At 39.5% G+C, this 72,089-nt stretch overlaps 3 protein-coding genes, 2 long non-coding RNA genes and 1 pseudogene across 8 annotated transcripts in view; 2 read left to right on the forward strand and 4 right to left on the reverse strand.

The window, feature by feature from the left end:
* Positions 1-1,432: 1,432 nt before the first annotated feature.
* On the reverse strand, positions 1,433-5,341 carry LOC103721985. Of its 3 annotated transcripts, none has more exons than XM_008812386.4 (4): positions 5,190-5,341; positions 4,828-4,985; positions 2,589-4,027; positions 1,433-1,942 (listed from the first exon to the last, which is right to left on the reverse strand). In XM_008812386.4, the coding sequence occupies exons 3-4, from the start codon at positions 3,966-3,968 to the stop codon at positions 1,919-1,921; spliced, it is 1,404 nt and encodes a 467-aa protein (XP_008810608.2). In that variant the 5' UTR covers positions 3,969-4,027; positions 4,828-4,985; positions 5,190-5,341; the 3' UTR covers positions 1,433-1,918. The 3 variants fall into 3 exon arrangements, with proteins under 3 accessions (XP_008810608.2, XP_038987052.1, XP_008810641.2); XM_039131124.1 differs by lacking the exon at positions 5,190-5,341 and adding an exon at positions 5,092-5,167; XM_008812419.4 differs by having other exon boundaries at positions 1,843-1,973.
* A 5,546-nt stretch (positions 5,342-10,887) lies between these two features.
* Positions 10,888-20,006, forward strand: LOC120103676. Of its 2 annotated transcripts, XM_039131128.1 has the most exons (5): positions 10,890-11,121; positions 15,317-15,435; positions 16,275-16,460; positions 16,625-16,664; positions 19,667-20,006. In XM_039131128.1, exons 2-5 carry the CDS (start codon positions 15,433-15,435, stop codon positions 19,726-19,728), a joined length of 291 nt encoding a protein of 96 aa, XP_038987056.1. In that variant the 5' UTR covers positions 10,890-11,121; positions 15,317-15,432; the 3' UTR covers positions 19,729-20,006. The 2 variants fall into 2 exon arrangements, with proteins under 2 accessions (XP_038987060.1, XP_038987056.1); XM_039131132.1 differs by lacking the exon at positions 15,317-15,435 and having other exon boundaries at positions 10,888-11,121.
* Positions 20,007-22,061: 2,055 nt separating this feature from the next.
* On the forward strand, positions 22,062-40,999 carry LOC120112272 (annotated as a pseudogene).
* A 10,221-nt stretch (positions 41,000-51,220) lies between these two features.
* On the reverse strand, positions 51,221-52,169 carry LOC120112290. Its single transcript, XR_005513765.1, has 2 exons — positions 51,751-52,169; positions 51,221-51,581 (listed from the first exon to the last, which is right to left on the reverse strand). It is a non-coding gene; the product is annotated as an uncharacterized LOC120112290 (long non-coding RNA).
* An 8-nt stretch (positions 52,170-52,177) lies between these two features.
* LOC120112287 lies at positions 52,178-53,088 on the reverse strand. The gene is made up of 3 exons (XR_005513762.1): positions 52,824-53,088; positions 52,542-52,691; positions 52,178-52,444 (listed from the first exon to the last, which is right to left on the reverse strand). It is a non-coding gene; the product is annotated as an uncharacterized LOC120112287 (long non-coding RNA).
* Positions 53,089-71,425: 18,337 nt separating this feature from the next.
* The window catches only part of LOC103722045 (protein MULTIPOLAR SPINDLE 1), a 13,629-nt gene continuing 12,965 nt past the window's right edge, over positions 71,426-72,089 (reverse strand). The window contains exon 8 of the mRNA XM_039131135.1: positions 71,426-72,088. Coding sequence (XP_038987063.1) covers positions 71,892-72,088 — 197 coding nt within the window. The 3' untranslated portion in view covers positions 71,426-71,891. The remainder of the gene's footprint in view (position 72,089) is intronic.

Raw genomic sequence — 72,089 nt, forward strand, 5'->3', positions numbered from 1 at the left:
ATTTTTGCGCCTTTATTCAACAAAGTTCTTTTCTTCTTTTTATTTCTTTCTTTATTGGATCTTCAATTACTATCGGGTTCGTTTTGGCTTCTTCCAAGACGTACTGAAGAAGAAGTTTTAGAGTCATCGTATCTTTGAGAAGGATTGCTGAAAGACCCATACATGGGGGCAAATACTTCTTTGGAATAGCATCTACGCGCTTCGACCTACCTTCATTCAGGCTATTTTCTTTTACCTTTATTTCAAATTAAATATTAATAGATCAGTAGCATTTACGAGTTATGATTTAAATTTATTACATGTTCTATAGAATAGATTTATTTTGTGCTAACATAAAAATTTTTTGATTCTAATATATATATATATATATATATAATTTTTTTAAGATTATTTTATTAATTGTAATTATAGTTTTATTTGCTTATTTAGGTGATATATTACAGTTCTTGGGCTATGCAAACTTCTCAAATGGACTCTAGGAGACACCTCTTCTTCTCCTCATCTTATATATGCACTTTGTTTATAAATAAGTGCAATTTTTCTAATGGATCCCTCTACAGCATCCAATCAACCGAGTATAGGTGAATTTGAACTCAAGTTTATTGAGTACAACATTCCCATGACTTTGCCAACTAGACTAGTTGGCAAACAATATACAACTTTATATTTATTCTAGAAAAAAGAAGTATACTAAAGTATGCGAGGCGCATACTTATCAGATATACTCCAGAAAAAAATTAATGCGTGCAAGTATATCCATCTATTTCTCCTCCTTTGACAAACAGTCTTCATATCATGCCCTAAATTCTCACCACATTATTACCACATAATGGCAACTGACATTCTTTATAGCACCACTTAGAAATGGAAATATAGGAGAGATGCATATTGCTGCATCAACTTTTTTTGTGGGAGATTTGCGTTGTTGTAAGGCACATAAAAGCATCTTCTAAGAAAGCACATCAGGCTATCATCTTCCAATGAGAAGAAAGTCATTCACTGGATCCATCGTTTGCTTCAACCAGCTTCATCCATTAGCAAAATACTATTTTCTAATTTTTACTCCAGTGATCTTACCAACGAAAACACTTTACATTGTATCCTTTCAAAAAATAATCTCACCAAAAAATAATGATTCCAACTCTAACAAGCAAACAATCTTCATCAGAATGCATGATTTGAGATATTTCATTAATAGGGCATCCACGAAAGCCTATCTGTTCAAGCTAACTTCGTGATCTGAATCATATGATGGATATAGCATTTGTAGAAATGGATACACAAACATCATGCTACATCCTAGAAATACTTTTTTAATTACTTAAATAAATAAAATAAAGGTATCTATTCTACCAAGAAATATCTCAGTTCAAGAGCAAGCAAGATAAGTAATTTCCACTGAAGATATCTATTACAATGTAAATTTGATTAATTTCAGAAATATAAGGCAGTATAAATTTGTAGACTTGGATGTTTTTGGTCCTACATGATGCTATATAGCAAAAGATCTATAAAAGATACCATCAAATTTATAAAACTCCACTAAATATAATTCATTATAGCAAGACATAAAAAAAAGAGAGTCAAGAAATAGTTAATCTACAATATTGGACCAATTTACAAATTGGTATATGTTATATATACTGGTATGTTCAAATGAATCATTCTTGTCGTCCAGCCATGGTATATCTTACATTGTGAAAAGCAGGTATCAGCTGGTAGTTTCTCCTGTCGCAACTATTACTGGAAACAAACCTCAACTGACTGTTGCCGCGTCATTGAGCCCAGCGGCTCACTCTCCTTCGAGAAAGAAAACGAGAAGGAGGAACGGAGACTTGTAATTTACATGAAGATTAGTACCGACAAAGTGAACTTCAAGCAAAAGGATGAGTGTCAGCAGGTTACCAGCTTGACGGGGCTATAGCCAAAAATATAGCATTGCCTGTTAATCAAATAAACCATGTCAAAGGAACCTGTTGATGCCAATGACGAAAAAGCAATGAGCAATCTACGGTTGCAACAGTTACACTCATTATAAACAGATAAAAGGTCTACAACATAACTGATCATTGCTAAACTGCTTAAAGTAAGCAAATTTGTGTCGAGAAAGGGACATAAGCCTGTATTATTTGTTTAAGTTTTTAAATATGGTGATAATGAATTATAATCAGCTGGTAATAACAAGCAATTTCATAAAAGTAATGAGGGGCAAAGAGACTAATTTAAGAAATTTTAATAGAATAGTATAGTCATGATAACTATTGCTGAACCCAGGATCAAGAATGGACAAAATGGACAGAGGTTAAGGTGAATTAAACTAAAATCAAACTGACAATAACTCGAGATAAGGAAGGCCTTTTAAAGACCTCGAGAAGCCCTGTAGATTCAACCCAGGAAAGTTGTGGTTCATAAACTATCATTAATAAACTATGAATTTATTCGTATCCATTAACTTAGATTGGTACAAACTCTCAGCTCATATATGAACATGTTCTGCCAATCATGACATCCTAAAAAGCGAAACATGATACCATGAGTTAAACATGCAAACAGAATATAATTCTCAAAAACATGGAAACAGGACATACCTCCATAAGATGCACTAATGAAGGCTCATCCTGTTGAGGGAACTTCTTAGACTTTGAGTTTATTTCTGATTGTATTGTGTCAAGCTGCTCGCCCATCCCTCTCAACAACCTCCACAGTTCTTTGTTTCTCTGAAAGTCTTCCTGCTTAATACTCCTTACATCATCCTCAACCTGCTGCATCTGCTTCTTCAGCAGTTCAATATCCACTTGAGATGAAACAATCTCACTCCTAGAGTCTGCACAAATCAAATGATAATTCATAAAAGCCTCCTTCTGTTGTTCAGGAAATTTGTTTTCATGGAAAGTACATGCTTCCTTTAACAAGTCCTTGTCTTCTGACAAGAAGTTCACAGCTTCTTGTGGCATTGATTTAGGCATTCTGGTAGTTTGCTTGGGTTCCAAGGTAGATTCTTGTAGTTCTTTGTGATTGCAGCTGTTGCTACTTTCAGGAACTTCATGTATGTCTTGCAGATTGAAAGAATTTATTGTGAGACCATTTGCTTCCGATTCCAAATAAAAACTGCTAAGGTGGTCACAGTGGGATATTTTATCTGCATCTTTCATTTGAGATGATAAAGACAAGGCATCTTTACCCTTTAATTTAATCCCTGATATTGACTTGTACAATGTCTCACCGCTCCCCTCCAAGTACCATGAACATCTGGACTCCTCTCCCAGACTCATGGGATCTGTGGTCGAGGTTATTTGAAATTCATCATTTGCAGATACTGGTTCTTTCTCTTTTAGTTTTCTGCTCGTTTCTGCTGGCTCCCATGTAGACTCCTTAAAGAACTCTTGCAATTTGTGCTTCTTATCACTGAGCTGCTTCACGCAGTCATCACTTCCCCAACAAATTGATTGTCCAGTAGGAAATAAAGAATTATCTTTATCAGCAATATCAATTCCAGTGCACAACTCTTCCGATCGAATGGCAGGCAAAGAGATGTTCCTTTTAGCAGTACAGTGAAAGCACGCCTTGTCCAAAAGCGAAGTACTTCTTTTCAAACATGGATAGCCAAATGTTTCCATTTCTCCAGCATCAGGGTTCTTGACACCAATACCTGCTAACTTGCGCCTATAAGCATTAATTTGATATTTGAGGGATGCAATCTCTATTTCTTTCTGAAATATGACTTCTCTGAGAATTTCCAAAGACTCTTCAGCATGCTGTAGCTTCTCCTCAGCCATTCTTTTGTATTGGCATGCTTCCATTTTATCTGCAGCCTTCTCTGCCTGAAGACGCAAAATCATGGACAGAGCTTCATTGGCTCCAGATGTTGAAGCTTTCCTTTCCTCCTCCAGCTCAGTGTAAAGCTCTTTTAAAGCAAGAGACTGGTTGTAGAGAGATTCCCTTAGAGCAGCGACCTCACGTTTAGCCATAGCCAGAAATGATCCAGATTCAACCAACCACCTTATAGGAAATAATAATGTCTTCTAATCTGTATCCGAACCGTGTAATGATATTCTTAGACTCACAAAACAGACACTAACCATCTATAAATAATTCCAAGCAATCTAATTTCCAAACACCCAAACAGAAACCACATAGATTTACATCTATCTCCTATGGATAAATAATGCGAAAGATCATAGGCAAAAGCTAATGAGAGAACAAACTATCAATCCAAGCTAAATACCACTTTGGCTAGCAACTCTATGCATTTGTTATGATGCGAATGAGAAAAATCTTCCCTGAGAACAACACTTGTCATTTTGTGGCTTTTCATATCTTATTCCATCCAAAGGTCAGTAAAAAGAAAGGAAAAAAATCAACCAGAAACTCAATTTAACAGGTGGATTTCAAGGTAGCATATGGCAGGAGCATATGATGAGAATGATGGTGAAAATATCTTCGTATCAATAACTACAAAGATTTAGTAGTTAGCTACCTCTACAGAAAAAAAAAAATATATCTATATATGTACTATGATTAAATCAGACAGAAAGTATGTGAAGAAACTTTTAATTGAGCAAAAAATAAAAATTAGTTCACAAGCACTAGAAGCCAAATCCCAATTCCAAGCGTAAAAATTTTTACGTGCCGTATCATGAATAGAGCCATCTTGCCGACGTGCGACTTCGAACTTAGATAAGAGCGGAGAAGACAGAAGATTACAACTTAGAAAACGATTTTTTTCGAAAAAGAAAATTAATCCGATCTACATAGATAGATAGGCCAACAAACAGCATCGAGATAGAGACAAAATAAGGTCAAAAAGAAAGAGAAGCACCGATTCACCTGATCCCGGCACTATAAAATGGTCCCAGGGCCAAAAACCTGAAAGATTATGGTGCCAAAAATCATATTTGTTCTCCCAGAAACTCTACAGTCGCCAAAGTAACTGATTAGACCCAACGACTCAAGAAGAGGATGATGAATTGAACAACGATATAGGCCTGCATCCAAGAAAATCAATCAGATCCGAGATCCTAAAGTTCTCTGGATTGCTTAAAAATGAAATCTTTCCCAAAGAGTAAAATCGCAGAGATAAAATTAAACAACTTAGAGAATCCACCCATTCCCGCAGATCAGAATGCTTCTTCCCCGAGGATTTTTTTTCCTCAACAAGATATAGAAGGGGGGGAAGAGAAGATAAATACCTATTCCGTGGAGTCTCGAAGAAACCAAGCTCAGAACCTTGAGAGATCTCACGTGAAGCGAACCTTTCCCTCTTTCAGGATTACAAATCCGCTGCCAAAAAGTGCATTTAATGGTATTCGGGAGCGATGCAACCAAAAAAAAAAAGTATTAGAGGGTGCATTTATCAACGGCCATTTTTGGATAGAAATCGATGTGGCCACCGGAGGCGCGGGTTAGATCCAATGTCCAGTAGAAAATTTATTTCCATGGACTCCTTGACTACGATACACGAGAGACATCAAGAGTCCCACAAATTAAACCGAATCTCAAAGTCATGATGGCATATCTGAGGCCTACGATGGAACAAAGTATCCACCGGACACTAGGCACTGCTGGGAAGCGCGGCAGGCCGCCCAACACGGCCGTCCCACGCTGCAACCCGCCTCCGGGCCTGGAATGAAATCATGATGGACCCCACAAACGAACCCGACGCATGATGTGCAAATGGACCAATAAATTTGCCCTTGTGATTTTGGTTAAAAATCATATGCATTGAACCTATTGCTTAAAAAACAAAGAAAACAAAATAAGGAGAGTCATCCAATAAACAATTCCTTCTTAATTTTTTTTAAAAATAATTAATAGCTATATATATATATATATATATATATACTATATAGCTAAGCTATTTATTGAGATTCTGACATCATTAATTGAGAAAAAAAAAATTCTTGTATTCGAAAGGATGATTTATTTTTCTTTTTTCACAAAACCACCATTGGATCACCTACCATATAAATTTCAAAGCGTTCCGCACTTAATGATTTGTCTACTAGCATAGATCTCGAAGCAAGCGATCAATAAAAGTAAAAAGAATAAACTTTCTCCTTCATGCATGATTGCCTCGACCTTGAGTTATTTCTTCCACCCATCCACCCTCTAGTGCCGTGCCTTCAACAAGACCGAGGCCTCCAATGACGATGAGATCTATGCTGCGAGCAAGTCCATTAGTTAGACCAAGGGCATTACTTCTCTATTCCGGGGGTGCCTTAGTCCGGCAAAGTTGAGGGCCGAGGGTACCATGCCAGCAAAGCTAAGACAATCATATTCCACTACAAGAAAAATAAGCTTTGGCGACGCTTTTTAAGCCTTTTACCGACGTTTATAAGCATCGGTAATTTTCCTTCCGACGCTTTCAAAAGCGTCATCAAAGCATTGGCTATTCCAGAGTGAAAAAAAAATGCCGACACTTTTAAAAAATTTCGCTAAAGAGTGGTTTTTAGCGACGATTTTAAGCGTCGCTAAAAGTCTCTTTCAAAGCTTCAACTTCTAACTTTTTTTGTTTTTAGTTAGCAACACTTTGTCTTTAGAATTCTAAAGGCACATTGCCTCTGTTCTGAGGGTATCATGCCTTTGTTCCAAGGGTGCTTCAATCAAGTGAGCCCGCGGTCTAAGGCCAAGGGTTAAGGACACCACGTTGGCATGGCCGAGGAAACTACGCCTCTATTCCTCTATTCCGGTGAGGCCAAGGGCCAACGGGCGTGGGCACCACACCTCTACTCTTCTATTTCATTGTTCGGGCGAGGTTGGAGGGCACGATATGTAGCCGACGTTGACGCCTCAGTCCGTCGAGTCCAATCCACTTGCCGCCTCCCAAGTGAGCTTTATAACCTTGATTATACCAACATCTCAATCATGATTGTTTCCTCCTTCGTCCCTCTTCTCCTACACCTTTCTCTACAACGCCCTCGCTCCCTTCGTCTATATCTCCACCATCACTACCCTTGGCCCTTTTGCCGTTGTGTTTATAAGTGCCACGTTGACCAATTTGGGCAAAGACAAAATAAATGAAAGTCATGTGAAGTATGGTCATGATAAATCCCACCAAATATGAAAGCATATGCCGACAAAGAAGGATTTGGCTATGATGTTGGCAAGCCAAAAGACGAAGTTAGCCATGATTGACTACAGTACAAGGCAGGTTAATCCGTCTTAAAAGTATTCTAAAAACGACTGTACTATAAGATACCTAAAGTGAGGCGACCAATGTAAAGCTATGTCGAGATAGGCTGAAGGAAAGTTAATGATAGGCTGGGGCTGATAAAATATGAGTATCGGTGTGGCAATTAATATGAAAGGGATTCTAATAATCCTATGGTAGTAAAAAGGCAACAAGCATCAACCATCACTATGAGTGGAGGACATAGATTGCAATCACCAAATTAAATATTTATTTTATTTTAGTATATATAAGTGAAATTATACTCTATAAAGAATCTCTACGATAATCAATCCAATGCATATTTTATTTTTTTTAGTTTTACCATACTAGTAGTTTTACCTTATGAGTAGCTACACATTAGATTGCTACAATAGCTCAGTAATGCATCTTTATCGCAACTCAGCGCTACATCCCTTATTATATCTCAATGCTAAATTTGTATCCAATCTATCTCCTTCGAATAATGGTGTGGCAATGGTAAAAGTCCTTGAAGGTCAAGGCATCTGGATCCATATTACTTATTATCCTTCCTTCAATCCCCATCATCATTTTTTCGATTGATCAAATACCGGTGGCAAGCTTGCACATGCCAACTTCGTTGCCGTTAGGACTTGACGCCTTTCCCGACCAACCGAGTTCTCTAAGATCTCTAATTAAAAATATTTCTTTTACTGAAAAATTGATAAGGAGCAAGCAGAACTTCGGGCTTTCTTAGTGGGCAGCAGTCATTGGCTGGTTGAAGAATTGCAGTAACCAAGAAAGCACTTAGCATCCATCCCTCTTTCATGTGAGGTATCTCGTGCAATAAAACCATATATCTATTTTTTCTCATTTCTACCATGAGGCTAATTAGGCTGCCAACTAGATATCCAATTTTATAGCCTAAGACAGTGGGGCGAATAGTTGTAGGAAAAATGTACCTAAAGAGTTAGTAGATAAAGTCAGGACGGATGACAAGGGAGTCTTGTATTTTTGAAGAGTGTAAACTTTCACTTAAATATTCGAAAAAAGAAAGTTTTAGATTAGTTCCTCAAAAAATTTCATATATATACAATATTAGTCTTTATGTTTTCATGTTTATGTAAAAATTCTTATAAAGTTCTCGGTTTGTGAATCACTCATTCCTCTAGTTTTCATTAATAAAACCCTAGATAAGGTTAACAAGGATTATATAATGACAAATATTGCTTTGGATTTAACTGCAGATGAGGCTTGGGACTCGATCGTTTCTTGCTTATTTTGCTTGCTTTTCGCTTGGGGCTTGGCTACTAGAAGACCAAGATGGGCTCAAATTCAGGAATCGATCCAGTATGATAATTAGGGGCAATTTTTCTAGAAATACAAAATTAATACCCTTAGAACAATATGAGCAGAATATTCAATTATTATGCACTTAATCTATGCTGAGGGACATATATGTAAGCAAGAAGTTACAAGATTTCAAGCATTAAAACGTGAATATTAAAAAGACAAGAATTAATATGCAAATATAGAAGATCTTGGGTTAAAACTTTTAAAAGAAAAAAGATGGATGATTAATGTCTTATCTTAAAATTACACCATCTTTTTTCCTTTCATGAGAAAATCTAGGCAAAAAAGAATATGACAATATCAAGCCTTTGTGACATTCCAAGTCTTCAACCTGGACCATCTCAATTTGCTCAAAAGTTCTTAATTATAACGTGGAAGTATTTTACATGAGTTCCTTGATGGCATGGAGCAGTGAATTCTCTACAGTCTAAGTTATAAGAAATTTTGCATGCACATGGTTATTTTTAGTTGTCATTTGATGTCTTGATCTTGTGCAACTAGGTGAAAAACTAATATCTTATGAGATTAACCATTTTATCCTTTTTCGAATGTATCTACATCTGAGAAAAAAAATATGCAAAAATATATAGTTCATTTCGAGAAAAGATCACTGTACATTCAAATTTGCTTGCCATTTAAAATTATATATTTTTATTTTGTGAACAGCGTATTCAATAAGAACAACATTGCTTTCCCATTGACATCCACTACTTTTCATTATAACATCTAAAGATGACCAATTTAGTGGTCAAAAAATAATGATTATAATCAAGAACAACAATTTGGGATGGGTTTACATAGTGGTCCATTAGCTAACTAGCAAAGCATTCCCAGTCTTTTACAACTACATGGCTAAAGAAATTTCTATAGCAATCCCAGAGCACCACTTTTGTATGATAGAGTAGAACTGGAACTGATATTCCTCGAAATTGATATCTACTAACGAGGCAAATCGACCAATGAAAGCTCACCACCTTGTGCGGACTGAACCATTCAAAGCTTGCTATATGACTGATCCAAAAAACATGCAGAAAGTAGTCTGCATTTTACACTCTCCCCCAACTGGCAACAATTTGATCGTGATCAATAACTGTTTTCTAACAAACACAACACTCGAGCAAATCCCCACGACCGACAAGAGCGGGCGTGATTTACGGGCAAGCATATATTATTTGTTATCATATCAATCAATGTATAGCCTTGAGCTACTCGGCGGTAGGCTCCAACCCTGAGCTACTTGGCGGCGGGCTCCAGCCCTCGCCTATATATTGTATTCTCCAAAGCCCTTCAGGTAAGTATGCTTTTGACTCTCTTACGCTGCCTCTCTATTTCTCTCAGACCTTTTTCTATTCCTTGAGAGTCATGTCTAACTTAGGTATTGGAGGATCCCCATTGGCCATGCTCCGATGCATAGACTTTTTTGTTTTTACTATTTTAGGTCGGAGCTAGCATCTGTTAGCTAAAGTCGCTCCTCCACCATCCAACACCAGCTCATAAGTGCTTGACATTGGGATCATTGCCAATTCAGCACAGTGGCCACCGGACCAGCGATAAGGAGGCGTGCAACAATTCCATCCAATCTCTTTGATCCAGATGGTAGACGAGCCGAGATCCCCAGCAAGCCTATTAACTTAGCCCTTGGGTCAAATTTATTCCTAGCGACAATAAGAACTCAACATAACTGAAGTATAGAAATGAAGCTATCAATAAATCTTCTTTCATATGTATGCTCTATTTGAAGATTACTGATAATTTGCAGTCTTATTTGGAAATGCAGGGTAGATGCAAATGTAATTGGAGAATTGTAAATGGAACTATTAGTTATTCTTCATTTCACATGTTCTATATAGATACTGTAAACAAGCTGCAGTCTATATGGAAATATTAGTGGAACTATTAACTGAAGAAATAACATTTAGTAATTCTTCGTTCCATATGCTACATATAATTTAGTATGTGAAACAAAATCATACTTATCATTTTTAATCGGGTCTCTAAATGAACTTTGTAAATAGAAGTTTAGTCGAAATCCTCTAGCAAGTACAACCAGCAATTTTGACTTTCATACTTCCATCATTTGCAATCCATATGTAAAACAAAGAATATAGATCTAAATGTAATTAAAATACCAGTGAGAAAGTTGTTACTAATTGGATTACCATTATCTAACACCCCTCGTTTTCTTTCCTAGCTCACCAATCCCCTGTGACGGTCAAAAATTGATGTGACGCATGGGATTACTTCGTACACGTCATGGTTCCATATACACACACACACACACACACACGCGTATTTATATGTATATGTATGTATATATGTATGTATATATATGTACGTATACACCCACACACACATACATACATACATACATACATACATACATATACATCCTCAGAGCACAAATCCCTCGTTGGAGTACAAAATTATTCAGGTTTACCGATCTTGACGACGCCCGTCTCTCGTCTCTTCCAAGCTTCCTCCCCGATCTCCATCGCGGCCTCTCTCCTATCTATCCCATCTTATCGCGAACCCAAGACCTAGGTTTCCATCTCCTCTCTCCTATCTATCCCATCAGATCTGGAAGCCAAGACCTAGAGTTCCATCTCCTCCAAGCTTACGGGTTCTCCGATCGCTCTAAGGTCTCTTCTCTCTCTCCCAGCCTCGTTTCGATTTCTTTCATCTTTTCCCTTTAATTTTTGCCAATGGTTGTTGGGAAATTATGTTATTTTCGCGTGCAGAAAGTCTTCCATCTACTTGCATTTGTTGTGGATTACATTTTTTTTTTGTTATTTTCGGCATTCAAATTTTTGCGATAATTGGATATATTTTGTGGCGCTGATTGTTTTAATTCATCTATGTGTTCTGCTGCTGTCATTGTTCTAATGATCGCTAGAAATTTGTGGTTTACAATTAATCCTTGTTCCAAATTTTGACGGTGATTTTTTAGCAAAAAGAGATTGGATGGTGTTTGTTCTTTGTAAGTGGTTGATGGAATCATTATCCTCTCCACCAATTTGCGGAGTGGTTGGATTGTTTGCCTAGATTTTGGCAATGGCCTTTCTTGCTGCGCGGAAGAAGATTGATGTCAATAATTCTCCTTGAAGATTGAGTTCCTTTGAAGAACATAAATGACAAATTAATGTAGGTTGCCAATAAGCATTGTACTGAATGACTTAATAATAATAGTAATGGTGGTGTGTATCAAGATTTGAGAAAATGGAAGCAACTTCTATTAAGCAACAAACATCAGCGTTCCATGTGGAAAACTTTGTTGATATGCTTTAAATGTCTGTCTCCATCTCTTGAAAGGCTTATCATAGACAATGCCTATAAAAGCTGCGGTATCAATCATCACATTGGGTGACTGGAACCGAGAAAAACTGAGATCTTGGTTTATCTCAGCTTGAGATGGCAGGTTCATGTTTAAACAGGATGGAGACTTTCAGATGTATTGGCTGATATATTGAACTAGAAAAAGGAAAAAATGTTGGTCTATTATCTTTCTACTATTTGTGCATGATCCTCATCATAGGAGTCTACATCATACCTGGTATTATAGCTCTTCTTATAAAATCATGAACATTGTATTGAGAGATCTTGCCATGAGGAGAAGTGCAAAACTTGAAGCTGTCATTGCAAATGCCAAGAGTGTCCAATTCAAGAAATCATGTTATGATTAGGATCCAGCCCCTTCATCTTGGTTCCACAAAATTCCCAAAAAGTCAAGTTGGAATATAAGTGTTAGGTTACAAGCGGAATGGAGATAATTCATGTGTTGTGTTTTCCCACATACATAGTGGATAAGATGAACTAAATATGGATTGGGAGGCATTTAGTCACGAAGCACCAGTTCCTAATTTCTTTCTTTACTGGGTTGTCAAGGATCAGGTGTTCTGTGATATCATTTCCATGATAACCACACACCTGTTGTCAAGAAACTCATGGTTGTTTGGTTGAAGGTTGGAACATAGTGTTTAAGCTAACACATATACCATATGATATGAAGGCTGAAAGTATACTTTTTTGATGAACAAGCTAACTGATCATGAACGTGAACATGAAAATTTTGCTTTGGCTTAGCAATCATCTATGTATCACCAGAGAAAGAGATACATGGACCTTATCCAGGGTGGTTAGAGGGGCCACATGTAAATATGGTAATCTCAGGCTGAACTACATGCAACAGAAGTGATGACACAGTCATCTACAGGGAGAACTTTTGGCTTCATGTGCTTTCATAAATATCAGAGAAGGTCCATGGTCCATCAAATTAGGGATCCATTATAATCTTGGTAGATTATAGAAGAAATTTAGTTAATCAAATCAATTTTATTATCTAAAGGACATTAAGAAATACACTCTGATCTTCTCTTTCAAATTTCTTCATTTTTTCCTTTTTATTGAGATTTAGAAGCGATTTAGAGATGCCATGTATTATTTCTTTGCTTCATAGGAGTCCTTTCTAACAAGTGGTTTGCTTCTTTGTGTTATGACGAGGATAGAGTGGCTATTATGTAAATAGATTGGCAGTTGAAGAGGATAGAGTTTTTTGTAAGGTTTTCTATGAGGTTTAAGTGGCTACCATTCTTCTTCTTCTTCTTCTTTTCTAGCCTTTCCTGAGATTGCCAGCTGTTCTTCACAAACCTGTCAAAAAACCAGGTAATAGTCCATAAATAAACCCTTGCCAATGCTCATAAATTGACCTATAAATGCTAGTTCCGTCCCTTATCGATCATGGCCCCCTAAGGAAACAACAAAACCTTTCCATGATCCTCAAACAAAAGTTGTGCATCTGTCTATATCTGTTGGTAGATTTCTGGAAAACAGATGTATAAAACTTCCAATAAATCTGGTAATCCAGATTAGCCTTAACATCACCTGTAAAAAAATTTAATAGGGATGAAAAAGGGTCAGATATTACCCAACCGAATTCATTGCCGTATCTAGTTCAGATTAGATTTGGATAAAATCTTTGTATTCAATTAGATTTGGATACAGATCCTTATATATGCTCTTTTTTTTTTTTCAGATATTGGGTATGGATTCATACATTGGGTTTCTATGAATTTGGATATTACGTTTTTTTTTTTTTTTGATATTGGATACAGATTGGATATCCGGTTAAAAAAGTCTACAAGCATCTATAATAGGAAAAAATTCTGTGAAAACTTATACAATGGATCGGACCCAAGACCTTTTGAATTTTTGCCTACCACTCAACCACCATGGCAGCATTCACTTCTAGTACATAGTTATGGTTTATCGTACTTAATCAAAATTTGTTCACATTATAAAATATGGTCATCTCAAATATGTTTATGGTATTTCATATTTTATTAATTAATTATTTCATGAAAATTCAATTATCTTCTTCTTGAGAAAAAATTTAAAATGATAACTTCATTTTATTCTATATAATATTTTAAAAATATTTTTGTTTAAAATATTTAAAAATATTACTTAGTTCAACATAGTCCTATGTATATATATTTTAAAAGTTCTTTAAAATAGATAGTTCATGATTCTTTTTATTCATGCTACAATTTAAAAGTAAAAATGGTATTTAATATAGAAAACTTTTAATACTTATATCATACATTATTTAAATAGTTTTAATTTTTAATATATTTTTAACACAAATCAGGTTGGATTAGTGATCCAAACCTTTGGTCAAATTGGTTTCTATGCAAGTTTAAAATTATGTCTTAGACCATCACCTGGTTACAGTGCATTGCTTGTAATCTTGATAGTGGATTTCGTACTTGTCCTTTATAATTATGTCATTTATTTATTTTTTCATAGAATTTCATTTGACAAAATTCGATTTATATTCAAATAATATCCGGCTTATATCTCTATTCGGATAGAGAAAATATAGATACATCTAATATCTGACTTGTGTCTATTTTCATCTAAAACAAATATAGATAAGCTTAATATCTGATTCGTATCTATATCCATTTTGAACAAATATGGATACTAATCTTGGTATCCGTTTAATATCCGAATCCGTATCGATCTGAAAAATATGGTTACAAATGTGGATAAACTAATATCCTATCTATATCCTATTCGTTTTCACCCTAGATTCTAATCAGTAAGAGGTCACATCACACTGTTAGTGTAGTTGTTTTTGGTGGCTGAGCTGGGCTTTTGGTGCAGTGCTGATGCTGAAGGTTGGTTTCAGGCATAACTGTCTTATTTTTTTGTTATATACTTCGTCAATGGTGAGATAGATGGATTGATGCTTTTAAAAATGGTCAACTTTAAAGGGAAGGATCATCATTTTAGTGAGCAGTGGAAGGTGATGGGAGTGTACTAGTGTTACAGCTAAAAATGTCTTGAATGGCCTGCATTACTTGTTAAGTGTTTTCCAAAGGTAAATTTTGGCGAGAATATATATTTTGCAGCAGGCCACCAGCAGAGAATGCAAAAGGAATTGGGAATGGTCCAAAGAACAAACATCTGGTTATTAATTTCATTCCCCTTTTTCTCTACCTATATGTTTCTATTTAGGTTTTTGTGTGTACACATGAAAACTTGTAATCTTTTCTATGGAAGCAATTATTTGATTAGTTTGTCAAATTTTTGTCAAATTATATGATATTTTGTACAAAAAGAGATCATTTTTGTAAAGAAATGATATGTTGGTGATCTATTGGGTTTGCAAAGAATTGTTCTTTTGACTTCTCTTCCCATGTCTAAAATTAAAAGATTTAAAAATAATTAGTTGTGCATATTGCTATAGTTGATTCTCATGTCATCTTGCAACACTGGAAATAGTATATCATATTATGGATGTTTCTCATATGTTCTCTATAATCTATGATGCAGATTTTACGTTACAGCTTGTCTAGCAGTAGCCTGACCAGGACAATCAGCTTATCTGCTTAGCTGTTTGTATCAGAAGTTAAAATATATTTAATTTTCCTTGCAGCTGTCTTTTGAAAATGGTATCTACTGATCTTCACATACTCCTACTTTACTTTTATTTGCTGGCATGTGTAAATCGTGATGAATAACTGATGCGGCATATCCTCAACCATGTTCCATATCAGTGTGTTCCATGTCTACATTTAACAATAGATTTTCTTTCTCAGCACTTCTTTTTTATATATTAAGCCACATGTTACTTTCTATTAAATGTTCCAAAACTCAACTTTTTAGTGCTTATTTCATTCTAAAATGCATATGGCTCATCTCTCTTCGTCTTCTTTTTTTTCCGCAAGGCATAATTTGGTAGAAAGGAGGAACCTACTTGAACTAGGTAGGACGTTTTTCTCTTAAGCTTAAAGAATATGCTGGCTGTTAGTAAACCAGTTCTTAAGTGCTAGAACCAACATGTGGAGCTAGTTGTCCAAGTACAAAGGATATACATATACATACATACATACATACATACATACATACATACATATATATATATATGTATGTATCATGTATGTATGTATGTATGTATGTATGTATTAATTATATTATATTGTAAATGTATGAAGCTAAAATAATGGATGTGATATTGGAGGAAGGTTTGGTAATTCTGTGAAGGATTGAGTTATACTGCTCTAGGAGGGGTTAAAATAAGTTCTTTACTATGTTTTTGAGGAAAAAGAAAAATGTTATGTTGAGCTTGCTCCCATGAGCAGAACTAGTTATCTGACTTTTAACAGGTTTGTTTGGTTGGGCTACTTATTTTATAACTCTGTTAATGTAGTTTACTGGCAACATTGGTCTTCTCTATCCAGTGTCTTCTCTTTAGCAGTTTCATTATAATGCTGCCCTTTATATGATTCAGGCTATGTATATTCGTGTAAAGCGCAACAAGACAACCTACTTTGTGCAGTGTGATCCAACTGAGACAACTTTAGACATTAAGCAGAAATTGCAAACTTTGATTGATCAACCAAGCAATAATCAGCGTTTAACCTTGGCATCAACTAATGATGTCTTAGATGATTCAAAGACATTAGCTGAACAGAAGGTAATTGTATTCAAAAAAGACAGTCTGACCTCACTCCAAATTTGATTGTTTTACAAGCATCCTTCTTTCCCTGATTGATGCTTTTCATAAATTGATTATTGTTTCGTAGAAAAACAACAGGACAAGCAAAGTTCGTTAATTTCTTTTTATTAATCTATTTGTAGGTCGAGAATGATGCTGTTGTGGCATTGACTCTCAGAAAAGGTTTTGTTCTTCTTCTGCTCTGTTTATATTTATTAAAATCTTGATTCTATTGATGACCAACATTTACATGCAAAATATTGCAATGACTAACTTGTATGACCTAACTGATCTGTTTATCAGGTGAATTTATTTGGATTTGCTATGCGTAATTGCATGTCATTTTAAAATGTTAGATAAAGCTTATTAGCTATCTTGCGGCTATTCTCTAGCTTTTTACCCTTTATATTAACTGCATTTCCAAGGCCTTTCTGCTCCCATATTTAGTTTCTTCTAGGTCTGGGATCCTCATCGGAATTTTCTACAACTCCTTTTGCTTCAATCTATCATATATTCTTTATTATTTGCTGTGTTTTCTATCACTTGACTTTCCCCTGCTGGGTTCAGATCTGTTAGGTAATCATCTCTGAAAGAAAAATGTTTGGCATCTTTCTTTGCTGCACATGCATATCAACAGTGCTCCCACCTGTCTTACACTCAAGCACCTGCTATTTGCCAAATTTGATGACAACATCCCTGCTTTCATCAGTCCATGCTGAGTTTTATGTCAAGGCAGTATACAAAAGTGATATTCCCCTCTTTTGATGCAATAAAATTGTTAAAGCGGGATCTCAACTGTTTATCTGGACTTTTTAGGCTTTTTGCTTGTAATAAATTTGCTTGGCTAAGGGTATGAACAAGGGCCTAGTATGGCTATTGTTTAGTCACAAAGATACAAGTGCGCACTAGCAATTTTGATCGGTTGATCTCTGCTATATTTTCACATGAGACTGCTCAACATTAGGTGATTTAATCGTAATCAAATCTATCTTGCATTTCTTGACTTATGGTTTTATTAGGTTCTCTAGGATGTTTTCTGAATTGCTTCAGATTGCTGGACAAGTCAACTTAGTGCAGATTTATCAGAGTTCTGAAAGATAGGGCTCTATTAGTAGTCTCAGCCAAAAAAGGGGAAAGGAAAGAAACAAAAAGAAAAAGGAGGAGGTGATGTTGCTGAAGGAATTAGTACTTTAGGAAGGTTTTGCAACTTTAGTTGAGTGTACAGAAAATCAAAGTTAGATGGAAGCTTTACACCTATATCAGCAAAGCAAGAATTTGAGATGGTCGTAAGTCGTAACAATCTTCTGGATGGTTTCAGATTGCTGGACAGGTCAGATTTTTTTAAGAGTTCTAAGCAGGGAACTTGACTGCAGATGAAAGATGGGGCTATATTAGTAGCTTCTTACAAGATAGAGAGGCTATATTTTTGAAGAATGAATTCATTTTTTAGGAGGCTATGATAGAAACTATTTGGGCTAGGGTTTGCAACTAACTTGTATGGTTACCTTCATGCATTTGCCTGCATATGTTAAGTGCTTTGTTGTGAGACTCGACCATCAAGGTATTAACTTCATTCTTTTATATAAGTAGAATTGCATACTTAAGAGTTTGCTTAAGATATTTTGTGTTAAAACCTAATATCTTGTTAGACGTTTTATCTTTTTTTATTTTTTAATCCCTCCTGCAAGCTGTTCTTTGACTCAACAAGTCATTGCAAAGTGCTAGTCCCTATCATTAAGTCTTGATTGGGTCCACACATGTAGCATATTGGATGAAAGGCAAACACTTCAGCAAGAATGCTCAACATAGTATGCATTCTCAATTTAGCAAAACCAATTTAGATATCCATATTTTAAGACTTTATTTGCTTTACTCGACTGTTTTCATTGATAATGAATTTGTTCTTCAGAAAAAGGGGATTATCAAATGTTTCCTCTTTAAGCAAAGTTCCTGAATATGAAAGATGCCAAGGAAATGGATTTAGTGCTACATGGGCTGGAATACAATCTGGAATACTATCCAGAGAAGCTAATTGTATGCAATAACAAGTTATATGGAAGGAGCTGCTTGCTATACTTCCCTTCGTAAGATAGTTACAAATTGAATGTCCCACACTGCATGTAGTTAATGTTCCTTTTGTGATACTGTAGAATTGGGAGCCCATGTAAGGCCCATGACAGATGCTAATATAATAATTTTCTTAATCCTTAGGAGAGACAAGTTACATCTATCAATAATTTAGTCAAAGCTACATTATAAAGCATAGTGCGGTTTCAACCAGTGTAGTGTGTTGTTAGGCATGAGTTATAACTGGATTAAGAAGATCAACATTGTGCATTCATACACAAGTTACAACTGATGCCCTTTATGGATGCATTTTGCCGAGTCTGTTACCTTTATTTTTATTTTGGTGCCTAAGAAGCGGAGAGGACAATTCTCTTACAAGTGTCTTTTTGTCTTTTTCCTTTACACATGTTAGGAATAAGGACAAAAATAACTCTTAAGATGTTCTTATTTGATTCTGTTATTTTTGTGAGAGCTTGAGATACTCTAGTTTGCATTGAGGGAAAAGATGACATTAGATTGACAAATGGCTACCATGTACTCCTATATTCTTTAGAGTTCTAAGAGTAACTGAAGATGATACGAGGACAGCAGGCTGCATCTCAAAAATTTGGTCAAAGCACAACGGTATGAGAGTTACCCTTCAGTCATCAATTCACAGATTTTTTTTTTTAAATATTAACTCTGGTTTCATTCTTTTATTATTTATCTCAAATGGCAGTTCCAAAAAACATATTTCTATGTCAAAAAACCATATTCGTAGGGAAATGGAGGGAAAAAGGTGCAGCATTGTATTTAGAGAACTTTGTTATGCATTCTAGTTTATGGTTGCTGTAGGCAGAAAAAGAGAATGACAGGTATAAGAAGACGTGGATGTCAGTACTAGTTAAATGAAACTGTTTATTGAAATGTTTAATAAATGAAGCTTTAGCATATTTGAGATCATCTCTTTTAGAACAAAAGAGTGGCCTTTTGTGATTCTTTGATAGCTAGGATACATTATAATGCTTTCCCACCTCGTTTCTAATGTCATTTAAATTTGCAAGTTCTTGTTTTGTACTATACTTTTTCCACGATTTTTTTGTCAACTAGATATGTAATGATCTGTTTTCTTTTCTCAGATGACAATGAGTTTGAGGAAGTGTACATTGCACAACCAGAAGTCTTGAAGTCATTCTCTTGATGCAGAGAATGGCAGGGAACCATTTGCTTGAAACTTCTCATATCTGTAATCTCTTAATGTGACAAATCCTGTGCACTAGAAACGGAGATCCGTTTTCACCTACATGTAGTTTTCAATTGTGCTCTTCTGTGGATCTACTATTATATACTTGAGTCCTGATAGTGTTTGCTACAAAGTGAAGCATAGCAAAGTTCACCTCAGGAGCTGTGTTCTTCCATGTTTTGCTGCCATAGTATATCAATCTATTATTAAGAAATCATATTGCCCTTTTGTGATAATCTTCATATTTGACTAGTGGTATGGACTGTAAGGATACCTAGTTTTCCATTATTCAGTTGGTCACGGATTTTGGTGGGGTGCACGGTTAGGAGATGATGGAAGGCGCTGCGAGGGTTCTGCTTTGTCGTTCTTGTGATTTGTCGATGATCTGAGACTCAATGATCTCTGCAAATTTCCTGACATGTTTAATTATCATACATTACATGATGATCATGTCATATTGGTGCACCAAAGGAGTTCGCATCCCCTGCTATTTGTGGTACTGTGGTATTTGTGGTTTTTTGAGGCATTTAATATCAGTGGAAATTAGAATATCTTATATTGAGATGCTTTTATTGTTACAATCTTCAGAAATATCCAAGTCAATAGACCAAAACCCAGATAGGGAGATGGACAAATAAAAATCCTCAAGCCTCAGTTCCAAGCCTAAATCACCTTACCCAGGATTACATGCATATATATTCAAATTAGTTGCACAAGTCGTGCATCTTGGCTGTCAAACTTTTTTTTCCTGCCAAATTTCCCGCAACTTGGATTTTAAAATTTGTTTATGAATAAATTTTTTTAGAGGATTTGTTGCTCTATGATTCATGAATGATCTAAAAGTGAAAGAGACCTGCCAAATATTGGTAATATTGCTTAAGAATGTATGAAAGACTTGGAATCAACAAAGTTGAGATTCTCACATGGCATCCACCATGTCGTGTGGCCTGATATTATTCTTCCCCGATGGCTTCGATCACGACTGTCACTACAAAAAGTACATGGCAGCTAGCTCATATAAGTTAACTTTCTTTCCTTTTCTTTTTATTTTTTTCTATCACTGCCTAACTTATATTCCACAGATAGAACCATGTTCTTGTGACAAGAGGTTAGCTAACTTGAATGAGCAGAGTTATGTACATGTTCAACTCCTATCTTAGTCACCTTAGTGTTCAATGACAATTTGGGAGTGATTGATAATGGATTTGTGGTACATCACTTTTCTGATATATCTTAGTGTTGCTTTTGCCAACAAAAAGACACTTACTTTTTCTTAAAACAAAACTGGTGTTTGATAAAATGTATGAAAAGTTTGTCAGAGAGTTCACAAACAATGCGAATAATTAAAACTCAAAAGTGAATAGAGAGATGTAATAATATGTGAAATATTGGTATCTTTATGTATTTATCTATATTGCTCTTAATATTAAATTTTCTCCCCTCTTTTTCATCATAAATTATTTAGATTATCAAATTACCTCCTAAATGCAAAATAATATTTTTTATAAATAAAGCATGATAAAGAAAAAAATATTTACAACGACAAATTAATCCGTAACCTATACTAGTCTGTCCATGCAAAACCTAGTAAAGGACCACCTTATAACAGTTAGGTAATCAATGGGTAGTCAATGAGAAAATTTAATTCACGATCAAATTAATTTATTATGCCAAGAATAATTCAAAATGTCATTAGATTAACCCAAAAAAAGGAAAATTAGATAACTTGAGATATTTTTTTTTGGGTAGTAGTTTTTTTTTTCGGTAGAATTTTTTGCATGAATACCTTCTTCTCAAAATTAATATTTGCATGTATACCCTGTAAAACACTTATTTTGCTATTCTACTTTTTTTCATTCTTATTTTTGTGTATATACCTACGGCAACAAACGCCATTAAAAAATTAAGAGTTTTAAATTAAGATGACTAAAATATTCGTAATGGATAGATGTGCAAAAAAAAATATTTTAAGACGATCGTAATAGAAAACAAAAAAATAATTTCAAAAATTTATTTTATTTTTAATTAAAATAAATATGATTTTTATTGACGGTATTAGTAAATTCGTTATCTTAAGAGCATTTATATAAAAACAGTATTTTATAAGCATATAGTAATAAATATAAATTTCAAAAAAATATTTATGCAAATTTACATTTTTACAAGGTACTCATATAAAAAAAATAAAACCCTCTGGTGTGCGTTGATAGTTTCTTTGGTCAGAGTGCCCCTAACAGGGCTCTAACTGATCCCTATTTGAGTATTGACCAAGTATTGGTGGAAACTTTGACAATCGTGTTCTATCTATGGACGAACGAATCTCCGTCCACGTATAAATATCTTTTAAATGGCCGGCCTCGGCCATGGTCTTCTCCGACGTTCTCCCGCCGCTCCGCTTCCTCCTCTCTCCAAGGGTTAGGGTCAGGGTCAGGGTTTCCTCCACCGCTTCCACTCCCCATCCGCCGGTAGCGGAGACGAAGGAGGCAACACCACCACCGGGGGCGGCGATGGAGTGGTCCGGGAACAAGGTGAGGGAGACCTTCATCTCGTTCTTCGAGAGAAAGGAGCACGTGAACTGGCGTTCGAGTCCGGTGGTGCCTTTGGACGATCCCACCCTCCTCTTCGCCAACGCCGGGATGAACCAGTTCAAGCCCATCTTCCTCGGGACCGTGAATCCGGCGAACCCCCTCGGCAAGCTCACCCGGGCCTGCAACACCCAGAAGTGCATCCGCGCCGGCGGGAAGCACAACGACCTCGATGACGTCGGCAAGGACACCTACCACCACACCTTCTTCGAGATGCTCGGCAACTGGTCCTTCGGCGACTACTTCAAGCGGGAGGCCATCTCCTGGGCCTGGGAGCTTCTCACCCAGGTCGATCTCCATCCCCATCTCATGATGATTTTCTTACCAAGATCTCTCCTTTTGCTTTTACTCCTTTCTTTTCTTTTTTTTTTCCCGATACTGTTTGTTCAAGATTTTGTGCGTAAGTAAATTGGGCTTCTGTTTAGGCTAATTCGATATACCTTTTAAGAAGTTTCCACATCCAGATCTCAGTCAATATGAATTCTTTGTTTCCATATTTTTTACTGTGAAATTTCTTATATTGTTGGAAAAGAAAAATTCTGTATTTCTGCTTATCAATCTTTTTAAAACCTTGAGTGGAACTAGTTCTGCGAAATTGCGAGCTTCATTTTTGCATAATTCGAATTTACAGTTCGTTTGCGTCAAAGGAAATGAACAAAGGATTCCTTTTACATCATGCAGATACCGTGATATTGGAAAGAGTCTTTTTTTTTTTTGTGTGTGTGTGTAGATGTTTAGAATGTTCTAGCTTTCACCTTCACTAAATTTGAGAAAAATTTGCAAGCGGAGTCTGGTCTGTCTGAGTTTGTTCATAAAATCAGCTGATAGTTACTGTTATTGTTTGATTTGTCCTCAGGTCTATAAGTTGCCTGCAGACAGGATCTATGCCACCTATTTTGGCGGCGATGAGAAGGCTGGTCTTGCAGCTGATACTGAAGCAAAGGACATATGGCTAAAATTTTTACCTCCTGGACGAGTATTGCCCTTTGGTAGTAAGGTAAGGTAGACATTTTGTGTATGGGACCCAAGTTGTATGCTTATAGTATTAGTGTCAGTATCACATTAACAACTGACCAAATATTGATGTTAACGTATGTTCCTAGGCTTTGATTAGTACTGAGTGCAAAAATTGCTGTAGGTTTCAAGATATTTATTTAGGAAACAACTCCTGTTGAAAATGCATGTCTCTGAAACTGGTGGATAATAGATGTAAAGAAAGTCTTGAGAAGGACGTGAAAGTTTCAGGTATGGTAGAATTTTTGGAGGATTATTAGATGAAGACATGAAGTATGACAAATGGCCGCAGGCGTGATGCAGCTTCAAATTCAAAATTGAGCTGCTGAAGTCTTTCCATGCAGAAACTTGTCCATGTCTGCAACTTTTACCATTTTCTGCTATGGAATGTGGAAAGTTAGAGCTAAAAGGATTCATTCAAGAGGATTAGAGTGGAAGAAAACAGAAGAGAGAGAAATTAAAGAAGAGACAAAGCTGAGATAGTAGATGAGAAGAAATAATTGTGAGGAAAAACCTCCATAAATGAATTGTTTAAAATAATCTGTAATACATACAAAACTCCTACTCTTCATGGATCTCTGTCTATGTACAACATTTTAAAACAACCCATAATCGGGTCTGGCTGAATGTTGGAAGCTGATTTGAGTCTCATGTCAGTTATGGTGGAAAATTTTCACTTCTTGTGTTCTAGATGAAACTTCGAACCATGATAATTTCTATCTTGACAGCTACTCAATTTTTGGTTGCATTTCTCTTTTTCATGTTTCTCATTTATTTCTTCTCATTATGATCGGAAAATTTTTGTGGCATTCTTTGGTAATCATTGGTGCTCATCATCTTCTCTGGTTACTTTCTTCTTTAATGATGATATTACTCTTTACTTTGTTCTCTTAGTGACTTCCAATTAAATTACATCATGATGCTCTTTAAATTTGTTTTAGTAATCTATTTTTCTTATTGTTGAATTTGCATGATGAGATGATAGAATGTTAAATCTTGAATGCACACCTTATTTGTATTCATCTTTATTTTCTTGTACTGTTTTGAACCTCAAACAGGACAATTTCTGGGAGATGGGCGATACTGGCCCTTGTGGGCCTTGTACTGAGATTCATTTTGATCGCGTTGGTAACAGAGATGCTGCTTCGTTGGTCAATAATGATGATCCTACTTGCATTGAAATCTGGAACCTCGTGTTTATTCAGGTTTACTATCTGACTCTGTCTTTCAGTTCATGATTGTGTATTGCATGATACTGTTCTTTTTTGTCCTTCTTATGGAAGAATTGTTTTCCATTAATGTATTTAAAACCTCCAGTGATATTTCTGCAGTTCAATAGGGAAGCTGATGGCAGCCTAAGGTCTTTACCTGCGAGACATGTCGATACTGGAATGGGTTTTGAACGTTTGACTTCAATTCTTCAGAACAAAATGAGCAATTATGACACTGATGTATTCTTTCCCATATTTGACGCTATCCAGCAAGTATGTTTATAATCCAATCAGCCTTTTTGATTCAAAACTTGTACTTATTTGTTGTGATGAGAACTCAGTTCAAAAATAAGCACGAGGTCTCATTCCTAACTATTTCTTTTATTTATTGTTTTTTTCTTATGATTACAGTTGACAGGGGCTCGGCCATACTCTGGAAGAGTCGGGCTAGATGATGTTGACAAAGTTGATATGGCTTACAGAGTGGTTGCTGATCACATAAGGACTCTTTCTTTTGCTATTGCGGATGGTTCTCGTCCTGGTAAATGTTAAGCATGTTATGTATTTTTATATTTCTCATCATAATATCCTTCATTCTAGTTTCAACTTTTACTATACAGGCATACTAGTTAAATTGAAAAAAACTATGCTTAGTTTAGACAGTACACAAGACTACAACTTCAGAAAATGATAATAGAATTATTTCAAGTTTGCAAAAAATCTCTAGTTAAACCATCCAAAGTGTTTCTTTGTTTTTGTTGTTTACCCTGAATCCTTTCGAAGCTCGTAGGCTGTTCTTAATTTTCTCTCATGTTTGTATAATTTTTCACTGTGCCAGCAAATTCAAGATGATAAAGACTAACATTCTTATGTTAGAAACATTTGTGGAAAGGCCTGTTCTGTAGTTTCCATCAATCTTGTTCAGCCATCCAGAGTGGCCTAGTCTCAAAGGCATCGGCTATGATGTTTTTGACATTTACTTGATGCTTGTTGTGTCTAACACCCTTCTTGGGTATGCAATGAAAAAGGATAGGAAGCACAATGAGAGCAAGAAAAAGATAAAAAAGAAGAGAAAAGAAGGTGAATCTCACTCCCATTATTTGGATCTACAGGGATAAAAAAAGAAGAAACTTAACTTTTAGGGCAAAATAGGAAATTAAAAATTACATATAAGGTGTCGCTTTTATTCTTCTCCATTTTATCATTTTTTTATCCTCCTATTTTACTGTCTAAAGACTCTAAACCAAGGTTTACAATCTCAATATTGGATGGTGTAACCAGTAGCAAACCGAATCATACACACCAAATATATATCTTGCAAGTTTGTTTTAAATGTTTAAATGTAATATGATTTAACTTTTTTTTTTTTGTTACATGCCTAAAGAATGGTGTGACTATATGATTCATTGTTAAATTAACTAAGTATAATATTGAAAACATAAAAAAATTAGGAATACAATATTCATGCATTTGTTCAAATTCCAAGTTGAGTGTCTATGTCCCTTATACACATTTTGTTCACATTCGTAGTTGGGTCCTAGGACTTGATTCTAGCATTGGTATTGTTCCCACCCATCTATGGGATGTAAAAGAAAATGAAAAGGAAGAGAAAAATACCTGGATCCCACCCTTCCACTCTCTCCCTCTCTCTCCCTCTCTTTCTCCGCTCTCCCTCTCTCCCTCTCTTTCTCCTCTTTTTCTTGAAGTAGAGGGAGAAAAGGGAGTCAGACCCTTTCTCCCCCAATTCCCTTTCTCCCCCAATTATTGAGGCCTTGAACTAGTGTGGGGTCCTTACTTGGTTACAGGAAATTTAGTCTGGTAAGGATTGGTTCACACTAGTTGGGACCAAATACCATATCGAGACTATGAAATGTCCTAGTTCGTGATTGATATGTTACAATATCGACCAAACGAGGCAATTCAGTACAAAGTTGTATACCATTGGTCTAAACAAAAGATTCTGACTTCCTATATTTCTGTTCTTATCATGGTACGCCGTACTGAACTCGACAGTGCAGGGCGTACCGTACTATACCGGTTTGGTACCGGTACCTTAGAACGGATCGCGCAGCAACACTCGATACGCCAAAAAAAATTCTGTACCGTACCGATGCTGTGCTAGTGTGTTACCGGTACGGGATCCGGTATCGAGACGGCGAACCTTGGTTCTTATTCTCTTCAATTTTCTCAATTTGAACAGATTGCAAGTACTTTGGTTTAGGTGTTTCAAGAGCCACATTTCGAGGACTTATGTTGTAAGAGCAGTGAGCAGAGTTGTATGAAATATGTAGGTAAATGGTAGGATATGAAACTACTTCAATTGTAACTGTAGAATTAAATCACAAATTTCATGGCAAAATTTTCAGTACCTCCATTTCCCAATAGTCACATTCTTATGTGAATTCATGGTAAAAATTGAAAAAATAAAGAAATGGAAGAATAATATAATGCTTCATCATTTGTGATTATCATCATCTCTGCATTTGCTTGAAACAATGCCAGAGGTCCATTTTAAAAAATGCTTCATAAATGACTTATGAAGCTAATCAGAAACAATCGGGAGAAGGTTCATTTTTTATGGTTATCGTCATGCTTAATTGCTGTTATATTCTAATAAGTAGTGTCCTGATTTATCAAATGTGATTACCTTGAGATCAGGAAGCTGATATCAAATGCTGCTTAGAAGAGATGCTGATGCTACATGTTGACCAATCTGTCAAAAATTCATTTCCGAGCTTTTACATACATAGAAATAACTATCCTTTAGGTAACTGAAAATATTAACAGTGGCACTTGAAAATCATTGTTCCCGATTAATGCTTGTATAATTAATTTGTACGTTAATGTTTTTTTTTGGATCAACAGTATTCCATTATCTCTGTCATTCCATTATAAGTGAATTCGAATTATTCTTGTTTGTTTTGTGAATACAAATCTGTCTCAAGGCTGATAGACAAGTACTATTTTGTGTTCAGGCAATGAGGGACGGGAGTATGTTCTTAGACGTATTCTTCGACGTGCTGTTCGTTACGGCAGGGAAGTTCTAAAAGCACAAGAAGGATTTTTTAGCGGGTAGGAATGATAATTTTCTGTCATATCCTTCGGTGCTCAAGCAGTATTATTTATCATACATGCCGTGCATATTTGACAACGTACAACGTTCTAAATACTGCTAAGCTTAATGAGTATTGGAATTGTTGTAGGTTGCTGGGATGTTCTCCCGGTAAGGACATGTTTATGTACTCAATAACTGGGGAGCAACTGTTTGTTCCCCTCTAACTTAGTGAAAATTTCGGAACTTAAGTCCCCAGACATGCCCTAAGTGCATTCTAAGGATGTTTAGAAGCCTTGTTATAACCTTGTGGAAATTCCATATATAGAACAGAACACTTAAATTTATGTTTGGACAAGCATTTTTCTATCTGGGACATTTTTTCTCTGTCTGTGATAGATTTCATGAACCATTGCTGGATGTTAATTGGGTGTCTTTCAGGAGTAATTGAGGAACTTTTGTTGATTTAATTGTATATATTCATCATAAGATCAGGGGCAACAATGTCAGGTCAATATGATGGTCTGGCTTGGCATGTGGTATGCAATTCTATGAAATGCCTAAATGAAATTGAAGAGTCTGATAATGGTGTTAACTGTCTAATATGGTAACTGGAGAAGGTTCACAAGGTTGCCAGGGGAAGTGGGTGCTGCCACATGTTAACATGTAACAGTGATTGATTTGTTGAAACATGAAATGTTGGAGTTGGACTGAAGAACTGGGACAAAGGTGTAATTAACAGAGCATGCTATCTTGGAGATCTGGTGCATGAAGTCTGTCCTATAGATCTTGCTACAGAATGCTTTATTGCATTTTTGTGGTATGTGGGCTTAAAGAATAGCAGAAATGGTTGCTATCAGCAACATCATATCTTATTTTAATTTGATTGCGGTTCCTCCAGTAAATTGAGGTTTCGTGATTTCTGCAGTAATTCATGATCATTGCAATGAAAATATTATGAGTGCCATGAATTTCCAAGTGATGCTTAAGCATGTTATTTGCTTTGAAGACTTTTCGAGAGCAACCTTTCAAATAAGTCCACTGGAAGGTGGTGGTCTCTGGGTGTCTGACTAGCAGAATATCCTTGGCATTTTGTATGATGGATAAATGCTTAAATATGATAAACGATATTATAAAGGATGTGTTAATGGTTGGGGGTTGACTAGCTTGCAAATTGCTAGGAGAATGCTTATTAACACGAAGTCCTGAAATATGTGATATAGGTTCTTGATTTTCCATTGTCCTTGTTTCTAGCTTGTCTCTACTCCTAAATTAAGGCTTTTTTTCTTAGGTAAGGGAAATTCAACTTTATGTGTGTATGCTTGTATTGTTGATGGAGATTTTTCTTGTCACTGATCTCATGATATGATTGTTGATATCCAGTCTTGTAGGCATTGTTGTGAAAGTGATGGGTGCTGTATTTCCGGAGCTTAAGCAATATGAGGCCAATATTAAAGAAATTATTGCAGAGGAAGAAATAAGTTTTGGGAAGACACTAGTAAAGGTAATGTTCCTTAGCAGGTCTAAATAATCTTGACACAGGTTTAATATTCCAGGTTGTTTGCTCTGTTTGTAAAATATTTGTCTTTGCTACTTTGTTCCTTAAAAGATTCGTCTGTATGAACTTTGTAAGGCTGCAAAAAGCAAACTGCATATCATTTTTTAAATTCTGTGTGCTGCATGATCAGTCTGATAAAATGTGAGACTTATTTGTAGCTACATAGATGTTCGCATGTATCACTGGTTCTTTTTGCAGCATAGGTCATGCGTCCTTAGTCTTCTTAGTTTTAATGAATTAATGCCTGCAGTTTAATATGAGAGAGTATGCAGTTTGCTCCCCCAAAAGGGAAAATTAAACATGGTTTGAAGTGCCAGCTGTGGCAAACCATGCCAATACTGATACCAGACACTGTTGGCAAAGCACTTACCAAGTTCATTTTTAATATTTTTAAGTAAAAGAGGGATTTAAGTACTTTTTTCTTCAGCATGAAATGACACGTGTCATGCCAGCAGGTGAGCATCATGGATACTGGCACTGCTACCTAAATGATTCTCCAGATTTTTTGTCTCAAATCCTTCTAAATCACTTGCATATTTTTATCGCATTCTTTTAGGTTTGGTTTATAAGTGCTGTAATGTCATGCATGTTATTAATTAACAAAATGGAATGCATGCACAAGATGGGAGGAGACTGCTGCCTGTTAAATGCCTTTATCGTTTTTCATTTGAATCACTTTTTATCCTTGTCAGACCACTTCATCGTCAGCAAGGCGAAAATCTTTGGTTAAGGAAATAAATTATCCAGAAAATGAAGGAGAAAGGCAGCAGCCATAACATTATTGAGCACATTCATATTCAAATGCATGCAAACTAGCAAACATGGAGTCAATTTGTTTTAATTGTCTATACTGATGCTGTTATTCTTATATTTGCTTTGCTCTATTTGTAATCAAGCTTGATTGATCATCCTACATTCAGGGAATTGAGAAGTTTAAAAGGGCTGCTCAGGATGTCCAGGGGAACATATTGAGTGGTCAGGCAAGTCCTCTCTGGTCTAATTGTCACAACCTTGTATTCTTTTCCAAATCATTTATGTGATATACTTTGCTGAAGCATTTGCTACCGGCTTCTACTTAAACATTCAGTGATTTGTTATCATCTGGTGTGGGTTGGATGATTTCCGCCTTTCTTATTTCTTTAGTTTGTGTCCCACATTTTTTTTGCTTTTTTCCTTTCCTTTTTTTTTTTTTGCGGGGTAGTGGGGGATGGTGTATTGGGCGGACATGGGATGCTACTTGGGTTTTGTTTATCCATAGTTCCCCATATCTTTCAAAAGGCCTGTCTTCTTGTCTTAAAATAGCCCAAGGAGGTTTTTGGGAAGCCTTTATCATGGAAAGCAACTCAAGGAATGCTGCCATGGAAGCTTGCTCAAGTGCTTAGGAGTGCCAATGAGTGTGTTTATCTCCTTCTTGGAGAAAATATAGCTTTATTTAGAAAAGACACTTCATTAGCCTTTGTATCTTAGTTGTCAACTTCTCATGGATGTCCAATGATTATAAGTTAATTTCTCACTTCAATTTTTGGTCAATGCGATAGATTTTGGCTGACTTGATTTTCTTATATATGTTGCTTTAGTTGATACAATGAATGTGTTGCCATTCGCTCCATATTTTATGTCCATTGGTTGCTTCTTTTATTTTTAATTCTTTCTTATGGAAGATTTTGTTTCAAAAGAATGCCTTTTTCTTGGTATTTGGGTGTTGTGCATTGATATGCATTGTGAGTTGCTGTCCTCGGAGAATGATAAGCCAGAGGGTGTTTATTTTGTTATTTCTTGTGTACCTGTTGACGACGCCCCATTCTTCTTTACCTTTTGATTTTTGTGATTAGCATGATTTTCAACATGAGACCATACTGACTTGTACAGGTAGGGAATCAATACTCAGTATGCTCTGTGCTGAGTGTTGGTACCAAGTATTGTTTGGTACTGACACCATTCAAGTTAGATATTGGTAAGGGTATTGGTATACCAGTGCTGAAAACCTTGGTGATCAGACTAACAACAAAAGTTGCATTTTCCTCTTTTTATGTTTTTAACATTTTTACGGTATTAATCTTTAATGTGCAATTGCATTTGGCTATGAGGTTTTATCAGCTTCTCTTTTCAGCATTTTCCGAGTTTTTCTAAAGCATTTTTTAGAATATATTTAGCTTTAGGTCATGTCTTGTTTCTGAGTTTTTCTAAAGCATTTTTTAAAATATATTTAGCTTTTGTTCATGTCTTGTTATGTGGTGTGATTGCTGTGGTTGCAGGATGCCTTTATTTTGTGGGACACCTATGGTTTTCCGATGGATTTAACTCAGGTAATTATTCATTCATTATATGGCTTTTATTCCTGTAGACTTTCTTTTTAACTTGCAATGATTAGTCTTTTTCTTCTCCCTTCTCCAACTGCCTTCTTTCTCAGCTAATGGCAGAAGAAAGAGGACTAACAGTCGATGTCGAAGGTTTTAATGTTGCGATGGAAGAAGCCAGACAAAAGGCTAGGTGTGCTCGGAACAAGGCATGTTCTTTTCTTACATTTCTCTTCAAAACTTGATGTTTATGATTCTTAATTTTATATTAAAGTCATTATTCTTTCTGGGCCTTTTTTGTTCCTTCTGAATCTGTATCTAAGTAACCATATACTCTGAAACTGTGGCATTTTATGTGATGCATCCGTGGCCATAGGCAGTCTTACTCTTTTCCCTTAACAACACTTACCTGTCTGCTATATTATAACGTGCCAATTCAGAAAAGGTATTTGGACTGCTCTATTACCAAATTATTATGGGATGGGAATAGGAAAAGATGATCTAGGTTTAAGGATTGACATATGGATATACTGTTGGCTGCTAGGCAAATTGGAATGTTTCTAAGGTGAACTAGGGGCTGTTTGGTTGGCCGGTTAAATAATCCTCAGATAACTTCCCATTCAACTGGGAGTCATGGAGGAGATAAGAACAGACAGAAAATTAAGGGATCACAGAGGGTATCAATAATCCCAAAAATTTGATAAGGCACTGCACAAAAAAGATAATTTCCGGTATCCTTGAAAATTAGAATAATGGGATTCACTCCACCTCTAATTCTTTAAAATTCTTAGACCACTTGCTTCTGCTTTCAAATCTTACTCATGAATGCACAGGTTATCTTAGACACCTTAATCAAACATCCAAAGAGGCCCTTGGTTTCTGGTTTGCTGGAATTCCTTGTCAGGGATAGGAATTCCAAATGGCTGAAATTGAGCTTATCTTGAACCATGAACCCTCAAATTTCTGTGGATTGTATGGGATAGGAGCTATTGTTAGGGATAGAATATCTTTATCTTTTGCTTAATGTGAGACTTGTTAGGGCTTGTTTGGTTGCCACATCAGGTTACTGTTCATAACCTCCTTGCATGGGAGGTAGTTAATGGGCAATAAATATGTGGGACAAGAATTTGAAGGGACCTAGGAGGCTTTAGACACTAGCAATTGTAGAAAAAGAAAAATAGGACAATGAGTTTATATAAAAAGGGTGATAGGGATAATGGGAACTCCGACAGCCTCCATTAATACCTCGACCTGTTTGTTTTTTTGCTTTCTTTTCTTTGCCTCTTCCATGCGAGCATAAGATACTACCATTTCCACATCCAAAGAGGCTTTGAATATAAGAATGTAAAACCCCAAGACTTGCTAGAGATTGTCTGCAGAACTTCATTTTGACAAAGGTTTGAAGTAGAACACTAATAAAATTGAAGAAAACCTATTTGATTTGGAAGATGAAATGTTTGTGATTTAGATTTGTTTATAGTTATCAAAGGGTTTTAGTATATGGAGTTTCAGGGGAAAAAAATACTATGTAGAAGAAAAAAGAACGTTGGAAGATGATTACTGTGGAGTTAGCGCCAATTGATTGAGGGAGTTGCTGCCTTTGACCAAACTGCAGATAATTTAATATCTCCCTTTCTAAATGTTGTGCTCTCTCATGGTTGGTGACCACTATGATCCAAAATATTTGATCCTGCCCCAGTTTTGGTGGGGTGTCCATTTCTTTGGAACAATTGGATCTATGATCTAGTGTTATGAGCCTTTTAATCCACAAATGTGTCCATTTTCTAGCACACGTTCTTCATGCTGTAATTTTTTTTTTCTGTCACTGTTTTATGAATGGTTCACTTCAATTGATGCGGCGATGGATATAACAGAAGCAGTTCATGCTATTATGAGCACTATCAAGTATCAACCATACTCTGCTGCATCCTGTACAACAGGCTTTCCACTATATTTTAATGCCCTTGGTGGTCAGATGTATTTCAATGGCTGGAAATTTTTTCCTAACTTTATCCTTTCATAAAATGAGGGGAATTTACTGGTTTTCAGTAACCATTTATGATATTAATTATTGCTTTATTGCCACATGCTTGTGTGAATACTTGACAGGCAGTTGGTGACACTATTGTAATGGATGCCGATGCTACATCAGAGTTGCATAGGAAGGGTGTCGCTACAACAGATGACAATTACAAGTTTATCTGGCACCAGGTTAGGACCACTTAATTTCATTGCGAGCACTTTGGCTTTAATTGGTATGGACCTCTCAATGATTTCATGCTATAAAACATCCCACTAAATTATTTCTAATACAAATATCTTATCTAGCATAAATTGGTTGTTCTCTGGTCTTATTTCTCAGTCAAAGTTTGAATGCTCTATCTGGTTGCTAATAAAGTGAAAGAAATAAAGCAAGTTAGAGAGGTTCTGTTGTTTGATATTGAAGAGGAAAGCCACAGAGAGAGAGAGAGAGGCAAAGAAATAAGGGGCCAAAATTTTATATAATCCTAGAATTATTATTCTTCAATAAAAGGCAGTGATTTTGAAGGAAAATAACGGATAGGCAAATGGTTCAAGATAAACATATTCTAAACTACTTCCACAACTTTTTCTTTGATTTCCAGTGCTCGACTAAACATGAGAAATTTTTTGCGCTTTTCTTTTTTTTACTTTCATTTTCTCAACAACCAAACAAAGCCCTACCTTTCTTACGGAATAATATGAGAGATCATTGTTTTATTGTTTAGATAACTTTTTTGAGGATGCTGCCATGGTTTTGAAAATATGTTTATTTACACTGCCTGCTCATCATGTCCTATTGCCTGATACCAAATGCCTTCTTTTTATGTTTACATGGTTTTACCTGTCAACAAAATATTTGTCTTCTACTAGGACCATGAAAGTGTGATCAAAGCTATATACACTGGTGCTGAGTTCCTTGAAACTGCCTTTGCTGGAGCTGATGTTGGTCTTGTTTTGGAAAGTACAAGTTTCTATGCTGAACAAGGCGGTCAGGTACTGCTCCTGCTTTCTGGCCAACTCCAATTTGATTAGCTTATTCATGTTACTTTTACATGAGGTCTGAATATTTTTCAAATATGAGTTACTTGTAACTACATCGGGGATTTATAACCAGACTCCCAACATGTAACATTGATGGTTCTCTGAATATGTGTTGTTTTGATGGAAGTTTCCAGAATTTCTTATTGTACTATTATGGCATTTGTTCTTACCCCTCCCCCTCCACCCTAGAAACCATGTTAATGAAACAACTTGTTCCAGACATTTACAATCGGCATACATGATGTGAGAACATTAATTCGATTGATATTATTTGAACATGCAACCATGTGATTCTCCATTTCAAATGTGTCAAAATAACGATTGGAAAAGAAGGCAGTATATGTGATTCATGAAATCTAGAAGTGTGGAAGTAACCTGAGTTACTTCCCTTCACATTTTAGTGCTGCTTCTGATTAAAAGCGATTAGCCTGCATCCATTCCTGACCTTTCGACAAGCTACCTTCTCCCCGTGGCCCTGCTGTTTAATTTCCGTTCGTCAGAGTCCTGCCTCTTTGGTGATGACAACTTTGCTTCATGTAACCCAACTAGTATGTGAATATGTACAAATGAAGGGCCAGGTTGGGGTTATCTTTTATTGAGCTAAACGTAGAAACTAGTGTGCTAAAAAACTATGTAATTCAAATTTAAAATTTTAGTTGGATGCAAATTCTTATTCTGAATTTTGTTCATAATATTGATGCCATATGTTATGGCTTTGAAGGGATTTTTTTGTAGTGGAGTCAACCAAGTGGATTCCTTAGATTTATTTTATACATTCTATTCTAAATTGTTACAGATGGCACACAAAATAATCTATTATTATTTCGTATTTGGCCTTTTGCAATATGTCTGTCTATCTAAATAGAGAGAGAGAGAGAGAGAGAGAGAGAGAGAGAGAGAGAGAGAGAGAGAGAGAGAGCATATAGGCTAAACATGGCTGATTGAGAAAACATTTCCATACACTAGAAAGTATGGTCTCTTTGATCTAGAATTTCATTTGCATCATTTAACTACATCCTATTCATGTATCTTTCATACTGTTGGTCTCATTGATGCCACAACGAACAAGATTGTTCTATTTCATGTTTCACTTGACCTTTTGGCTTCAGATATACGACACCGGGTCAATTGAAGGATTGTTTGGATCATTTCAAGTTAGTAATGTTCAAGTTTATGGAGGTTTTGTACTTCACATAGGATCAATTGCTGGAGGGGCCAAGGCTTTTTCAGTTGGCGATCAAGTGATATGTAAGGTGAAGTAAATAAAAAAGAAACATCAGTTTGTTATGTGCTTTTTTCTTTAGAGTTTTCTGTGAATACTGATAATTGTGTCCCTAACTTCCTACTTGGCTGCATTAATAGGTTGACTATGAGAGGCGTACCTTAATTGCTCCTAACCACACATGTACTCACATGCTCAATTTTGCTCTCAGGGTATGAAATGTTTATGCTTTATAAAGTTGGTGTTACTTTTTTTAACCCTTGTCTTGATCTTATTGCCATGAGAATGCAGGAAGTTCTTGGTGATCATGTTGATCAGAAGGGCTCCATTGTTCTCCCTGAAAAGTTGCGTTTTGATTTCTCCCATGGTAATATTTACAGTAAGATTCCTTTCATTTAAGTGTATTTAGTTCTTTTCATAAAATTTACACCTAATTTTAACAGGAAAACCTGTTCATCCCGAAGATTTGAGAAACATTGAGTTAATTGTGAATCAGCAGATTAAAGATGGATTAGATGTATATGCAAGTGAAGCAAGCCTTGCTGCTGCAAAGCAGATAACTGGACTAAGAGCAGTCTTTGGAGAAGTAAGTTCTTAGTGAATTTTTCATAAGATGTTTTAGTTCAAGCTTAATTCTTGAAACATCATTTTGGTTCATTATCATAATAACTGTGTGCAATCATTGCTATGCCTGCCTTCATCTGTGTAGATCTATCCTGACCCAGTTAGGGTTGTGTCAATTGGTCGTAAGGTGGAAGATCTCCTTGCAAATCCTGATAATAAACAGTGGTTATCCTATTCTACGGAACTATGTGGAGGTCTCTTTTTAAACTCCAGTTTTGTTTTCCTTGGGGATTTTTTGCTATTTGATTTAATTGATGATTTTTTCTGCCAGGGACCCATATATCAAATACTCGAGAAGCTAAGGCATTTGCCCTTCTGTCTGAGGAGGGAATTGCTAAGGGAATTCGGAGAATAACAGCTGTCACAACTGAATGTGCGTTCAAGGCAATCGAGTTGGCATCATCTCTTGCTTCTGAAATTAGTGATGCATCCAAATATGAAGGAAGCCTGCTTGAGAAGGTAACACAGCTGTCTATATAGCTTGTCACACAATTTACATGTTATGAGCTTAGTCGGCATTCACATTACTTGGGCATAATATAAGTGCTCATAGTTGATGCCTATCATAGAGTTCTGGTATACAAAAATGTTAGCAAATTCTGGAATATCGCTGTCACATTTGCCAGAAAATGTGAAACTTATAACCCCTAATCTTCAAGACCTGTTCTTCTTGATTAATTTGAGATTAGTCACCAGTTTTGAAATTTTGCTTAGCAAAAGAAGTCTCTACCACCACTTACGGTATAAATGGAATTTATTTAAGAAGGATGGACAATGACAGCAATATTCATTTCTCTGGTAAGCCTTCTCTTCCCTAGCCATCTGCAGTGATGCAGAAAGCAATCTGCATTCGAAAATAATCAAGATTTCATGAAAATGCAAACCTACAATCAAGTGAGCATTCAAGGAGCAAATTGTTGCCATCTGTGCTCGGAGCTGTCTCGGTCTGATGATTTAAGAACGTTTTCTTGCTTATTAAAATGTATGAGCAGCATCTAGAAAGTTTTTCAGGCAAAGAACTGGTTGATTAGAGATCTTTAGTATTTTCTATGCTGTCAGTATGTTACCAATATTTTGTTAATTGATATCATATCACAAGAGGGAGTTGACATGTTGGATCACGATTCACGAATGATAAGATTTTCAGGAGAGAAACAACATAAAATAAGAAGCACCCGATTAAATTGTAATTTGATGAATAATGAGTAAGAAATCATCATATGATGGCACAAAATAATTATCACGTCCAATAACCAGGATGGTTCTATGGCATCAGGTAGGTCTCTATAGAACATCTTAATTTAAGTTATTTGACCTGAACAAACATAGACAGGTTTATTGAACAAAATTCTCTTGTGAGTTAAGAGATTAGAGAAGGAATCGGATCTTGAAGATGGTAGGAGAGACATGGGGAAAAATCAATTCTAGGTCTTATCTCTAGAGATACTAAATCTCTTTTATCTTTACGATTAAAAGTTGGAAATTTCAAGACATTGCTAATTTGATGTTTTGGAAGTTCATCAATGATATTTTTGTCAGTGTAAAATTCAAAGGAATAATTTTATCATAAATATGGATTTCTAATAGCTTTTAGGGCTTGTTTGGATGCCGGAAGAACTTATCAGCTTGGCGAAACTTCCCAGCAGGGTTTCAGGTGAGAATACATGGAGGAAATCAGGGTAATTTAAAGAGATTAGGAAGACAAGGCTCAGTGATAGCTAATCCCCTTGTCAAGGTGATTTATCTTATCCCTAACTATTAGGGATTACCTGTCAACCTGCTCCCTCAATCTTTAAACTCTTTAATTCTGCCATAATTTTTCAACTGGAGTCCTGCTGTAGAAGATCTTATCACACTGATGAGATCTTGTGGCAGTCCAATAGGCCCTTAGGATGTAAAATTGCGACCTAGACCTGGTTTGTACAATCCAAAGGATCATAATATCTCTACATCTGGATTCTATGATCCGTATCTATACTAGTTAAGTGATCTAATGTGGATCACTTAAACCATTTCGATTCAGATCGTATGATCTGGATCATGGATCATAAGATTGTGCAAATAATGATATTTACTTCTCATGTTATTATTGTGCTACAGCACTGCTACAACACCTTGGTCTAACAAGGGATTTTAGATGCCCTATCTAGGAACTCATTTATTGACTCAAATTGGGAAGTGTTAGCAAGTTAGTTGAGTCTATACTCTATAAGAAGCCTAGTTGGGCTGGTTGAAGATCTTTGTGCAGGGTTTATTTTGAGGAAAAAGAACAGACTTACTGTTCTTCCCACCCCTCACCTCCTTTCAGTATCTCTTATTCCCTATTTTCACTCTTCTAAACTTTACATTTCTTTTCTTTTTTTTATAAAAAATCTGTGCAAGTGACTAAGTGTAATTGCTGCAAGCTAATCTTTCTTTAAGACTCTAAAGAGACCAGCACCAACTAATAAATTGCCTTTTGATTTTTTTGGGACATCCAAAGATCTAACACAGAATTTCTTTAACCTTTATGAATTTTATTAATTGCCCAAAAAAGCCTTATTGCCTTGTTTGGTTACAAGCGGACTTTTTCACCCAAACTCTCATTTTGCCAACAATGGAAGGGACACCACCAATACAGACTTGTAGAGCAATAATGAATAAGCTCCATACATCAACTTGAGTGGGGGCACGAATTTCATGATAAAACTTTTGTCTGAGTTGCAGCAGAACACCCATTCCTATGTTCAACAGTTTCAAGCCCTTTTGAGTTGTGACTGCTCGAGTAACTTTCTGATATTATTCTATGATATCTTAATGAATCAAAATACTGGATTTATTTTCTTGTAAGTATGTAGAAATACAGAAAATCCAATAAAAAGACAGGCTTTGTGCTGTTGAGAATCATTAGTACTGGTAGATTATTTGTATCTTCTCTTCTATTCTTTAAGATGATTTTCTTTTCCCCTAGTAAAGTTTCAAATTCCCTTGCCAATCAGGAAGCCATGACCCTAATCTGAACTGCCATGTTTCTAGTTGCTTTATATTTGATTTATATTGAAAGATCTACTGTTTGTGTTAGTTGTTGACACCATTTTTGTGTTGAAATCCACATTACAGAACTTAAACAGCATAAATTTCTTATTTGGAACATAATGACAGGTTCTTAATATTATCTTTCTTTTTGTCAGAAAGTTGCTTCTCTGAAAAGTAAGATAGATGCAGCGGCTATTCCAGCAGCCATAAAAGCAGATCTCAGAGCCAAGACCTCCCAGCTGGAGGTATGTTACACATACTGAAATAAGTTATTTGCCATGAAAAAATTCGGGGGAGAGAGAGAGGGCTGTATTCCTTCGTATTTTTCTTTCTTTAGACAACTATTTTCAATAGATTTGAGACTTCATGTGTTGGCCTGTGACAGGATCAAGTTAGAAAGGCAAAAAAGAAGATTGGTGAGGAAAATATCCAGAAAGCAATTAAAGCTGCAACCAAGATTGCAGAAGCTGCTGCTTCTGAAGGAAAAGCTTTCTGTATAAGCCGAGTGGATGTAGGTCTTGACACCACTGCTGTTAGGGAAGCTGTTCTGAAAGTCATGGATCAAAAGGTCATTATCTTCCACCTTTCCCCGAGTTATATTCTCTAACTAATGCTGCGGATAGAAAATTATGGCAATATTTTAAACTCAGTTAGTTGTAGACCTTGCAAGTCTAGGGCAATTCTCTTAAGAAATGCATTTATAGAGCCAAAGAAGCTTAGATGTGACCTAGACTGTTGATTCGTAATTTGTGTATACATTTTTTCTTATTCCTGAGAGCAGAAACACTTCACTTTATCCTTATTCTTTCAACTGCCAGTTATAATCAATGGTCATGCCTTCCCTGAAGCTTGCAATAGCAACAGTTAGATCATACATGGGTATACATGCATATGTACATACCTACATAAGGTGCATTAAGGGTTATGGTAAATTACAGAAATACCCTCATGCAAGTAAAGCTAACTAGTGCAATATGTGAGGAGGTAAAATTGTCATTTCTTGGTAGGACCAAATTATAAACTTTACCTTGTATGTATCTATGTACCTTCTTTCTATTACCTCTTAAGTAACTGCAGGCATTAGCTATAATGGTGTTCAGGCACGGATGAAACATTGAACAAGGCAGTGGTGTATGCTGGAGTGCCTAAATCAAAGGATGGCCTGGTAGTGTTGGAGTGGCTGACTGCTGCTATGGGGCCTCTGAAGGGAAAAGGTGGTGGTGGGAAGAATGGTATTGCTCAGGGCCAGGTGAGCTATTTTTTCTGACTGTCATGCAAATAAATACACACAAAGAAAAAGCTCTGATTACAATGAATGTATACTAAATATATATCATGATCTAACTACGCAGGGAAGTGATGCTTCTCGTGTGGATGAGGCCTATGGACGTGGCCTCAAAGTTTGCTTCAATGAAGTTGGGGTCGTAAATAACATTGGAGTGTATGCCAGCCGATAAAGGCTACTAATTAATCTTTGCTTGCTATAATGAATTACCAGATAGCAAAAATTTACAGTTCATTACAGAAGCAAATGGAAAACTGATTTATAGGTTGGATTTATGCACAATGCCTCAACAAGTTGGGCTCAGCGACATATCTACATATTGATGGTATGGGACATGAGCAAATTCACCGTCATCTAATTCATTTTTTTAAATTCTTTAGACGTTTGCCTGGTAATACGCCTGGTAATCAAATGATTCGAAACATTTTTTGAACTCATGTTTTCTTTTCTTGTTATTATGTTCCATAGTCATGCAAAAATGGTGTCTTTTTACTTCGGAAATATGTTTCTTTTACCAAGTTCCGCCAGTGTTAGGTGGTATTTCCGTGTTATAGCTTCGGTCTCTTGGACTGGGCATGATAACACACTTGCTTCTCCGTATACGTGCCCACTCCAAATCAGCTAAATTTTGCAATGAAATAAACTATGTTGCCTAAGCTGGCCAAGGGCATGGTCACAACGTTGGGCTTCGGCAACAGGTCGGCGAGCTTTTTTCGTCTGGATACCTGAGAAATGAGGGAATTCATGAAAGTTCAGAGAGTTTCAACTATAAAAATGAGGATGATAATAATACAAGTAAATTCGCTGATGCATTCAAGTTCTTTTCATGTTAAAACTTTATGGGAAGGGAAAATCGCTAGACCACATGGGACTGGCAGCGTTGTTAATTTGTTATTCTGGAGTAACAGGACATTCATAACCATTAAATATAATTATCAGGTCTTTGATCCAATTACTCATGTAAATCGTCGTGTGCCAAGCCTTTCCTGTATAGGCTGTTCTATTGCAAGTTTTGTCGGATTCTTTTTTCATAACTTTTGTTCATGGTGCATCGTGGGAGTCTGCCCTCAAAATTTTTCTTTTTCCCCCTCTTCTCAAATGTGTCAAAGTAATGCTTCTATAAGAGCAAACAAAGGTTTTTATTACTTATATTCTATCTTAATTGATTATTTACTAGTTTGCTTTTATCTGTTGTACTCTATAACGCCAACTTCTAATATATCCGTGTATGAGGCAAATCATTTTCATTTTCCTACCCATTTTTTCCATCTGCACTTTTTCTCATCCCGCCTTTTCTATCCCATTTTTTATCTGTGCATTCTTCTTGTGGTTGCTAACCACAACATAAAAAAAATCGAGTCCTTCTAACTTTTGTTATTTACTTAACATAATTTTTATTAAAAGGTTCAGACGCCAGATTCTAGTATTCAACTATTGCAACTCCAATATACTGATTTTTCATTCTAATCTTCTTAATTTTGCCACATCCATAACAAAATTCTTATTTTTGGGCTGCAGTTCATGCCTAAAATCAAGGTCCAAATGGACCTATTTTTATGGCTTTTGGGCAGCCCTGAGCTTGTCTTGGCAAGTAAAATACATAAGTGCTTATACAAGCATGGAATTATATATTTGGCTAAGCTTAAAAAAAAATCCTGAACTTTATGATCCATTTTAACTTAAGTCCTGAATTTCAATTTCTCACAATTCGACTCCCAGACTTATAATCCATCAACAATAGGATCTCTTCGTTGCTCAGGTGTTACATACTTAATGGAAAAGGGCATGCGCCTCGCACGTGCCCTTTCAGGTTCCTTATGTGTCACTTCCAAAAGCAAGCCTATATTGTTCTGATGACACTTGGCCTTCATTTGCCACCAAAATCAATTCATTTCCCATCAAAATGGTGTCTTTTGGTCTTGCTAGAGAATATGTTTCACAAAGCCAAAAACAGAGGAGGAGGAGAAGGAGAAAGAAAGAGACTGGGTGGAGATTTTGGCAATGAGTGCATATTCATCTACTTCACACTACCAGCATTCTTCCGAGCATTAATGAACGCCACTACAGGCTGCCATGGTCGAGCACACCTCATGACTCCCTAGAACCCTAGAGGAGATTATATGGATGTGGTTTGGATGATCCAGCTGATCTTCTAAGTGGATATAAACAGATTTACGTGGAAGGACCCTGTAATGTGCGCAAAGATCAAAGCAGATTATACTTGGTTTGCTATGAGCAAAAGACTCACAGGAGACTCAAGTGAGGAGGCTAAGGGAGACTGGAATATGGTAGAGAAGTCAAGCTGAGAAGCAGGGTGAAGAGGTGCAAAGGGTTAACTGCTTTGCTGCCGAGAAGAAAGAGGCACTAAATAGGAAAGGTGGTGAAATTCAAGAATGTGTGAGGCCATCCAGAGCTTGAAGGGCACTGCAATGAGTTCATAGGGCACAAGAAAGATGTTGTTCTTGGTGTTGGCAATAATACTTTGGGTTTGATAGGTACAAGGGACGTGCCCAAACACTCTAAAAGGGCAACTATCTCACCTCCCTTAAATTGTTGTGAAAGTGCCATATTTTATAATATGTTAGGAGTTGTGTAGTTTCGGTAACTTTAGTGGTTGGGTGAATGCTTGTAAGAGCAGATGTTGCCTTTTGTATCTATGTTATGGAGTGAATGGAATTTACTGCCTTTTGTACTTATTTATGTTATCATGTTGATGCTTCGCTAATTTTCTGTATTGTTCAATCCTGATATGTTTAATTTCTGTTTTGATTAAATCCAATACATGTAATAAAGTGACAAAATGGATGCATTGCAACATGTAATGAACTAAACTTAGTGAACCATCTTGCTGCTGACATAAAGCAGAATATGTCATAAGTTAAAATGAAATTTACATTGTTCTAATGAGTACATATCATCAGCAGGGCCAGACTTAGTCCGACGAATCCCATTGAGTTTTCCTTTGGTTTCCATTGAGTGTTATGCACGAGCTGCCATCGATTACCTTGCCAGAGCAAGATAATCAACCTCAACCCCCTTTCTATACTTATCTCCTAGCCCTTGGCCATCGCCAATGGCTAGATTGCCCTATTCTATACTTCCTCTCCCTAGTTTCTTGTTTTGCCGACCACACCGACCGTGGCTCGTTGTACAGATCATCGCCGTTGCCTTGCCGCCGGGACGCCACCATAGGTTGCTGCCCAACGGCCCATTGTAGCAACTTGGACAGCTCTCACCTTCCTCTACTCTCTCTTCCTCTCTCTCTACAATGATTAATGGACCTTTGAAGGTCCATATGTCTAGGTAAGCTCAGGATAACTGTTGACCCTAAGAGGGATCCCGGGTCGCCGATATGGAGCCCAGGAGGGGTTTTCGGACTGATTTTGTTACGACCATCTACCATAATTTATGGATGGTTATAATTTTTGATGATGAGATCTGGCCCTATAGGTGAGCAATCGTCGAGACTAGAGGGTGTTGAGCAGAATACTTTGCCCTCGAGTTCATAGATCAAGAAGTGGATTTGTGTTCGCTGTACTTAAGTCTATCACCAGTAAGGTAAGAATCCATGACATAATCACTTGCATGTATACATATATTTATTGTGTGGTTTTGGTTTTACATAGCTGATTGTTGCTAATATATGATTGCTGGCACGAATATTTATGTTTTCTATATTATATGCATATAGCAAATATTGATGACTTATCAGATATTTGGAATATGATATTAGTTACTTGAATTTAATGTTATATATATTATTTGGTATGAATGAGATTAATAAATTGATGATTATAAAATAGATGTTTAGACTACCTATGTTAAACTATGGATAGCCCCATCATAGGTAGAAATGTGGCAATATAGATAGCCTTGTTAAGGGCATGAATGTGGCATTATGGATAGCCCGTCATGGGCAAGAACATTGCATTGTGGATAGCCCTGCTATAGGAAGGAACATGGTACTTGAGCTTGTTGGTCACGAGCTGGAGCTTGGCCGTGGTTAATCCATAACCTAATATAGTTGTTGATTGATTTGAATTTAGTTAATGAGAAATAGATAATAAGTCATGAAACCACTGAGAGTATTTTGTGATAGATTCATGATGATACATAATGTATATTATATGTATATATAATGGTTTGAGTTATACTGGATACTTAATATGAGATTTCATGATTTATATTTTCACTTTGATACTGTTTATTTGCTATTTTTGAATTATAATATTGTATTGGTGTGGTGTGTGGGGATTCTTACTAGGTTATAAAGCTCACACCATCTTTCTTCTTTTTATTTCAGAGTTGCAGGACGCATAGTCTCTATTGGGTTGGACATGGAGCTCAAGTGATGGAGTCATTAGTTAGTTTATTTTCTAATACCACATGGATATTTGAATATTTTGTAATTGAATATGTTTGATTATTGATTACAATGGATTATTTGGCTATTAGCTATTGATTTAAATTTTTGAGTTACTGATAATTTGTTCATTCTTAGGTCTTGTATGATCTTTAGAGCACTGCTCTAGGATTCATGCAGCCGTATCCGGTGACCAACCTAAGGATAGGTCGGGGTATGATAATAATACAGTGCACGCAAAATATAGTAATCCTATACCTAAGACACGTCACACAGTTTACACAGACTGCATAGGGTTCTATAAAAAAATTGAAATATCACAATAGTGCACATACTTAAACTATAGTAAAGTATACCAATTACAGGCTGCATAGAGTTAAATAATTAGAGCAATGACCCGCCACATAGAGTTAAATAATCAGATCTATAAACTTTGATCCAAGCGGTTTAATGTACCTACAGACGATTGGACCGACCCTGCTGCCTGCCACGACATTTGCACATTTAGATGCTACTACCGTATTATGCCCATTCCTTAGCTAATTTAGCTCTTAATACAAGATCATTCAAGTCAGGTTTCTTTTGTTATTGGATAGGGGAATTCTTATAGACCCATCCCTGAAGGAACCGGACATGATAATTTTTCATTATCCAGCTCGAGCAAGAACGCTGAGGTATATGAAAAATTGCTTTTGGTCCCTTTCGTCCAGTGGTTAGGACATCATTTTTTCATGTCGAAGCACGGGTTTGATTATTGTAAGGGATAGGTACTTATTCCCGGCAAAGAAGGATTTGGTTTGATAGTCACACAGCGTAAAGCTTGAGCAAGCGATAAACAGCATTTGCTTTAGATAAAGCGCTGTGAATAACAATCCAGACTTTCTAGTCAACCTGTAGACCTGCTTTGTAAATGGTATGCAGCGATGCACTTCTCCTTAGTGAAAATCGTCGAACCACGACCAGGTAGCTCTGTTAAGCATACCAATGATCGTGTCAGGGACCTTCAAAGATCCTGCACCGGCTCACGCCATTGAGTGGCCCAGCCCAGCATTCATTCGCCAAATCTAGTAGTAAAATTGAGACTGCTCGACCCCCTAGTCCAGTTGAAGTCTTCGAGATTCCGGAGACACCCCATTCCGGTGCTTCGGAGGCCGCACTGGGGGCCAACGGAACCGGGCAACCCTCAAATTTGAACCCCCGTCGAGCCCGGTTTTTTCTTAGGAGAGTTTACTAGCCCTAAACCAACGGCTTTCAACACCCTTACTAAGTTCTTGTCTTATAAGGTTTTCTTGGCTTCCTGGCTCCTCTACTGATCAGGTTTCACTTTCCGTCAGTTGGAATTTTCATTTCCCTTTTTTGGGCCCCGGGGAGCACTCCGTTGATTACAGGCCACTCAGAGTTAAATAAGAAAAAGGAAACATCACAACAGACTATAACAGAGTAATTATATTGACATCTCAAAGATCAACAACACCTAGCCAGCAAATAGTAATGGAAGAAATTTCAGATGACATTCTTGATGAATCGAAGCACATACCATAATATGATTTCAAATGCTTGCCCCCTTGCTTTCTATATTCCGATGCCATCTTTCAATGTTGGCCTTTCTTTATCAGATTTCCTCTCTCTTGCTGCAAGTGTCTAACAAAACCCTAGCCTTCCCCTGGATTTCAAAAAAAAAAAAAAAAAAGCTTGCTTCCGGAAATGCCACGTAAGTAAACCAAAAGGGCACATGCAAGACACGTGCCTTTTTTCCATTAACTATTTAACGCCCGAGCGATGAAAGGGTCACATTGTTAACGGGTCATAAGCTTGGGAGCCAAATTATGAGAAATTGAAGTTCATGGTTTAAGTTAAATTGAGTCATAATATTCAGGGTTTTTTTATGAAGTTGAGCCTATATATTTTTAAGAATGAAATTCTAGTAAGCCCAAAAATGAATTGAAACTAGTATGTTTATGTTCATGTCCATTTTTATATGGTGAATACAAGGTTAGTCAGAAAAGATTAGTCAAATGTTTGAATTTGTATCCATATATATTTTTAATCGACACAATATAAATTAGATATTATATATGGACATAATTGAATAGTTAAACTCTGTGGGTAGGAAGTTATATTATAAATTTTTCCTTTTGTTGTACAATTTGTTTCACTTTTTATACTCTTAAGAATTTTGACCATAAATCCAATATAGAATTTAATCTTCCTTTTTAATCAGTCAACTCATGCGATAAATTTCTGAATAAGTTATTAATTAGTTTTGTTATAGAAAATGATTATATGAGATAATTTGGAAGCATTAGCTCATGAGAGATTGTGAATAACATGTAAGTGGCAAGGAGTGGTATCATCTAAACTAAAATTCATCGGTAGTTTTTCAATAAATTAAAATAGAAAATCTTTTCTTTTTTGGTGAAAAAAAAAGCTAGAAACCGTCTCTACTTTCATGCACATACTCATGAAGTCTAAGAAGGAAGGCATACCAAGATTTAGCTTATATACAAGGAAAGTAATTCCTCGGCGGACTCGCTGTCTCACTGTAGGATGGGAAAAATGTGCCTAAGGTTTGCATGTTCCCCAGCTTGGACTTGTTACCTGTTAATCCTAGAATTATTCATTCTGATAGTATATGCATAAGCTTTCCTCGATGAAGTAAATGGCTGGTGCAATTTCTGGTGCCAACTTGACTGGGCTATAATCCCACCCTACGCCCAAAAGCCTTCAATTGGTACATTACCATAAAGCTGCATCTTAATGGAAGCCAACATTTTCTGCTACAATTTTTTCATGGATTTAAATGGGAGTTTCAGAATATCTAATCCTCGTGTTAAAACTTTTTATAGCTTATTCCACGCTACTTCCAGGCAAGCTTTGCTTAAATCGGAGTTTCGTATCTAATCCTTGCTCGGTGGTTGGCTACGGTTCATATCAGCACTTTGAGTGGAATATCAATCAATCAAGGGCCTGCTATTTCTTAGTGAAAGGTGGAATTCTTTCTCTTATCAAATAATCTTTCATTATTTATTATCACATATGTGCTCGGCTATTTTGCATCGGTGAAGATTGCACATACCACCTCATTATGATCTCTACCCTAGGGTTCAAAAGTCCACTGCTCATGTTATTCTAGAGTGCGAATTGGCGATACAAGGGTGGAGGTTGGCTCATTTCTCAATCACTTTTTCTATCTCAACTTTACCTTCAACCACTGAAAGAAAAAACTCTCGAAAGGAGCCAGAGGACAAAAACGATCCTCATATGCTACATTTCATACCATATTTGGTTAGTTAAAAATGATTTATCTTCCAAAGCACCTTGCGAAGCCTTAGGCGGATCTAGTTGAAAGCCTTTCTTCAGGCCTCTAAGTTCATTCAGGCTACTACCTCCAAGGATCCATGATAACAAGGAAAATCCGTGGCTCCTCTTCCATAGGTTCTGCATCTCTTCAAATGATTACTTTAGCCTCTGAGAGCCACCACCCTTTTTTTTCCTTTAACTTCGATGGTAGTGTATATAATAGGGAACCTATAGTGGAGCTAGTTTTGTCACTAGAGGCATTAGTTGCTAGTTTTGTCTTTTCTTGATATAGGTAGTACTCAGCTATTTGACACAATTGTTTCAATGGCTGAGCTGAGTCGAGCATAAGAAGGGTCGACTTATGCTACTACGACCCTAGGAACATCCTATATTATGCTTGAGGGGGACTAAAAATGATGGTCAAGTAGCTAGTAAATAGGTATCAAACAATAGTTGTGCTCACCCCCTCATTTTCAAGAAAGACAGTCTGCATTCTCTTTGTCGCTTCGGGTTGAAGAGGAGTCGGTGGTTTCAGTCTTTCATTGCAAAAGGCTATAAGACTAGATCTTCTCATTTTTAAAAAAGTCCCCAGCTATATATGGTTTAGTATCAAGGATGAGGGGGCGCCACACAAATTCTTTTTCTTTTCCGATAAACCTCCATAGAGAAAGATTAGCATTTGAAGAGCCAACTGAGATCCTTTCCTTGAAGTAAGTGAGCAAGAGCCGGTCAACAAGCCATACCCAGTAGATTGGTCTCGGTAAGAAAAGATATTGCATTTATTTCTTAAGGAAGGCCATAATTTGAGATTTCACCGAGGGTGGAATTCGGCTAACTGAATTTCACCAATTTATCATGAGAATTTGTTAATCTTCATACCATAATGAGAGTCAGTCAAAAACAAATATTGGTCTAAAAGTCGAAGCAAAGTCCTATTCTATCAAAAAAACTATAATAAAATATTTTTCTAAATAATCTCCGTTACCGAATTCTTGTTCCCCTTATTTTGTTCTTCTTGATGCAAGACGATCAACCTTAAGGAAGCTTCTAGTAGAGCTGTCATGGAGTAGTTGAAAAGTGAAGATAAAACCTACTTCACAAGTGGCTATGAGCCATTCTTCCTCCTATTACGAATAGCAAGTGAAAACAAACAAAGGCTTTCCTCAAAAAGAGGGAAGTAAAAAAAATGTGGGTTCTTTAAAAAAGTAAAGATTTCAATCCCTCCACGAAGGAAAAAAGTATCCAAAAAATAAAGTTCCTTCTTTGAGGTCAGCTAAGGTAGGATAAATAAGAACAGTCCATCCATACTCCAAGTTTAAATAAGATTTCTTTTTTTATCTTTTATAGTTAGCGACTAATTGTGAATTATTAATAAAGAGGCCTTTTCTAGCTGAAAATGAATTCATTTCCAATGCGCATCAAAGGAACCGAACAAGATCAATTTTTGTACTCTAATTTCATAGGATCCGATTTCAGAGTCGAGGTTAGGGCTTGAGTCCAAGTCAATAGCATTTACCAAAAGTTAGGGTTCATTCAATTTTGTCTGCGTTTACCATATAATGGCATTAAGTCCTGGAATGGATTACTGATGCCAACCGGAAGAACTTGGATTACATGAGACCATCTTGCAAACGTGCAAACATAATTGTTGTTAGTTTTAGGTGCATCGGTTACTTTTATATGCTAATACCTATGAAAAAGGAGGCTTCCAGAACCCGTAATGATGAATGTGCCAAAGTGGAGATGTCCGTGTACTCAAGAGACAATTTGCAGATGAAAGTTTGAGACCTAGAGCATTCACCTCTTTATTATCCACTATTCGTTCGTGAAGAATATTAGGACGTCATTAACAACTATTTGTGTATCAAGGGGACGTTGCATTCACTGTGGACCAAGTGGAGAAAGAAGAACTGGAGGAAGGCTTTGGGGACCAGCTAGTCCTAGCAGTTTGATGGCAGGCAAGGAAAGAATAAATTGGCAATGTATTACTTCAAAAGCGATCAACATGCATATCTGTCTGATGGCAGCTTTTTAGGTTATTCAGCAAAAAAAAAAGAAAAAGGATGTTGCAAGCCATGCTTTACAGCTTAACAACTTAGGCGAACTCTAGTAAAATACTGCAACCATATACAGATTGTGAACTTTCATTGTTTCATTTCTTTTAATAAATTAGTGGGGGGATTCTCCCTCTCCTTAATCTTAGAAAAAAAAAAATGCAGATAATTTTTACATCATTTTCTGAAGTAGCATTTGAGACTCCTTCAGTCTAAACATGATGGCAAAGTTTCTGCTTTGCTAGTTGTGTGTTGATTATGCAACCTGCAACAATCTAACTAATGCCACCTTTAGAATGGGAGAATGCACCAACCGGTAGACGCATGGGATATCTAACTTCATGTGATTTCCATCCATTAATATATTCTCAAACTTGTAAATCTCTCTCATGGGATTTTTTTTTTTTGATAGAATTCCTTTCTTGGGATAGATTAATAGTCTAAAATCCTTTCGTTGGCTCGAACGAAAAGGAGTATTAGCTCTCTCAATCACTCGATGTGAAACAGGTTAATGGCATTGTTTTTCTTTCATTTGTTTCCCTAATGTATAGTGAAAGATTCATTCACCTTGAGCCTCCAAATCTCCATAATGGTCCTGACAAAGGCTTGTGGGCTATTCAAAGTAGGAGATGGAACAGTTTGCTTCATACGCTAATATTGCTCATATTCAAAGTAGGAGTTTTCAGTGATCTAAGATCGAAACCTTGATAGTTTATTGAATTAACCTATTGCCCCCATGTTAAAGAAAGCCTTGAAGACTCTTGCACCGAAAACCGAAGGCACCATATATACCAGCTGCAAGAGTTCTGACGACTCCAACTCCAAACAATAATTTTATTTCTTAATCAGTATCCATACCACAACAACAATGATCAAAGGACACATGCTCATTCCGGATGGTACAAATATGCTAATTTTGAAGTCCAAACTCAGAAAAGTAAAACAGAAACAAGGAGCTCATGGAAGATGACTTGTGTGAAGGAAAGACTTAACAATAGGATAGATGGTGCATCACTACTTCGTTCCGAACGTGGCTCACGGGCAGCTTGTGAACCGCCACCACCAGCGCTTCTCCCACCACCTTTGCCTCCAGCGCCACCTTTCCCCGAGTGACTCAGCCCTTTCATAGGATCCAGGTCCTCGCTCAGCTTTGCGGTAGCATCTAGGCCTAGGAAAACCTCGCAGAGAAGACGATTTTTTTTGTTAGAACTTGTAAACTACTGTAGGATGAGTCAAGGAAGTTTTTTTTAGTGGTTTCTCCTTGGAAATGAGTAGTGCTTCATGAACAAATCAGGTCACTGTGGTAACTAAAAACAAAGCATTTTGAGGATCCAAACCTTGAAATTGTTCTGCTGATTGGGGAACTCCAGCAGTCTTACCACTAGTGCTTTCATTAGACACACTCCAAATTGGTTGGAGGAAAAGGATGAGGAGAAAAAATGGGAAATGACCAGCCTTCATCTGTGAAAGTGACTAAGTGAGCAGTTAGCACTTTGTTTCTGAAAAGATTTTAGGAGCTAGCCAGGGGGATTTATAGGCTTTCTGGGCGGAAAGCTACAAGCAGACGGCTGAAAAAAGGATTGCCACCTTCGCTTTTCTGAGTTTCTGATAGCTGGAAGCCAAATTGGGAGCAGAATCAGCAATAAAGGGACCAGGATTCTTAAGCGCACACGAGCCATCTGGTGTGAAATTTCAGGCGTTCTAATGCCAATTGCGCGTGCTCTGGCACTGTTCTATTGAGAGGAAAAGCAAATGAAATGAACAGGCATCCTTGTGCCCATAAGGCAAACTGAAAAAAGGATCACGGCCACCGAAAAAGGCACGAGAGAAGCTCTCTTTTTGCACGCTTGGAGAACAACTTAAGAGTGCTTTGGGACCACGAATTCTTTGTCACTTGGAATGCCAGACGTACAAGCTCAGATAGAGATCAAGAGCATCTTAGTTGAATTAATTTCGAGAATATATAGAGGTTTAATGCTATACCTTCTAGATGCACCTGCGTGAAGTGACATACCTCTTCATAGGCAAAACCTAGCAACAAGAAAACATACAAAGAAAAGCATTGGTTTGAAAACCAAGCATGTGAAAAAGGATATTGCATTTTATGAAACTGTAAAATAGTATGGACCATTCTTCCATCCTCTAATGCTGGAGTGTATTGCATTGTCTACTTCCTTTTGAACTCAATCATAGCCATCTCCGCCGACACAACACGAACTCTAAATGCAGGAGAACAAGGACTTCAGGAATATGGAAGTATAGAATTTCAGCATAGCAGCTGCAGAACCAAAACAAGATGGGGCTACTCTTTTAGACCAGATTGCACCATGTGTTGACAAATAACACAGAAACCAGTTCAAGAAAGGGCAATTCTTAATTCAGAGAGTTCAATTGACTACTCTTTAAGAACCTTTTTTCTTGAGGAACTGAGAAATGAAGCTGTAATGATGCCTTTATGCAAGTGAGACTATGGCTTGTGTCAACAGTGTCCTAATCAAACAGTTAGCAACTGCAGTCAGCTAACCAAGCCACATGATCACCAAAGAGGCATTTCAAATTGAACCCTTCACACAAGCACTTAATGCACATAATTTTGTAAATCCGTCATCAGAGAATGACACGGACAATGTGACAGAGGCTGAAGGGAAATTCTTCTCCCTAGCATACTTTGGCAGGTATAAAGTCGAATAGAAGAATTTAGGTAAGGAATTGACATTAGTAATGGCGAGGAAAGCTCTTGACAAGCAAATTTTGTTGAAGTTTGACATAGAACAGAACAGCCGACAATCACATCAGATGTCATAAATAAATTCATATGACAACATGCATGAGGCTTTTATAATGCTATATAAATTTGTCGAAGCATCTTATACCAAAGAATATATTTTTAAAAAGAAAGCTCCATTAGCGAATGCACTAATTTTTTCGAATCAGATAAGATCATTTGATTCCATTGCACTAATGAATGCGAATATTTTTTTATATAAAAAATAGAGACTGAACTTCAAAGAATGAACAGGCAAAAGTAAAAGACCATCAGCAGAAAAGGTTCGAAAGAGTGCGTAACTCAGCTTGGCAAAAGTAAAAGACCATCAGCAGAAAAGGTTCAAAAGAATGCGTAACTCAAGCTTCCCTTGACGAGCAAATGGACCCACCAGCTTTGCTAATTCCCCCAATTACTCGTTCTGCATATAGCATATATAGCCCACTCCTGAATTCCAAGAGTTCCAAGTTCTTGCGAGCTTGTAGAACAGAGCTCACCCCATTCTTCAAAAGCTCTGCATGACAGCATATCAAGCTTACTTTCGCAATGATGCCATGCAAAGTACATTAACCTATTCAACACAGGACCTGGTAGAACTGATGATAATTTAATACCAAAATAAGTCAAGACGCCTAAACATATTCTTAAGTGAATGCAACTAGCAAACAAGTAAATACAGAGGAACGAAAAAAAAATGCTTTCTCAGTTGCATTAATTACTTAGAGCCTCAATGAGCATATGGAAACTTCCAAAAGAGATGACTACACCTATAGAACAAATTAAAAGAGATAAATTAATCATGAAATAAAGTAGATGATATATATTAATTGAATTATGTCAGAAGGAAAGAAGATGCTATCCTAGAAGTGGCAGTTGCCGAACTCATGATTTTATGCGAAGCAATAATGAACTGAACGGCATGAACATTAGCAATCAGAGCACAAGATTCTTTCTTGACTGTTATGTAGTGCTCTCAACCTAGAATTTTCAGTAGCTGGGAAACACAAGCACACTTGAAGAACATGTAAAGCTGATGCTTCCAGTATACACCGTAAAGGTGATAGATATATTTTGATCTCACTTACAACAAAAAGAATTTGGATGCAAAGTTTCAGAAAATGTCACTATGAATGTTATATGAGATGTTCTTTTAGACTTGAGCATTTGTACATGATTAAATTTAGTAAGAATTACTTTTACTTGACAGGAATACATTAGATATGGAGAACAAAGAAAAGTAGGCCCTCTGGGCATGAATATATTGAAGTTCAGACTTTGGAGATATTTTAGAATAATAGTTTTCTTGGTTCTGACTTTGCAAACGATGCAAATGATATACAGAGGAATATACAAGTGAAAACTAGTGATTGTAACATTGTTTCTAAATCTATGAACCATGAACATAAAAATGTATATAAACGCATGAAGGTTTATCAATTTACTGTGATTATTTTTCCCAGCTAAGTAATAGGGAATAGTCATATTTTCCAATTGGAATATGCTTATTTAATTAATAATTTTCATATCCTAATCATTTAAGGAAAATGATTGTATGCTTTGTTTAACGCACTTCAAATGGAAAAACAAAACTGCATGAATTTCAAAGCACAAAAAAGAGAGTATTTACTTGATTGAAGGTATTATGATTGTAGTGTATCAGATCTTACACAGACAGCGGAAATAGAGTCCACACAAAGTAATATCTGACCATTCAATACAGGGTACGGCCATATCAAGCAAACAGTCTCGAATCTACATATTATATCATACAGCAGAATATGACCCAGTATTACCACTTACCACTCCACAGTGCGACTCAGATTAACATACATAACCTTAGTATGACTTGGTATGCCTTAACTGTTCTAAAAGATACTATAGTAGCTCCATTTATGAAGAACCATTCTAACTTTGAGATCTCATTAGTGAGGCTATTGATTAGAAGAACCAAAAGTTCTCCACAATTTTTAATACTATAATTAGACCCTAGCAGGTCCTAAACACACAATCATCATCCTCCGTTTAAAAGTCCTGTGTACTTCTGTCAACATGTTTGGATCTTCACAAACTTTGGATGAATGACTATAAATGCATGAAGCCAGTGTCTCTTGGACCTGTGCTCTCAAAGTTAAAAACCTACTTGCTGACCCAAAGACTGCTACTTTGTATAACTTGAAGAGGTCCTGACTTTATGTTTCATCTTTTATCAAACGAATGATGGACAAGACTCAGCAAGCATGCTCACTGCATTTTGAACTTTATGTCAGCAACTTTGCAAAATACTAAGAATGTTTACATATATCCAAGCTAACCATTGATACCTGATATTCAACATCCATTTTTGTACCACATGTGCTTTTAGGGCATCCTTGCTACTACAATCATCCCACAGCTTGTAGGGTGATAAAAGTATTCCCTAGAAGCAGGTTATATCTACTTTCAGTTACATTTGAAGCAACTTAAGTCTCAACAGTCATGTATACAAAGTGAAAAGCCTTCCACAGTTTTTTTTTATAATAATAATATGCTTCGGTCAGCTTGATGGTCCTTGCTGCAAGTTTCAGTTCCATTTTGCAACTACTTATATTTGTAAGTGAAGAACATCAAGAAGAATCCATTTTCCTAAGATTTAAATTAATAGCCTAATGGACATAACAGAAAGAGTTAAATTCATACATATTAGATGTACTTTGCAACAATGAAAGTTTGCAAAGTATAGGGGGAACATAATGAGAGTGCAGTACAAATATTTACAAATAAAGAATGTGAATTCTTCATATAACATCTCGTTTACAAATTCTGAAGTTTTCCTTTAAACCAACTAACAAGTTGATATAGAAATATCTGTAAAGCTCAAACAACATCATGCCTGTGATACAACAGAAGCAATTGGATGAAAGATCAAGAGGAACAGTCAACCCAAGGTTGAAAAGAAGGTACTAACTTGGATCAAAAAATATTCATGCACTCAACAGTTTTTCATATAATCCACATATCAAGGAACTCCAATAACTTTGAATCCTGCTCCACCAAAGGAAATATATGACCAGCATTATATTTAAAAGCATAAAAAATAAAGTATGTTTAATGCTAACTGAAATTACGCTAGTACATTAAAAACATCAAAAAAAATTTATACATTAGTTGAGAATGGTAAAATACCATCAAACAAATCTACAATTATAATCAGTTGTTTGTTTGTTTTTATTATTAATGCATTGGTTGATAACCCTTTTATGTTGTACAATCATCTAGTATGCACAAAGTTAAGTCTCAGAGACTGTGTAAAGACTAAGTGAGCTGTGGCCTCTGCCAGAATAGCATAGGCCGTAGTTGTCATGTTGATCAGTAGATCGTGGTTCAAGCAGTATGAATTTTAAATAATATGAATACACATTTGCAAAAGCAATATGAAAAATGCAAACGATATTTAAGTATAGATAAAGTTATTTTCAGGGTCATGTTTTATAACAATGGATTTGTTTCCTTTTTGTCTTACTGATTCTCAAAAAATCTAAATTATTTGTTAGCCAACAGATCAGCTAATTAGAGAAAATGCAGTTTCACTAATTTAAGAGAAAATGCTATAAATGCACCTTCAAGACCCCAGATTTTTGTGTTAACTTGGAAAAGTTCCCCAGCACAAGCACTGAGAGGTCCTGTTTGGTAGACCTTTCTTGGCATGGACTTTTGTTTCCTCTCCAAAATTCAACAAATATCAGTTGCCCAGTGATTTTTTGAGTAGTGTTGAAATTAACCCATATTCAGCAAATTTTCCGTAGATATACATTAATTTTCTTCCTTTAATTCCATGATGCATGCAGTCATACATCACACATAAATTAAGACACTATAGTAGTAGAGCACATATAGAGAAATGCAAAAATATAGTAAACAAAATGACAAAAGTAAATTGAAACTTTAATTAACTCAAAAGAACTAATACAATGTCCATAACTGTCATTTTTGTTACGAAAATATATGGAAAGAAGAGGAAAAGTTTATAGAGTATTTTATATTTTTACCAAAGGAAGTGAAAAGAACTTCCAAGTCTTCAACTTTTTCTTTAAACATATTGGAAGGAAATAAAAACTAAGAATGGAGCATTTCTCTCATATAAAAATTTGTTAAAAAAAGAACTAAAGTTAAAAAGCAAAACTCCACTTATCTCTCTTTTTGTTTAGTTCAAGGTTTGATGAATGGTGCCGAACTAGCTGGCTCAAGGCGTGCCCGATCTAGCTGGTTCAAGGCGTACCGAATCGGACCACTTAGGAGCCAGCATGATTTAAGCTATTAATTCGAGACGACCCACTTGTGATTCGATCATCCTCCCCTTGCCCCCCCCCCCCACCTGCATTTGAAGATTCGATAAGTCCCTCTCTCTCCCTCTCTCTTGGGTTAGGTTTAGTGTTTCCCAAGCCCTCCCCTTCCTCTCTCTCTCTCTCTCTCTCTCTCTTAGGTTAGGGTCAGGACTTCCCTCGGTCCCTCCGACTTCCTCAATCCTGCCTCCCTCCCTCCCGTCCCCCTCTCTCTTCCTCTATCCTTTTCTCCCTCTCCCCCTCCCTCTCAGCTCCTCCTATGTCAGCATGCCCCAGAAACGGCATGGTACAGACCTGTACCATGCAAATTGGTTGCTAGCTGGTATGCCCTCTGTTACCAGTTTGACGAACCTTAGTTGAAAATAAAAATAAAAAAAAATAAAATTAAAAACATCAGCGCTCCCCTTCTTTTGATTTCTTAATAAAAAAGGAACTTGGTGTAAATAATAAATAAATTAAAGAGATTCTTTTTAGCCCATACACAGGGGGAAAAAAGATGATCTCTAAAACACCTCCCCACAAAATCTGTATGAGGAATAAAAATGAAGAGCAAAAGATATGAAATACGAAGAGTTACGATGACAAAAGAAGAAAGATTAAGAAGGATGGAAAAATAGTTTTTGGCCTTCTAACTGTTCAATGCATTCTTTTCTAAAGAACATCTAGGGTAACAAAACTTTTAACACAACATTCTCTTCAATAGATCTTGAGCAGCAAATATTTCAAACATATTTTTGAAAAGCAGCCTATATGGCCAAATAATGTACATAGGAGTGCTAATATGGATCTAGACCTGTTTCCCAATGTTGCATGAACACGGACACAAGAATTAGAACTGGGTGTGCACCTAATATGTGACTCGAGAAGAGGGAAAAGGGAGATATGGGGATACACGGGATAAATTTTAACTAAGTTGCAATATTTATACTTTTAAACATTATTTAAAATATTAAAAGATATTGTTTAAGATATTTCAATATATATATATTTCTCATTCAAACTTCTAATTAACCTAAAGAATACAAGAAAAATAATATTTTTGAAAATTATTTCAATCTATGAAGAAACAATCACTCGCTCCTAAGGTTAAAATAGGAGAACCAATCTCACCTATTGAAAGACTTCAACTGTCGTCTAATTTTAAGAAGTGGCTACCAAACAACTTCATCAAATGTCCAAGTATAGTGTTGCATGGATACAGATATGAGAATCAGATTTGGATTATATAACCAAGTATCTGACTTAGCAAGAGGGAAAAGGACAGATATGGGGATATGTAGAGATGACATTTGATTTAACGAAATTATACATTTATACATTTAAACATTACTCTTTAAATATTAAAATATTAAAAAGATATTGTTTTCTAGGACAATACAACATACATGATTCTCATTCAAACTTTCTAATTTACTTAAAGATATCAGCAAAATAATAATTTGTAAAGTTGTTTCAATACCTATATCCTCAACAAGTCTTGAAAAAGAACATCTATTCACTCCTATTATCAAATTAGAGAATCAAACTCATTGTTGGAAAACTTCAGCTCATGTTGGAAAGAGTTCAACTCTTCTAGTCTTTAAAATGGCAAAATGGCTAACCCAACGCACTGTATGAGTATCCAAGTATCCGATATTGTAGCTGACCCATATATGTATCGGACAGATTTTTGGATTTGGATGCGAGTGTACAAGTAACACTATCCAAGTGTCCGCTATGTATTTTGACTTGGATACGTGTCCAACATGGATTTTTTCCCAGCTACATGTGAGTCTCCAAGTAACAAAGCCTGTTTACTCAACCAAAACTCAAACTATCCGATCAATGGATGAGAATATAAATGCACCAAATGGAACTTAGTTGGCAAGTTACATCAAGTTTGGGCTGTAGGATTCTAACCCTATTGCCTTAGGATAGCTTTACAACATAACATATTTTATGGATATAACATTGCATTAAAGTTAAATAAAATTCTAAATCTAACCGCAATCCTAAATTATAAACCTAGACTCTAATAGCTAGTCTACCCTCCCCCTCTTCCACCTCTCCTCCCTCCCCCTCTCATTCCTTCTTCTCATCTTACTTCTCCGCCTTTTCTCCTCACCAACCATCACCAAAGCCCCTTGGAGGCCTCACCTCTTCTTAACTTATGCCCTCTGGCATCCATCACGTTCCATATGATCAACTGCTCAATCTAGGATTGGCTTTATTGCTGGCTCACCTTACTTGCCAATGATGCCCGATCTTTATTTCCCGTTTTTCCTCCCTCTCTATTCTCCTATCTTCTTTTCCGCTTTTTATCTCCAATCATTTAGGTAATGTCTAGGTCAACTCACCTAAACTCATTAGCAGGTTCAAGAGTCAACTTGGCTAACTACGCTAGCAGGTTCAAATAGTGGCAGAGCTACATGTTAAAAATAGGGGCCAATAAGCAACTCTCCCGCTCCCCACACAAACATATAAACGTATGTTTATAGATGTATTTATGTATATATACTACTTGTTAGCCAAGGCCTCGAATCTCTCAATCCCCTTTGTTCATCCAAAAGTTTGCCCCATCTTCCTACAAGTCTGGGTGACCAAAACATGCTTCTCCCTTTACAAGTAGATTGCCATAATCCCCTCTCCAATCTTACTCTCCAATCTCACCTCCCCAAGGTGACAAAGTTAGTCTCCACTTTCATCGACTCCTTATCACTTCCAATGCATTCCTATTTTGAAATAATCTTTGCATTAAATAGTATAAATCTAAATTATTTCTAGTATTACTTTTGTTGTTAGGACAAACTCCTAAAGTATAGGACACATATCCACTCTTTACATCTCCATCGTTTATTTATCCCCCCTCCCAAATCCTCCACCCATTTATACGCAGACCTTCATCTTTCTAGTTCAAACTCCTCTCAAAATAATAGAAAACAAAAGTAGTGCATGTATCAAAACATTAGTACATCTATTGAGTTGCATAATAACAAAAAAGAATCTTTAACTGAGAATCATAGCCATCAATCCATGATTGTTCTCATGCATATAGAACATGTTCAATGATAGTTATTACAACAAAATCTCCTGAACTTGCAACTAGCTCCAATCTTTTACCCCTCAATGTATCTCATTTCCATCATCCTCCACTCTCCATATCACTTTAGTTACTGTAATCACCAAACATCACCAAAGGGGAAGAGCTTACGAAAGTGCTTTACTAGGTCCCATGGTGCAATTTCCATATAAATCATGATAGTTCCCCTGACATAACCCAAGCTCCATCCTTGAAGTTTGGGTTTGCTAGGTCCTAAGCTTGCTAGGAGGTTGAGTTAGGTTTTTGTGATATTTAGTTTAGGCTAAATGAGTTTATTAGGAAAATTGACCAAACTGGCCTGAATCATTGCCAACCCCTTAGCATGCAGGATTCTCGGTTGCCCCACATAAGGCGTGAGCAGCTCTGATATATGGCTAGGCTACATTGCAATTGCCTGAGCATTTGCATAAGCCTTGGAGGCTTGTATTTGTGACTTACACAGTGCAATAGGTGAGTGAAAATTTGGGTTAGACAATCCTAATTTGGTTTGAATGGGGTGAGGAAGTGAACTTTGATGATAATTTTCCTTCAACTTCATCTTCTAGCCCTAAATGAGAGAAAAGGAAACAAACCACAAAAAAAGAGAGCAACGGAGAAAACCTTGATGATTGGCAATGGGTGAAGCACGAAACTTGGTTGAATGGTAGCTAAAGCTTTAGCAACCAACTGGTGGCAAAAATGTACCACTATTTTTCTCCTATTCTTCTCTTTTCCTCGTTGCTACACCTCTTTCTTAGTCTCCTTCCCTCACCCTCCTCATCCTTCTGAACAATGCCTTCTCTTTTCCTTGTTCCCCTTCTCTTTCACTTGCCCTCTCCTCCTTGCCTCTCCTCCTCCCCCCTGTCTCCTCTACCTAGGCACCCACCAACCACATGGGAGTCATGAAGACTAAGGTAGCTTGTGAAACCTTACTTCAAAAGTTCTTTCACTACTTATTTAGGTCTTTCTTGATTTATAAATGGGAAAGATTATTAATCCACAAGCATGGAGATTTCAAATTGATCTATAAAAAATGGGAGGTGAAGATTCACATTTCCTCTCTTGTTTTGATATTTTATTACATGGACAGGCAAAGATGCATATCCCAATTATTTTATACAACAAATCATAGTGGTGAGATGTGCTTATATTCTTCAACTTTCATCTCTATTTTTCTAGTGGAAAGCATAAGATCAACCATTTTAAAATACAAGAGTTTGTCCCTTATCTTTCTCTTTTTCTTTATTTTCTTTTTTGTTCTTTGTGAGAATTTCATATTTTGCTTCCTTTCTGATTTTGTTTCTTTATTTTTTGCAGGAAAAGAGAGAAGATCAGAACATTAAGGCCATTTCACTTATATAAATGGAAGGCAAGGGGGAGCAACTCTCAATTGATACCACTGCTCTTGTTATTTTCCTTTGAAAATCAAATAAGGAAGGATAAAGAGATGAGTGTGTAACGTGCCCCCACTCCAGCCACCAATATAGGCATTAATTTTCCATTTCCTGTTTTCTAGTATGAAATTTCAGTATAATGGTTTGCATGGCCCAGACTTTTTTGAGAAAGTTAACCCAAGCGAACATATGATAAGATATCAAAAATGTCTCATAATTTATCTATTCCAATGATTTCTAACAAAAAGGCTCTCTATTAACCCATTCAACTAATAAGTAGAACAAATGTACCATGAATGATAAACTCATCTTGCTCTTTTTTTCTTTTCACATACATCTTTGGCCAATTATTTAATAAGACTAAATGATTACATTATTTGTAATCTACCTTTTGCACATGTTGCTGGGGGTCCAAACCGAGAACGATTGGCACAGCGGTGTGAACGGGGTTCCTTTGAATTGCTTGGGTTGCGCTCCACCTTCCGCCGGGAAACCTGCAAGCAAGCCTCGCACCACCACTGGGGTAGTGGGGGCCCTCCGACGATCAAGTTAGAGGAATCGAAGGAGAAGGAGAGGTAGCAGGTAAGATGATGCTATGGAGAATCTTGCTCCCCCTCCCCCTTCCCCCCCAGCCCCATATATATCAGAGCTGGGGGGTTTTTCTGGGGATTGGTCATCGTGTGGCACGATGGGGTTGCCACTGACATGGCCGTTACAGGGCGTCGTGGGGCAGCGCCGGGTACGGCCATGGCAGGGCGTAGTGGAGCTCCGCTTCGTACGGTTGTTACAGGGGATCGTGAGGCATGCGCCGGATTCGGCCGTTGCAGGGAGTAGTGGAGCAGGGGGCCGCGGCGTGCCTCAGGAGAACAGTCTGTTGTTGTCAAGAGATTGCCGACCCGAGGTCGGATTGCTGGATCAAGGGGCAACCGACTCGGGGTCGGATTGCTGGATCAAGGGGCAACCGACTCGGGGTCGGACTGCGGAGCCGAAGATATCCGACCCGAGGTCGGATTGCTGGATCAAGGGGCAGCCGACTCGGGTCGGACTGCGGAGCCGAAGATATCCGACCCGAGGTCGGATTGCTGGATCAAGGGGCAGCCGACTCGGGGTCGGGCTGCGGAGCGAAGATATCCGACCCGAGGTCGGATTGCTGGATCAAGGGGCAGCCGACTCGGGGTCGGGCTGCGGAGCCGAAGATATCCGACCCGAGGTCGGATTGCTGGATCAAGGGGCAGCCGTAGTCTTCCTGGACGCGCGTGCCGGTCACGTGGGGCATGGTGGCTAAGTTCCCCCCGTAACAGTAGCCCCCCCTTCCGAGCCTGGAACCAGGAGGGGAACGGGTGCAGGGAGTGATGCTTCGAGATTGCCGCCATCCCTCGGAAAGGCGCGCGCGCTCCGAGCTCCCCGCTCTTCTTTTTTTTTTATGGCGTATGGCGGTTGTCGCTGATCTGGCGGTCTGCGGATTTCGGCGGACATCTTCCTTAATGGCGTCGATTCGCCTTTGGGGCGAGAACGATCCTTCGGTAGCCAGGCGTCCTCTGGCGTCACCGAGGCGTCACCCGCCTTTTTGCCTATTTAAACCGGGGCCCCTCCCCCGTCCACCTTTCTCTTCACAGGCATCCGAGGGTTAGGCCTCAGGAATCCTTCCGGCGCTAGGCCAGGCATCCGAGGGTTAGGCCTCAGAAAATTCTTCCGGCGCTAGGCCAGGCATCCCGAGGGTTAGGCCTCAGGAAATTCTTTCCGGCGCTAGGCCAGGCATCCGAGGGTTAGGCCTCAGGAAATTCTTCCGGCGCTAGGCCAGGCATCCGAGGGTTAGGCCTCAGAAATTCTTTCTGGCGCTAGGCCAGGCATCCGAGAGTTAGGCCTCAGAAAATTCCGCTCATTGGTCGGCCAAGGCTGCGCAAGCCGAGGCGACCGGTCGGGGCTTCAGGCTAGTCTGCTCCCGGGATGATCATCGGGTTAGCCTGGCATCCGAGGACTGAGCCTCGGGGAATTCCGCTCGTTGGTCGGCCAAGGCTGGCGCAAGCCGAGGTGACCGGTCGGGGCTTCAGGCTAGTCTGCTCCCGGGATGATCATCGGGTTAGCCTGGCATCCGAAGGCCGAGCCTCGGGGAATTCCGCTCGTTGGTCGGCCAAGGCTGGCGCAAGCCGAGGCGACCGGTCGGGGCTTCAGGCTATTCTGCTCCCGGGATGATCATCGGGTTAGCCTGGCATCCGAGGGCCGAGCCTTGGGGAATTCCGCTCGTTGGTCGGCCAAGGCTGGCGCAAGCCGAGGCGACCGGTCGGGGCCTTCAGGCTAGTCTGCTCCCGGGATGATCATCGGGTTAGCCTGGCATCCGAGGACTGAGCCTCGGGGAATTCCGCTCGTTGGTCGGCCAAGGCTGGCGCAAGCCGAGGTGACCGGTCGTGGCTTCAGGCTAGTCTGCTCCCGGGATGATCATCGGGTTAGCCTGGCATCCGAAGGCCGAGCCTCGGGGAATTCCGCTCGTTGGTCGGCCAAGGCTGGCGCAAGCCGAGGCGACCGGTCGGGGCTTCAGGCTATTCTGCTCCCGGGATGATCATCGGGTTAGCCTGGCATCCGAGGGCCGAGCCTCGGGGAATTCCGCTCGTTGGTCGGCCAAGGCTGGCGCAAGCCGAGGCGACCGGTCGGGGCTTCAGGCTAGTCTGCTCCCGGGAATATCATCGGGTTAGCCTGGCATCCGAGGACTGAGCCTCGGGGAATTCCGCTCGTTGGTCGGCCAAGGCTGGCGCAAGCCGAGGTGACCGGTCGGGGCTTCAGGCTAGTCTGCTCCCGGGATGATCATCGGTTAGCCTGGCATCCGAAGGCCGAGCCTCGGGGAATTCCGCTCGTTGGTCGGCCAAGGCTGGTGCAAGCCGAGGCGACCGGTCGGGGCTTCAGGCTAGTCTGCTCCCGGGATGATCATCGGGTTAGCCTGGCATCCGAGGACTGAGCCTCGGGAAATTCCGCTCGTTGGTCGGCCAAGGCTGGCGCAAGCCGAGGTGACCGGTCGGGGCTTCAGGCTAGTCTGCTCCCGGGATGATCATCGGGTTAGCCTGGCATCCGAAGGCCGAGCCTCGGGGAATTCCGCTCGTTGGTCGGCCAAGGCTGGCGCAAGCCGAGGCGACCGGTCGGGGCTTCAGGCTATTCTGCTCCCGGGATGATCATCGGGTTAGCCTGGCATCCGAGGGCCGAGCCTCGGAGAATTCCGCTCGTTGGCTCGGCCAAGGCTGGCGCAAGCCGAGGCGACCGGTCGGGGGCTTCAGGCTATTCTGCTCCCGGGATGATCATCGGGTTAGCCTGGCATCCGAGGGCCGAGCCTCGGGGAATTCCGCTCGTTGGTCGGCCAAGACTGGCGCAAGCCGAGGCGACCGGTCGGGGCTTCAGGCTAGTCTGCTCCCGGGATGATCATCGGGTTAGCCTGGCATCCGAGGGCCGAGCCTCAGGGAATTCCACTCGTTGGTCGGCCAAGGCTGGCGCAAGCCGAGGCGACCGGTCGGGGCTTCAGGCTAGTCTGCTCCCGGGATGATCAATCGGGTTAGCCCTGGCATCCGAGGGCCGAGCCTCGGGGAATTCCGCTCGTTGGTCGGCCAAGGCTGGCGCAAGCCGAGGCGACCGGTCGGGGCTTCAGGCTAGTCTGCTCCCGGGATGATCATCGGGTTAGCCTGGCATCCGAGGGCCGAGCCTCGGGAAATTCCGCTCGTTGGTCGGCTAAGGCTGGCGCAAGCCGAGGCGACCGGTCGGGGCTTCAGGCTAGTCTGCTCCCGGGATGATCATCGGGTTAGCCTGGCATCCGAGGGCCGAGCCTCGGAGAATTCCGCTCGTTGGTCGGCCAAGGCTGGCGCAAGCCGAGGCGACCGGTCGGGGCTTCAGGCTAGTCTGCTCCCGGGATGATCATCGGGTTAGCCTGGCATCCGAGGGCCGAGCCTCGGAAAATTCCGCTCGTTGGTCGGCCAAGGCTGGCGCAAGCCGAGGCGACCGGTCGGGGCTTCAGGCTAGTCTGCTCCCCGGGATGATCATCGGGTTAGCCTGGCATCCGAGGGCCGAGCCTCGGAGAATTCCGCTCGTTGGTCGGCCAAGGCTGGCGCAAGCCGAGGCGACCGGTCGGGGCTTCAGGCTAGTCTGCTCCCGGGATGATCATCGGGTTAGCCTGGCATCCGAGGACTGAGCCTCGGGGAATTCCGCTCGTTGGTCGCGCGCCTATCACTTGCCGCTCGACGGGGTTTCTCCCGTGGCCAGCTGCGATCGTATTTCTCCTCCTCTCGACGCGTCGCCTGGGGAACACCAGAAGGCTATTAAATGCTAATTGAGGCGTTACCTGGGAAATCGGATCGGCCAGTTGCTGCTTGCGAGGAGTGCCAGTTAAGCGGCCGCGATACGCGCGTTCTTCGAGGCGGATGCGGCCTGGAAATAGGGGCGGAGCCTCCTGGTCGCGGTCAGCAGCGCGAAGGCGATCTTTTCGGCCTTCGTATACCGCGTCTCGGCGTCCCGTAGGACCCGGCTGATGTAGTACACAGGCTTCTGGAGCTTTGCCTCTTCCCGAACCAGCACCGCACTGACCGCGGTTGGGGAGACCGCCAGATAGAGGTAGAGCATCTCCCCTTCTTGGCGGCTTGGACAGTAGGGGAGGAGACGCCAGGTATTCCTTGAGCTGGTCGAATGCTGCTTGACATTCGGCAGTCCAGAGGAAGTCTTTTGGGCGTTTTAACACCTTGAAGAATGGTTGGCAGCGTTCGGCCGATTTTGCCACAAATCGTCCGAGCGCGGCGACCCTTCCAGCGAGCTCCTGAACTTCCTTTACTTTGGTCGGAGGGGACATACCTTGGATGGCCTTGATTTTGTCCGGGTTGGCTTCGATACCCCGCTGGTTGACAATGAAACCAAGGAACCTCCCGGCCGAAGCGCCAAAGGCGCACTTCGCTGGGTTCAGCTTCATGCGAAACTTCCGTAAGGTGGTGAAAGTCTCCTCCAGATCCACGATGTGCTGGTCTGCCTGGCGGCTCTTCACCAGCATATCGTCCACGTACACCTCCATGTTCCGGCCGATTTGCTCTTTGAAGATTTTGTTGACGAGGCGCTGGTAAGTGGCGCCAGCGTTCTTCAGACCGAAAGGGCATTACCTTGTAGCAGTACAGCCCCCGGTCCGTTATAAAGGCAGTTTTCTCCTCGTCCTGTGGGGCCATCATTATCTGGTTGTAACCGGAGAAGGCGTCCATGAAAGACAGCAGCTGATATCCGGAAGTCGCGTCGACCAGTTGGTCTATCCGCGGAAGCGGGAAGCTATCCTTAGGGCACGCCTTGTTCAGGTCGGTATAGTCGACGCACATCCTCCACTTCCCGCTCGCCTTCCGGACAAGTACAACATTTGCCAGCCACTCGGGGTAACTCACCTCCCTTATGAATCCTGCCTCCAAGAGTTTGTCTACCTCCTGGTCGACCACCCGGATCCGATCCGGGGCACAGTGTCTCTTCTTCTGCTTCACTGACCGGTGGGTCGGGTCGACATTGAGGGCGTGAGAAATGACCTCCGGGTCGATCCCAGGTACATCGGCCGCCGACCAGGCAAATACATCGGCATTGGCTCGGAGGAATTCCACCAACCGGGCCCGAGCTCCCGGGTCGAGATTGGCGCCGACCCGGACCACCCGGTCCCGGCGGCCTTCCTCGAGGGGAACTTCGACCACACCCTCGGCCGGCTCCCCCTGCCGCAAGGCCACCTCGTCTCTGGCATCAAGGGACTCGACGCTTAGGGCTTCTGCGGGCTTCTTCCCTTTGAGGGTCCGCTAGGAAACATTGCCGTGCGGTCGGTTGGTCGCCTCGGACCTCCCCGATCCCGACCGCCGTGGGGAACCGCATGAGCAAGTGGTACGTAGAGACCACCGCGCGAAGGGCGTTCAGTCCGGGTCGTCCGAGGATAGCGTTGTAGGCCGAGGGAACACGGACGACCAAGAACCCGAGTCGCACCGTGGCTTCTGCGGGTGCGACGCCCGCAGTCACAGGCAGCTCAACGACACCTTCCGCCGGGACAGCGTCACCGGTGAATCCTATGAGGGGGGTGGATATTTTGTGCAACAATTGTCTGGACAAGCCCATCTTTTGGAAGGCCTCGTAAAACAAGATATCAGCTGAGCTTCCACTATCCACAAGAACACGCCTTACATCATAGTTTGCCATAGTGAGGGAGATCACCATGGCGTCATCGTGGGGGGTCTGAACCCCCTTTACATCCTCATCATAAAAGGTGATTACATTGCCGACCCTCTGCCTCTTTGCGACGGCCGCCCCTGACGCTTCCGTCGAGCCCCCTGAGTTCCTCACGGGCCGGGGGCAGCCCCCAGTGATAGTGTGGATCACGCCCGCAACGGGTCGATTCTGCTCCCGAGGCTCCGGAGGGGCCGGGTCGGCCGGACGCGGGTCTGCGGGGGGACGTCAGTCGCTCACATATCGACCGAGACGCCCCCGGCGGATGAGAGCCTCGATCTCGTCCCGAAGCTGGAAGCAGTCCTCCGTGTCGTGGCCGTGGTCTCGGTGGTACTCACAGTACGCCCGGGAGGGCCTCTTCCCAGGGATCCTCCGCATCTGTCTCGGGGCCGGGAGGTCCTCCCGCCCCTTGATCTCCATAAGGATCTGGGCCCGGGGGGTTAGGAGAGGGGTGTACCGGTGAAAACGTCGGGGCGGAGAACGAGGGCGTGGGGCGCCGTGGTTCTTCGCCGGCGACGGGCTTCTGCGCCGACGCTGAGGCGTCGGGCTCCTCCTCTGGCGTGCCTCTTTCCGCCTTTTCTTCCCAAGCTTTTGAGGGATCTCGGCGGCCTCCTTGCTCCGGTGGGCGGCCGCCTCCTCGGCGTCCGCATACTGGTTCGCCCGGGACAACAGCTCTGGGAAGCTCCGCGGCAGGCGTTTGTCCAGGGAGAAGGTGAGTCTGCCCTTCCGGAAGCCACGCTTCAGGGCTGAAAGAGCTACCTCCTGACTCAGGTTCCGGACCTCCAGCGTAGCCCTGTTGAAGCGGGTAAGATAATCCCGCAGGCTTTCTCCCTCGTTTTGCCGGACATCAAAGAGGGAGTCGGAGACCAGTCGCCGCCGGCTACTGACAGCGAAATGAGTGATGAAGAGGCGAGTGAACTGGTCGAAGGACCGGATTGAGTCAGCCTCCAGCCCGGCGAACCATGCCCTCGCCGGGCCACGGAGGGTTGCCGGGAAAGCCTTGCAGAGAAGGGGATCTGATGCTCCGTGGAGGAGCATAAGGGTCCTGAAACTCTCGACGTGATCCCGTGGATCCGCCGCCCCGTCATAGGGCTCGATCGCCGGCATTTTGAACCCCGGCGGATTCGGGGTCCGCAGGATCCTCGAGGCGAGCGCCGGCTGGGAGGAGATCTCTAAGTCGGCGAAGGGATCTTTGGAATGGCCCTTCAAGACCTGGAGTTGTCGGTGGAGATCGTCCACCCGCCGGTCCAGGGAGCGCGACCGGTGGGTGGGAGACAAGGAGCGGCGAGAGGGGGACCGACTGGAGCGCGGGTTCCTCGAGGACTGGGGGGTCTGGGAACGCGCCCGGGCCCGCCTCTCGTACCCCGCGCAGCTCCGGTGGGAAGGTCCCGGCAGAATGGAGCGTGCTCGAGAATCCTCCTCGCGCCGGCGCTCCTCCCCATGGGAGAGGAAGGAGCGCGGGTTGAGGAGGACAGGCGAACGCTCAGGCAGCAGCGGCTCCTGAGCCCGCTGCGGCGCCCGGGACATCGCACCCTGCAGATTCTGCACCGCCTCCGCGAGGGTGCGAACCTGCTGGGTTAGCTGGTCGAACTGGGCGGCTTCGACCATCTGAATGGGCAGTGGGGTGGTGGAGTGTTGCTGAGAGCGTGTTGGAGATGCAGCGGCCTCCCGGCCAGTGGCGCGAGAGGCCCCGCGACCGGAAGCATTGGAAGCTCCACGACCACCTCGCCGTGCCATTACGATCGCTCTGAGATCCGTCCCTTCCTCTAGCGCCAACTGTTGCTGGGGGTCCAAACCGAGAACGATTGGCACAGCGGTGTGAACGGGGTTCCCTTTGAATTGCTTTGGTTGCGCTCCACCTTCCGCCGGAAAACCTGCAAGCAAGCCTCGCACCACCACTGGGGTAGTGGGGGCCCTCCGACGATCAAGTTAGAGGGAATCGAAGGAGAAGGAGAGGTAGCAGGTAAGATGATGCTATAGAGAATCTTGCTCCCCCTCCCCCTTCCCCCCCAGCCCCATATATATCAGGCTGGGGGGTTTTTCTGGGGATTGGTCATCGTGTGGCACGATGGGGTTGCCACTGACATGGCCGTTACAGGGCGTCGTGGGGCAGCGCCGGGTACGGCCATGGCAGGGCGTAGTGGAGCTCCGCTTCGTACGGTTGTTACAGGGGATCGTGGGGCAGCGCCGGATTCGGCCGTTGCAGGGAGTAGTGGAGCAGGGGGCCGCGGCGTGCCTCAGGAGAACAGTCTGTTGTTGTCAAGAGATTGCCGACCCGAGGTCGGATTGCTGGATCAAGGGGCAACCGACTCGGGGTCGGATTGCTGGATCAAGGGGCAACCGACTCGGGGTCGGACTGCGGAGCCGAAGATATCCGACCCGAGGTCGGATTGCTGGATCAAGAGGCAGCCGACTCGGGGTCGGACTGCGGAGCCGAAGATATCCGACCCGAGGTCGGATTGCTGGATCAAGGGGCAGCCGACTCGGGGTCGGGCTGCGGAGCCGAAGATATCCGACCCGAGGTCGGATTGCTGGATCAAGGGGCAGCCGTAGTCTTCCTGGGCGCGCGTGCCGGTCACGTGGGGCATGGTGGCTAAGTTCCCCCGTAACAGCACATATAATTGAAACTTTCTACAGACAAAGGGGTAAAAGTAGACAGGATAATATCCGTCTGAATTCATTTTCGTATCTGAATCTATTAAGAAATTTGAGCATCCGACTAATATCCTTATCTGTATCCATATCTATCAAAGAAAAATGGGTATGGATATAGATAGACAACTATCCGATCCGTATCTAAATATCTGATTTATTTATAACCTTATTTAATTTTATAAATCACCCATGAACTTTTAATGAAAATATATAACCATGTTAACATGCTATTAACTTGATTTACTATCCACTTAGTAATATCTTTGATTTTGTAGTTATAAAGTTTAATTAGCTGGCTTATACCCATACTTCCAGTCAAGGTTTTACATCTTGACGGGATGGGATAGAAACGGGACAAGATGGGGTCGGGATTCCAAAACCCATCCACATGTGGAGAGAAGAAGAGAAAGGAAAGAAAGAATGGAAAGATGAAGAAAATGAAAAAGTGATAGAAAGGAAGAGAGAAAAAAAGAAAGAAGGCAAGAAGGAAAAAAGGAAGGAAAGAGAAGAAGAGAGAGGAAAGATAGCGAAGAAGAAAAAGGGAAAAGAAAGGAAGGGATAAGGAAAGAAAAAATAGAAAAGAAAAGAAAAGAAAGGAAGATAGAAGAAAAGAAAAGAAACAAAGAAAAGAAAGCAAAATAAGAAAGAAAGGAAAGAAGGGGAGAGAGATGGAAGATATCTACTAGGATCCATGATCGGGACCATTGCTGGGATGGGATGGGACAGCAGGGCCTCCTGTTCCATGGAGAAACTGGAACACCTCTATCCAACGGGATTTAAAATCTTGCTTTTAGTATCCGATTTGTATCCATATCCGTTTAAAGCAAATATGGTATGAACTTTTGCATCTGACCAATATCTGTATTTGTATCTGTATTCGTCAAAGAAAATAAATATGAATATGGATATACTAGTACCCGATATATATCCGATCCGGTTTCAGCCCTATGCAGATAGGTTGCATATGCATTATATGGTTAGCATCTCATTGAGTTATCATAATAAAGATAAAACAAGAAAAATCTACTGAAGCATAATTTCACTTATTTGCTAATGAAGCAAGCAATACATGCTACACTTACAGGACTACTTACATCATAAACATGCTGTCGTGCATAGAAGGGAAAGAATCATCAAATGGATCCATGAGAAGTAAACTTTCTGCTACAACAGAAATCTTTTGAGAAACCGAAAGAATTATACGTTGACCAATAAATGGCTCATTTCCTAGCTTGCGGATTAAGTGCTGAATATAGAACTGGGCATCTGAACAAGAATCTCTTGATCC

The sequence above is a fragment of the Phoenix dactylifera genome, chromosome 1, assembly GCF_009389715.1.
Source record: "Phoenix dactylifera cultivar Barhee BC4 chromosome 1, palm_55x_up_171113_PBpolish2nd_filt_p, whole genome shotgun sequence".
Lineage (NCBI taxonomy): Eukaryota > Viridiplantae > Streptophyta > Magnoliopsida > Arecales > Arecaceae > Phoenix > Phoenix dactylifera.

Coding starts and splice junctions, on each gene's coding strand:
- LOC120103676 (XM_039131128.1), top strand. Junction 16,461..16,624: donor AGACATTAGCTGAACAGAAG/GTAATTGTATTC, acceptor ATCTATTTGTAG/GTCGAGAATGATGCTGTTGT. Junction 16,665..19,666: donor GGCATTGACTCTCAGAAAAG/GTTTTGTTCTTC, acceptor TTCTTTTCTCAG/ATGACAATGAGTTTGAGGAA.
- LOC103721985 (XM_008812386.4), bottom strand. CDS start 3,968: ATGGCTAAACGTGAGGTCGCTGCTCTAAGGGAATCTCTCTACAACCAG. Junction 1,943..2,588: donor CATTAGTGCATCTTATGGAG/GTATGTCCTGTT, acceptor TTTGATTAACAG/GCAATGCTATATTTTTGGCT.